Source organism: Citrus sinensis, chromosome 2, assembly GCF_022201045.2.
Source record: "Citrus sinensis cultivar Valencia sweet orange chromosome 2, DVS_A1.0, whole genome shotgun sequence".
NCBI classification, from domain to species: Eukaryota; Viridiplantae; Streptophyta; class Magnoliopsida; order Sapindales; family Rutaceae; genus Citrus; species Citrus sinensis.
In genome coordinates this window covers 6963641-7035536 of record NC_068557.1, presented here as the reverse complement: position 1 = coordinate 7035536, position 71896 = coordinate 6963641, and the positions used below count along the sequence as shown (strand labels likewise).

General features: G+C 34.3%; 7 protein-coding genes and 1 pseudogene across 10 annotated transcripts; 5 read left to right on the top strand and 3 right to left on the bottom strand.

Annotated features, from left to right (window-relative positions):
• Window positions 1-1895: 1895 nt before the first annotated feature.
• Window positions 1896-3521, top strand: LOC102619265 (probable O-methyltransferase 3). Its single transcript, XM_015527252.3, has 2 exons — window positions 1896-2725; window positions 2902-3521. Exons 1-2 carry the CDS (start codon window positions 1940-1942, stop codon window positions 3202-3204), a joined length of 1089 nt encoding a protein of 362 aa, XP_015382738.2. The 5' UTR covers window positions 1896-1939; the 3' UTR covers window positions 3205-3521.
• A 4433-nt stretch (window positions 3522-7954) lies between these two features.
• Window positions 7955-9205, top strand: LOC127900376 (probable O-methyltransferase 3; annotated as a pseudogene).
• Window positions 9206-20392: 11187 nt separating this feature from the next.
• On the bottom strand, window positions 20393-20919 carry LOC127900364 (60S ribosomal protein L6, mitochondrial-like). The gene has a single exon (XM_052435146.1). The coding sequence runs from the start codon at window positions 20917-20919 to the stop codon at window positions 20608-20610; it is 312 nt and encodes a 103-aa protein (XP_052291106.1). The 3' UTR covers window positions 20393-20607.
• A 3661-nt stretch (window positions 20920-24580) lies between these two features.
• Window positions 24581-26202, top strand: LOC102619844 (probable O-methyltransferase 3). Its single transcript, XM_006469074.4, has 2 exons — window positions 24581-25409; window positions 25578-26202. Exons 1-2 carry the CDS (start codon window positions 24624-24626, stop codon window positions 25878-25880), a joined length of 1089 nt encoding a protein of 362 aa, XP_006469137.2. The 5' UTR covers window positions 24581-24623; the 3' UTR covers window positions 25881-26202.
• A 10395-nt stretch (window positions 26203-36597) lies between these two features.
• On the top strand, window positions 36598-39297 carry LOC102620039 (trans-resveratrol di-O-methyltransferase-like). Its single transcript, XM_052435145.1, has 3 exons — window positions 36598-36917; window positions 37804-38314; window positions 38846-39297. The coding sequence occupies exons 1-3, from the start codon at window positions 36604-36606 to the stop codon at window positions 39152-39154; spliced, it is 1134 nt and encodes a 377-aa protein (XP_052291105.1). The 5' UTR covers window positions 36598-36603; the 3' UTR covers window positions 39155-39297.
• Window positions 39298-41599: 2302 nt separating this feature from the next.
• On the bottom strand, window positions 41600-47416 carry LOC102620510 (60S ribosomal protein L6, mitochondrial). Of its 4 annotated transcripts, XM_006469003.4 has the most exons (4): window positions 47237-47416; window positions 47085-47152; window positions 44043-44130; window positions 41600-42203 (listed from the first exon to the last, which is right to left on the bottom strand). In XM_006469003.4, the coding sequence occupies exon 4, from the start codon at window positions 42169-42171 to the stop codon at window positions 41860-41862; it is 312 nt and encodes a 103-aa protein (XP_006469066.1). In that variant the 5' UTR covers window positions 42172-42203; window positions 44043-44130; window positions 47085-47152; window positions 47237-47416; the 3' UTR covers window positions 41600-41859. The 4 variants fall into 4 exon arrangements, 3 of the variants coding, with proteins under 3 accessions (XP_006469066.1, XP_006469065.1, XP_006469067.1); XM_006469002.4 differs by lacking the exon at window positions 47085-47152; XR_008052408.1 differs by lacking the exon at window positions 47085-47152 and having other exon boundaries at window positions 41994-42141.
• Window positions 47417-61014: 13598 nt separating this feature from the next.
• Window positions 61015-62339, top strand: LOC102621337 (probable O-methyltransferase 3). Its single transcript, XM_006469006.4, has 2 exons — window positions 61015-61789; window positions 61900-62339. The coding sequence occupies exons 1-2, from the start codon at window positions 61031-61033 to the stop codon at window positions 62200-62202; spliced, it is 1062 nt and encodes a 353-aa protein (XP_006469069.2). The 5' UTR covers window positions 61015-61030; the 3' UTR covers window positions 62203-62339.
• A 2591-nt stretch (window positions 62340-64930) lies between these two features.
• Window positions 64931-65976, bottom strand: LOC127900263 (uncharacterized). The gene is made up of 2 exons (XM_052434867.1): window positions 65163-65976; window positions 64931-65052 (listed from the first exon to the last, which is right to left on the bottom strand). Exons 1-2 carry the CDS (start codon window positions 65974-65976, stop codon window positions 64931-64933), a joined length of 936 nt encoding a protein of 311 aa, XP_052290827.1.
• Between the last annotated feature and the right edge of the window lie 5920 nt (window positions 65977-71896).

The window sequence follows — 71896 nt, the reverse complement described above, 5'->3', positions numbered from 1 at the left end:
ATTTACCCATTTATTTATTTTTTTAAAAAAAGAAAAAAGCTGAAACTTTGGATTATTCATGTGATTCGAATCACCTTCGTTGCAAATGGGAGTTGGCTGGTTCGCCCCCATTATCTTTTAGGAGCTCTACCTTTAGTTTCAATCGTTATGAATGAGTGTAGAGCGTAGACACCTCATATTAATCATTAATTCAAAGTCGTACGACAAACCAATCGGCAAGAAAGGGAAGATGAACATGGCTTTTCATCACTGCAACTGGCATCCATGTGGCTAGTGCTCTGATATTATCTTAATTAATAAATATCCTTTTCCAAAAGAAATAAAAAATTAATAAATACCTTCATTATTGAAAATCACTGTTTGATATAAATCATTTGATCAGCAGCCACCTCAGCGAGATCAACAACAAGAAGTTGCTCGATTTTTAAATAATTTTATTTAATTACTTACTTGAGTTTGAATTGTGGAAAAGAAAAAAGTAATTGATTAAAAAACTTGAACAAAATCCTACAAATCATAACATGTCACGGCTCAGGGAGAAGAATTATATTGAAAGTTCTAATTCACCGATAATTTTATTACCGGGGAGAATTCTATGATACAGTCTTAAAAGTCAAATAAGGAAACAAGAAGTTTCCTGCAATTAAGAAAAACATGCAGGCTGATATATTTAGAAAGTGCAATTAAGTTTGCATGTACAGCATGGGACACAGCTAACATATTATTCAAGATCACCTCAGAATCAGCAAGATTACAATTAAATATGTTATACTTATTTGGGATTGAAATTGGGCAATTGTTACTTAAAAACTATAATATTAATGTGTTTGATAAGTATTAGCTGTTGTAATTTAAAAATTAAGTTGATTTAAATTTATATATATATATGTATGATAAAAAATTTATTATATATTTACTAATTTTATTAAAATTATTATTTAAAATTTTATATTTACTACATAATATTAAATTTTATTTCATAATTATAATTTATTTTCACTTACACCACTTCAACCCCAAACAGAGCCACAATAATTCAGATCTGGTGTCCGTTCGTATTATTAATTAAGGAAACCCTCAATATTACTTCACTTCACGTGATTCTCTTTGTGGCCTAATTACAAAAGCATTTATAATCAACATTATATTTCTTTCTCCAATTATGTTCTTTTCCGTGGACGTCTTGGATGGAATAAATAATGCCTTACCCCAAACTGCAAGTTGCATATTTTTTCGATGATTAGGCACGCGAGATGTTAACAGAATTAATTTTCTAAGCGGGTCTTCTGAATTAATTTTATTATTTGGATAACAAGATTTAGCAGATCTGATTACGTATATTTGAGCCATATCTTGCAATAATTTTCGACCGACGGCGTGAATCATGTGGCAATAGAAAAATAATTTTTCACAATAATTTTTGTCACAACCTCTATGATCCCCATCTTTTCTTTGAATTTAACCCTTAGCAAATTATTAATTTAGTTAACAATTAGATGCATTCAGAGAAACGTTTTTTAAAACACTCCAACACCTTTTCTTTTGGATGGCACCACAGAAAATTATTATGAATACATATTAACGGTCTGTTTGGTATTATAGTTAGGCAGCTATAATTTGAAACTGCATCTTTAAAGTATATTGTAAACATTTGTTGTTGTATTTTGAAAGTTGAGTTAATTTTTTCCACACTTGTATGATAAAAAATCTATACATCTTTATTATTTTTGTTAAAATAATTATTTAGAAATCATATTTATCCTACACCATCAACTTTTATTTAACAATTTTTATTTTTCACAAGAGCTTAAATAAAAACAACAACACTTTAATATCAAATGGGTCCTAATAGTATATATGACTCTTTCGCTATTATATATAGAGCTCAAATCCATTGATTTGCATCAAATATCAATTAACCCTACTTAGCCTAATAAGGATGAATTTGATTGATGGAGAGCATGATACTGAGCTACTTGAAGCTCAAGCTCATGTTTGGAATCACATTTTCAATTTCATAAACTCCATGTCACTTAAATGCGCTGTTGAATTAGGCATACCAGATATTATCAACAAACATGGCAAACCCATGACCCTGAACGAGCTTGTTAGTGCCTTAACAATAAACCCATCAAAAACCCGATGTGTGTATCGCTTGATGCGCATTCTGATCCACTCAGGCTTCTTTGCACAGCAAACGCTAAATAGCAGCCTAAATAACAATGACGAAGAACAAGGTTATGTTCTCACAAATGCTTCTAAACTTCTCCTAAAAGACAACCCCTTAAGCGTGACACCTTTCTTGCAAGCCATGCTAGATCCTATTTTGCTATCACCGTGGCTGAAACTGAGCACTTGGTTTCAAAACGACGATCCTACGCCGTTTGATACGGCACATGGGAAGAGTTTTTGGGAGTATGCTGGGGACGAGCCAAAGATTAACAATTTCTTCAATGAAGCCATGGCAAGTGATGCGCGGTTGGCAACAAGTGTGGTGATACATAAGTGTAAGGATGTGTTTGAAGGTTTGAATTCGTTAGTGGATGTGGGTGGGGGCACGGGAACCGTGGCCAAGGCCATAGCTAAAGCGTTTCCTAATTTGGAGTGCACTGATTTTGATCTGCCACATGTGGTTAATGGCCTCGAAAGCGATTTGGCCAATCTCAAATATGTCGGAGGGGACATGTTTGAGGCCATTCCCCCAGCTGATGCGGTTCTATTCAAGGTACGCGTATTGATTTCGATAGTTTAACTAAAGTGGTTTCTTGAGCATAAAATTAATACACACACACACACACTAGAAGCATCTCAAATTACTTATGTACATCATATATTCATTCAATTTTACATTTTGGGTCTTCAAATATTCTAAATTCTAATATTATTGGTGATGACAAGCAGTGGATATTACATGACTGGAATGATGAAGAATGCGTGAAGATTCTTAAGAAATGTAAGGAAGCAATTACGAGCGATGTTAAGAAAGGTAAGGTGATTATTATCGACATGATGAGAGAGAATAAAAAAAGGGATTCTGAGTCTATTGAAACACAACTCTTCTTTGATATGTTGATGATGGTCTTGGTCACCGGAACAGAGCGAGATGAGAAAGAATGGGCCAAACTTTTTGCGGATGCTGGTTTTAATGACTATAAAATTACCCCCATTTTAGGTTTAAGATCTCTTATTGAGGTTTATCCTTAATAAGTTGTTTCTCGATTCTAGGGCTAGACTGAGTAGTTTCAAAATAATTTTATTTAGAAGGATCATCTAAATTTGAATTCCAAAAAATATAAGAGTTAAAATTTAAATTAGACATTACCTACCATTATATCTTTTATGTGAATATCAATTGCTTGTTTATGTATTGTTGTAATAAGCTTTATTTTACTGGGGTTCTCCAGTGGGTTGTAACTTACCTAGTATATTAGTTGCAAAATAAGAATCCAAGTTGTAATTTGCGAGTGTGCTAAAGAAACGGAAGTTTTGTGAAATAAATAAAAAGAAAGCATTCTGTACTATTTATATGTTTTAGCACGTGTATGAATGATAATTTGGTCCCTGTTATATATACTAAATGTCCTACGTACATAATTAGGTCTCTAGAAAATTTTTAATATTCGATTTCATCTAGGGTGTTAAAATCGTGACGGAGAAAAGCATACAACATTGTTTTTGAATTTAGATAATCTTCAAATAGAAGAAATGAACCAAAGAATCTTCGTGTACACATAAAGTGGAAAAATTTCCAAGTTTCCTATCTCACTCCTATGGAGAGTGTTCCAAGTTTCCAACATTTTCCCAAAAAAGGGGAAAGAGAGGGATTTAATTCTTGACTCGATAGTGGATGTATTCCACTCAGCTAGCCGTTTGCAATTCAATTACATTGTTTTTTTTTTCTAATGCGTTTACAGTGAATGTTAGTTTTATCAATGGTTTAAATTTCAAGCAAGGTTATGAACAGAATTTATTAAAACAATGGCAATGATAATAAAAGACGATATTCTTATATTAAATCAACTATTTAATGCACAAAAAAAATCATTATCCTAATCATTGCATTATAATCAATAATTTGAATTTAAATAAATACTTATTGGACATTAATAGACTGATTTACTGAGAAGTTTGACTTGAATAATACCTATAAAAAAATATCAATTTTATATTTTAGTCTTAAGATTTAAACTAGGGCGTCATATAAATAAAACTGCTTAAAACTATTTGACTAAATTTTTTGGAGTAAATATAATTAAGTATTTTTAACCCAAAAAAAATTAATAAAATTATCAAATTAATTATTATTTAATTTTAGAAAATAAATAAATGAACAAAATCCAAATCAATTTTCAACTCTGTATCTCACAAGACTTAAACTCAAATAACTAACTAAATAAAACTTTTGAAACCTATTCAGAAGATCATTCCGCCATGTTGTCGGGCATAAGTAATAGATAATTTTCTATATTGGATAGGGCCCTCAGTGGGTCAACTTTGCTGATCCATATGCTGATGTAACCTTTTAAAATTTTTTTTTTCTTCTTATTAAGCGAAGATGCTGCCAAGCTTCTTGACCGATTTTATTTATTTATTTATTTAATAGAATGGACAAAGTTAAAAGTTTAATTAGATTTATTTAATTTTTTATTTCTCTTAAAATTTAAATTTGTGTGGGTAGCAAAATAAAATTACTTAAAAATTATTTGGTTAGAATTATGAGATCGGTTTCTGCACCCATTCAAATAATGTTTATAAAAAGGATAAATTTTAAATTGTCTCCCTTTTGAATTAATCATCTTCTAATTTTTGAAAACCTCAAGTTACTTTTATTTTTGTATAAAAGATAAAGAAAAAAGGAGTGAGTTCATATTTTTTTTCTTAAGAAAAATAAGGAGTAAATTGAGATTTTTAAAAAATAAGAAGAGTGATTTGAAGAGAGTAAATTTATTAATTATCTTATTTAAATATTAATAAACATTCTTATAAAATAGATTGGAGGAAAAATATCGTGGCACGGAATAAAATTTGAATAGCTTCGTCAACTCAATAGAATTAATATAAGATTAATCTCGAAAACAACAATCCATAACACGGTTCATTATTAATGGGAAAAAGAATAATAAGGGTTATTATTAAAATTCAGAGGGGTGTTTAAAGAAAAAGCAGAATTTTTTAAATTTTGGTGATGGATGTCATGATTCACGAGAAATAGCTTGTGTCACTAAAGGGCATTTTTAATGGGTTCAATGTATCCATCTGCTGACCCATGTGCTGATAAAATTGATATTTAATTTTTTTAATACATAGGGTTATTTTTCGCCATTCTCCATAAGAATCAACAAATGTTAACGTGTATCCTAATCTTTTAACAACTATCACTAGGCACCCATTCAGTTGGAAATCACTATTAATTTAACTGTTAGAAGGGTAAAATAGTAAAGTTATTGGGATAGATAAAGAAAAAAAGAAAAATTTTATTTTTTTTCTCTTCCTTCTCCATGACTCCATTCATGCTCCATCTTCTCTCCTCTATTTACACTCCGCAACAAAGTGCTAATTTTCTTCCCTTCTCCATTCACGCTCCACAACAAGGTTTTTCGCTTTTCCCTAGCATCGAGGTCACAAGGGTCACATAACCAATTGCACTACCGCAGCAAATGTCCATTTCTGGGTGGAAACAAGCAGTAGGAGTGTGAAGCTAGACCGAGAGGCTTCTGGCAGTTCAAAGAGTCATGGGTTGCTGCTAACTAATGCAGCGCCAACAATGGTGACTAGCAACTATAAAATCCCAACCCTAAAATTTTAGGATTTCCATGTTATTATTCATTGATTTTTAGGTTTGGGCAGTTGACAGTTTGTTTGATATATAAATTATTTTGATTGTGCTATGAAATTGGAAGTTTATGTCGTTGTCTGTGGTGGTTTCAAAGCAGATATTTGGTTATTGATATAAATACTGCCATGAGGTTGGAGCTTGGAGTTGGAGATGTCTTCTGGGTTTTGGTTCTAGGACTAATAATGTCCAATTAATTTTAGTTTTAATTTAATTTTTTTAAAAATGGCTTTAATTTAATTGTAATTATTTTCGGTTTACATTTAACATTGTTTTTACACGTTCTATAATTATCTTTTTGAAGAAAATAAAGTGCCAATTGCCAATTAATATATTCTTATAATTCCTTAAAAATGTATGGGCCATTTAGTACTTGCAGTTAATTCAATTTATATGGGGGCATTATGGTGATTTCAATAGATGTCTGACAAAATCGTTAAGGTTAACGGTAATTTCTAATGGAATGGGTGTGCGGTGATAGTTGCTGAAAGATTAAGGTGCATTTTAACATTTGTTGATTCTTATGGGGTGACAAACAATAACTAAAGCATAAAACGGGGTATTGAGTATCAACCATCAAGGTCGTTCAAATTATAAATTATTATATAATTTTTATTTTTTTAAAAAACTGTAAATCAGGGGGCTAATCTATAATGCCTGCAGTTGAAAATTCCTCAAAAGGCAAGAAGTTAAAGAAGGGAGTTAATGGTGTGCATGGAATGTGGAATTAAGCACACCAAATAATTACAAGAAAAATAAAGAATATAAAATTTAACGTGGTTCGATAATTTTACCTATGTCTATGGGAGAAAAAGAAAATAATTGTATTATTAACAATTATCAAAGTACAATATTTGAGTAGAAATCTTACTTCTTAAAACCTAAATACACCCAGTATTCTCATACACACTTGAAAAGAAAAATCTCTCAATTACTCACACTCTCCAATTACTCACTCTCAATTTAATATCACCTCAAAATCAGCAAGATTACAATTACAGAGATGGTTTATTTAAGGCATGTTTAGAGTTGAGATTGGACGGCTATAACTTAAAAATTATACCACTAATGTGTTTTTGATAAACACTACCTGTTGTACTTGGAAGGTAAATTGATTTAATGTTATACATGTATAATGAAAAATCTATTATATATTCCTTAATTTTATCAAAATTATATTTATATAATATTAATTTTTATTTCATAGTTATAATTTTTTTTTACTGCAGTTGTAACTTAAGTTACAGCACTTCAGATTTGGTATCAGTTCATATTTTTAATTAACGAAACACTCAATATTACTTCACTTCACGTGATTCTCTTTGTAACCTAATTGCGAAAGCATTTATAGTTAAGATGATATTTCGAAAGGGAAAAAACTGTCTTTACTCAAATTGAGAAAAGAAATTAACCTCCACAATGGGTTGTGGAGGCTCAAATCCATGATTTCACAATTGTGAAGCTTGGGTTCTAACCACTAGGAGCCTAGTGGTTAAGAAGATTTAGCAAATCTGATTGCGTATAATTGAGCCGTATCTTGCAATAATTATCTCATCAACGTCATGAATCATGTGGTAATAAAAAAATTAATTTTTCATAATAATTTTTGTCTCAAACTCTATGATCCCTATCTTTTTCTTTGAATTTAACCCTTAGCAAATTATTAATTAGTTAACAATTAGATGCATTTAGAGAAACGTTTTTTACTCCAACACTTTTTTTTTGGATGCCATGACAGAAAATTATTGTGTACACATATTATGTGTTTGTTTGGTATTATAGTTAGGCGCGTGGTTATAATTTAGTACTGCATCTTTAAAGTATTTGGTAAACATTTGTTGTTGTAGTTTGAAAACTAAGTTAATTTTCTCGACACTTGTGTGATGGAAAACCTATACATCTATATTACTTTTGTTAAAATTATTATTTAGCAATGATATTTATCTTACACCATCAACTTTTATTTAACAATTATAATTTTTTTTTCCATTGAGCTTAAATTAAAAACAACAACACTTTTAACACCAAATGGGGTCTAATATTACATATGACTCTTTCGCTATTATATATAGAGCTCAAACTCATTGATTTGCATCAAATATCAATTAACCCTCCTCAGCCTAATAAAGATGAATTTGATCGATGGAGAGCATGATACTGAGCTACTTGAAGCTCAAGCTCATGTTTGGAATCACATTTTCAATTTCATAAACTCCATGTCACTTAAATGCGCTGTTGAATTAGGAATACCAGATATTATCAACAAACATGGCAAACCCATGACCCTCAACGAGCTTGTTAGTGCCCTAACAATAAACCCATCAAAAACCCGATGTGTGTATCGCTTGATGCGCATTCTGATCCACTCAGGCTTCTTTGCACAGCAAACGCTAAATAGCAGCCGAAATAACAATGACGAAGAACAAGGTTATGTTCTCAAGAATGCTTCTAAACTTCTCCTAAAAGACAACCCCTTAAGCGTGACACCTTTCTTGCAAGCCATGCTAGATCCTATTTTGCTATCACCGTGGCTGAAACTGAGCACTTCGTTTCAAAACGACGATCCTACGCCGTTTGATACGTTACATGGGAAGAGTTTTTGGGATTATGCTGGGGACGAGCCAAAGATTAACAATTTCTTCAATGAAGCCATGGCAAGTGATGCGCGGTTGGCAACAAGAGTGGTAATACATAAGTGTAAAGATGTGTTCGAAGGTTTGAATTCGTTAGTGGATGTGGGTGGGGGCATTGTAACTGCGGCCAAGGCTTCCAAATTTGGAGTGCACTGATTTTGATCTGCCGCATGTGGTTAATGGCCTCGAAAGCGATTTGGCCAATCTCAAATATGTTGGAGGGGACATGTTTGAGGCCATTCCCCCAGCTGATGCTGTTCTACTCAAGGTACGCGTATTAATTTTTATAGTTTAACTAAAGTGGTTTCTTGAGCATAAAATTAATATATAAACTAGAAGGATCTCGAATTACTTATGTACACCATATACTCATTTAATTTTCCATTCGGAATCTTCAAATATTTTAAATTCTAATAATATTGGTGATGACAATTAGTGGATATTGCATGACTGGGATGGTGAAGAATGCGTGAAGATTCTTAAAAAATGTAAGGAAGCATTTCGAGCTATGATAAGAAAGGGAAGGTGATTATAATTGACATGATAAGAGAGAATAAAAAAAGGGGATGATGAGTCTATTGAAACGCAACTATTTTTTGATATGTTGATGATGGTCTTGACCAACGGAACAGAACGAGATGAGAAAGAATGGGCCAAACTTTTTGCCGATGCTGGTTTTAGTGACTATAAAATTGCCTCCATTTTAGGTTTAAGATCTCTTATTGAGGTTTATCCTTAATAATTTGTTTCTCGGCCCTAGAGCCAGGCCTAGTAGTTTCAAAGCAATTTTATTTAGAAGGCCATCTAAATTTGAATCCAAAAAAGTTTAAATTAGACATTACCTATCATTATATCTTTTAAGTGAATATCAAATGCTTATTTATGTATTGTTGTAATAAGCTTTATTTTGCTTGGATTCTCCTGTGGGTTGTAACTTACCTAATATATTAGTTACAAAATAAGAACCCACGTTGTAATAATTGCGAGTGTGCTAAAGAAATGGAAATTTTGTGAAATAAATAAAAAGAAAGAATTCTGTACTCTTTATATGTTTTAGCAGGTATGTGAATGATAATTTGGTCCCTCCTATATATACTCTATGTCCTACGTACATAATTAGGTCTCTAGAAAATTTTTAATATTCGATTTCATCTAGGATGTCAAAAAATTGTAACTGAGAAAAACACACTACATTGCCATTGAATTTAGATAATAAATAAAAAACGAGGTTGACCAAACACTATTTCACAAATTTGAAAGCATTCGTGGGTTGGATGATATTAGATGTTTATGAACTCTCATAAAAACAATCATCCAATTGATATGATCGTCTTTTCGTTTTCTTTTCCAATTTCTATTCAAAATATCTGTATGTTGGATTTGGAACAATTTAAAACCTTTTTGGTTCTAATCTGTCTGAACTACACTTCCACAAATGCTGAACTTGGAAGCTGTGGATATAACACGAGACTGGGATATTATGGGTTTTAGTGCCTACACAGGCGAGGGGTTGCTTGAGGGATTTGATTGGGTGGTTCTGGACGTTGCCTCTCAGATTGACATGCTTGATTAACTCGTTCATAATTTTCAGTCCTTTTTATTGTACTTGTTGTAGCTTTAGCTAAACAGTTTGTGGTTTGTGGGATGCAACAAATCTTCTTTACGCTGCACTACGTCTATTGGATTTACGGGCTCATGAGATTATGATTTGTGTTGTTTGTACAAGAATACAAGACTCTAGTCCATAAGGTGGTACACAAGACCGTTATTGCAAACAAATTGTACTGTAGAGAAAAAAATAATTTAAGGCCAACGTCGAATTTGCAGAAGAAATTTTCAATGGTGAAATTTCTGTTGGGAAAATATGCTCTTTAAAAGTGTATGTGTTTATTTAATTGTAATAAATAATTTTTCTGATTAATAAAATAAATGAGGTATTTTATTCAAATATCTTAATTGCATTAATATTTTATTAAAGTCCATTTAATCATATTATATGTATTTATGTGATCACCATGTGGATTTACAGAAGACATAAATACAAGTTATCTTATGATTAAATAAATTTAGTTCGCAGTTGATAAATAAAGTTGGTACTTTATTTAGGTATAGACTGTAATAAATTCATTGAATGATTTGTCTTAATCATGTATGAATTTATTGATGTAGTACGACTACATTGAACAGGATCACATATGAGATTTAATTAACGTTGAAATGACTGTCGGACTTATTAAATCTCTGTCGGACTTATTAAATCTCATAGGCATTGATTTTACTGTAATCTTAATCTTGAGTTAGTTATGATTTCATGATTGTAATTATTATTTCATTTGAGTTACCAATGGGCACGACACATACTTATGGTCAAGATTACCCGGTATCTTGGTGAGAGCAATTATGAGTATTGGAGTTATGAATTAACAATATAGAATTTGTACAACACATCTCTTGATTTTTCGCACTTGATCATAGAATTCTCTGGCCAGAGTGTGTCAACATATTCAGTATGTTGAAAATGATCATTAGAGAAAACCAGTAAGTATCAAGGAACAAGATGTAATTAAATTGACTGGACAGTTGAGATATCGATTTAATTAATGATGTGGTACACAAGATTGTGCAGTAAAGAAATCAATGTGGCTTGGGACGAATTATTATTCGAGCATATAATTATGGAGGTCAATTCCAATCTTTTAGTGGAGTAGATTTGGAATTAAATAATTAGGCTAGTTTATATACAAGCCTAATTGTTATAGCTACTATTGTATGTTCCCAAACGATCCCCGGGTTAGCTCATTTAATTGATTGCACCACTACTGGACTAATAAGCAAGATAACTAGTTATTTGGGTCAAAAACCCAAATATATCATTTAATGGGAGGCTCCATTTAATTAGCTTATGTGTAAGGGGCCTTATGTTATTTTACATGGTGGGTCCCTTATAGAAAAAAAAGTAACGTGAGTTTTATTTTGGCCCATTATTTGGAGCCTATAGTTTTCACTAAAGGGAGATATAAAAAGCTTATTTTCTCTAAAGAAAAAAGGAGGAGCCACTTTATACAGATCAGAGAAAAAGATTTTTCTCTCTATTGTTGAGAGAAAAACTTTCTCGTGCTAGTTGCTTTGGTAGTGATAAAAGCGCCCACACGTCAAGTGCAGATCGAACCTGAGTCATAACCTGGAAGATCATTGGTGACAGTTCGTGATCTAACAAGCGTGGTGGTGACGGATCGTGATCTAACAAGCGTGGTGGTGACGGATCGTGATCTAACAAGCGTGGTGGTGACGGATCTTGATCTAACAGGAGTGGTAGTGGCGGATCGTGACCTAGGAGCCTAAATCACTTCAACGGAAAAAAGGCAAATCAGATTTTCAAGGTACGATTTCTTGAATACAAATTCTTATATATTATATGAGAACGATCTTAAAAGGTTTTATAAAAATTTAAAAACCTATTTTTCCCAACAATTGGTATCAGAGACATCTCATATTAATATATAAGAATTTCGTATGAAATTAATCTTGATATTTATGTATTAGAGTGGCACAATTTATTCAGATATATATTATTTGTTTAATATATGAATAAAACATGTTTATGGTTTGTCTTAATTCATGGTTAGATGCTGTATTTTTCATTTGGATCTGTAACAAGAAGGGTGGTTTATTATCACCATGTTTCCCTCTTGATTTATTTTAATGTAAATGAAATTTTGTAAGCCAAAATTTGCGTTGAAAATTTGTCAATCACTGAAGAATCATCATTGGAAAACGAGCTGAAAGAAACGATGGCTGGATTTTTTAGCGGCGGCCACCAACCAACAACGCAAGCACGCGCACAGCAGCAGGGCGCAGCAGCTAGTGCACGCGGGAAGCGTGGCTTGTGCGCGCAGCGCGCGCGGCCAGCAGCACGAGTAGCAAGTTGTGCGTGCGAGTTTAGTGCGTTTCCAGCGATGCGGCTGCGGGTGGTTCGGCGTCGGAGGTCGGCTGGCGTCTGAACAGTGGCGGAGGTTTTTGGAGATGGCAGCTAGGGAAGAGAGGAAGAAAAATATGAATTTAGGGTTTCATGGTTTTTATCATGGAGGTCCCTATGGTTCTATAATATTTCATTTGGGCAAAAATGTTTTTAATTTTTTGTATTTAAATCCAAAAAGAGTTTTGGGTTTAACGAATCCTAGTTTTAGGTCCAATTTCAATTGGGCTTAATGGATTAAAATGCATAGACAAAATTAAATCATTAAATTTATTTTTGGTCCAAAAGTTTTATTTTAATAAAAAAATTTAATTATTTATTTATTTCCTTTCAAAATTAAAATTGAACCAATTGTAAATTTAAAAGCCCAATTTCCCCTAGTTCATTAACAAAAACAAGCTTATAGAATATGGACATTGACAAGAAGCCTAATGGAGATTAGGCTTAGAGTTAATGTATTTTTCATTATTAGGAAAGCCATGAATTAAGATTATTTAATTATTTTTCTATATGTTATGTTTTGGATGATAACATGCCATGATAACATGTCATATAGAATATGTAGTGCCACTCTATGCATAATGATACATGTCATTCATTAATAATGAATTTCATTATATTGTTTGAAATTTACGTATGCTTAATAATATTGGATATCATCTAGATAATATTATAGGAAGCATGCAATTAATAATATGTATGTTTTAAAAGGAAAAACCAATTTTAAAATATTGAGTGGGAGAGGGAAAATTCAAGAGGAAGCATGCAATTAATAATATGTATGTTTTAAAAGGAAAAACCAATTTTAAAATATTGAGTGGGAGAGGGAAAATTCAAGATAATTTTCCCACGGGCTCCATTGTTAGTTCAATAATAAAATTATATATATACCTCGATTTCATGATACGGTGATGCTCCCTTCGGAGGGTATATATATTAGATATTTTATTTGATAAACTTCTTTAAAGGTAAAATTGAAATATTTTTCAATCGATTGGTCACCTCAATGGTGACTATTGATATGAAAAATACGTAGATTGAAACAATGGCTATACACTCAACTAAAATTTATTATTAAGCTTCCTAACGAAGCTCTGTTAACAAATTTAGGCCAAAAAAGGATAACGATAATTATTTATCATGTCTCTACATGAAAGTAAATAATCCAATGGATAATTGGGTCTAGTAAGTATAGACATGACTTCCCCAACGGATAGCTTGTCAAAGCAGAACTAGATTATTATTACAATAAATTAAAATGCATTTATGGTTTTATGTATTTTTGTCATTTATTGTGAATATTATTTCAAATTATTTATGCATGGATGTTTTATTTTTCAGAAAATGTCTTCCATCAACCCAATATTAATTATCCTTGTTAAAAATGAACTCACTGGTGAAAATTATTTAGATTAGAAACGCAATCTATTTAATATTCTCACTGCTAAAGGCTGCAAACATGTGTTGACTCAGCCATGCCCTCTAGAACCAACGTTATACGATTATAGAAATCAGAGGGAGCCTTATGAGAAATGGTGCGAAGCTAACAAAATGGCTAAGCACTATATATTGGCTTCGATTTCTGTGGAACTGCATAAGAAACATCGGAGCATGGAAACTGCCACTGAAATAATGGCTAGTCTTCATCAGATGTTTGGGCAAAATACCCATTTTGCCAGAGAAGCAGCATTAAAACGTATTACAGATACTAAGATGGAAGAGAGCACAAGAGTTCGTGACCATATCCTCAAAATGATGGACTATTTGAATGAGGTAGAGATTCATGTTGTTCACATCAATGATAAATCAAAGATTAACATGGTGATTGAATCTTTACCTGATACATTCAAAGAGTTTAAGGTCAGCTATATCTTAAACAATAAAGATATGACCTTAACTGAATTAATGTACGAACTACATGCTATAAAAGAATTTTATCATAGCAGAAAACTTCCTGAAAAAGGATTCTCTTCAGGGCTTAAGTCAAAAGATAAGAATGAGCAAGCAAGAGTTGGGATCGGCAAACTGTCCACTAAAAGAAGTGGCAAGCCAAAAGGCAAGTGTTACAAATGTGGACAGAAGGGTCATTGGAAGAAAGATTGTCCTAAGATTATTAAAATCAGGTATAGGAAATCTTTAAGCTTCCTAATTAGTTCAGATTTCTATTAATTCCTACAATAATGAATTCTGAGATAATTAATCTTATTTGTAATTCATTTATTTGGTTTTCAGGAAACCAAAAGATTAAGTGAAGAAAACTTCAAACAACAGTTGAGGGCATGCTAGTTTATATCAATTGAAAGACTAGATCAATTTCACAAGACTTAAAGTTTTGATATTTGTCTTTATTTTTCCAAATATTAGAGGAATTTAATTTCGGTGACTTGTTTTAATAAACATGAGTACACTGTTATTTTTTATCCTCTGTTTATTACTTATTTTGGTTATTTATAAAGACAATTTATATCATATAAGTCCATTGATCTATTCAAAGCAAGATATAATGATAAAGAGTATATGCATTTATCTAAGAAAAGAAATGTTTCTTCAAGCCAAAATCACCTCTGATATTTATGCTTAAGTCATATAAACTATAATAAGATTTTAAGAAATTGATTAATGATAGACTTGTTGGTCTATTAAGATTGATCATTGTAACTCTATAAATCTTATTTAGAAAAGTAATATGACAAGGTTGTTCGTTTAAAGCTAAAACCATAATATTGTATTGGATGATTTAGCGCATACAAATGTATACGAACTAATCAGTTTACATGTCATGAAAGGTTGTGAGTATTTTATCAATCTTGTTGATGAATATTCATTTTATTTATGTTTGTCGAAATGCGTCATGATTCCATTGCTTTTGAAATTCAAAAGAGTACGTGGATAAGACAGAAGCAATTAGACATGAACATAAAAGGATTTCGATATGATCGAAACAAAGACTATCTCTATGGAGAATTTAAGCTCAATTTGGTTGCCAAATGGGATAAACTCCCTCATATAATGAACACTATGATACAATAGTGTAATTAAATGGAGAAACAATATTCTTTTGGATAAGACAAGATATATACTAAGTGGTTTATCATTTACTTTTTCAATTCCAGATACTAGTATTTAAAACTGCAAAGTTTATTGAACTTAGTTTCATCTATCTCAGTGTCTACTACTCTAAGAAATTATGAAAAAGTCACAAACATGATTTGAGACACATTCATATTTGGAGTTTACTAGTATTTCTACTAGAATCAGAGGTAGAGAAGATGGATTCGTGTTCAGAAGCTTGCATGTTTTAGGTGTCTTAAAGGAATAAGGGAAAGTCTGAATTATAGTCCTCAAGATAGAAATGTATTTATAGACATATTCTTTACTTTCTTTGAGGAAGACTCTATAATGACTTATAACCTAAGAGTAAGGTAAAACTAGAGAAATAAAAGAGATCAAGTTGATGCTCAGCTTTCAACACCTGTCATAGAACAGGAAGAACAACAACCAGCTGATCAGCACAAGATTATCCTTGAACAACCATCACTTTTAGAACCTCGTCGTAGTGGGAGGGTAACTAGGTTGCCTGCGAGATACATGTTATTGAAAGAAACCTATACTACGATCTCAGTTGAACATGTATAAGATCCCACTAGTTACAACGAAGCTATAATAAACAGAGATGTTGAATTTTGTAAAAAGGTCATGAATCAAGAAATGGAATCTATGTATTTCAATAAAGTCTGAGAACTTGTAGAGGCACCAAATGGGGTAAAACCTATAAAGTGCAAGTGAATCTACAAGAGAAAAAGAGGAGTAGACGAAAGGATGGAAACATTTAAAGCAAGATTAGTAGCCAAAGGGTTTACTCAGATAGAGGGAATCGATTATGATGAAACATTTTTTGCGGTTGCTATGCTTAAATCTATTAGGATTCTGCTCTCCATTACTGCAGTGCTAGATTATGAAATTTGGCAAATAGATGTCAAGACTGCCTTTCTTAACGGGCATCTTGAAGAAAATATCTACATGCAGCAACCAGATAGATTTATACAAAAAGGCCAAGAACACATGGTATGTAAGTTGCAGAGATCCATTTATGGATTGAAGCAAGCATCCCGGTCATGGAACATCAGATTTGATCAAGCGATTAAATCGTTTGGATTCATTCAGAACATTGATGAACCATGTGTGTACAAGAAAATTCAAGAAAAATTTGTAGTCTTCTTAATTCATTATGTCGACGATATTCTCCTAATTGGAAATGATATAGGAGTATTGACTACAGTAAAGAGTTGGTTTGCAAAACAATTTTATACGAAAGACCTGGGAGAGGCAAGTTATATTCTTGGTATCAAGTTACTACGAGACCGGAAGAATAAAACTTTAGCCTTGTCTCAAGCGGTCTACATCGATAAGATATTGGCTAGATATAGCATGGAAAATTCCAAGACTAGTTTATTACCATTCAGATATAGAATTACATTCTCTAAGGATCAATCATTTAAAACATCTGAAAAGATAGAGAGAATGAGACGAGTTCCCTATGCAGAAGCTGTGGGAAGTCTCATATATGCCATGCTTTTCACTAGGCCAGACATCTGTTTTGCGGTAGGGATGGTTAGTAGATATTAATCTAATGCTGGACCTGAACACTGGACTGCGGTCAAGCATATAATGAAGTATCTGAAAAGAACTTAAAATTATATGCTTGTGTATTCTAGTGATGAACTCATTCCAGTGGGTTATACTGATTCTGACTTTATGTCAGATAGGGATTTCAGAAAATCAACTTCCGGCTATGTGTTTACATTGGGAAGTGGAGCTATTAGTTGGAAGTGTGTGAAACAATCTTGTATCGCTAACTCCAAAACTGAAGTTGAATATGTGGCTGCATTCAAAGCTGCAAAAGAAGCTATATGGTGCAATATGAGTGTGCAACCCAAAAGGGGGGGTGAATTGGAAATTTAAAAATTAATCTAGCAAATCCACACAACAAGCAATCTAATGCCTTAATAAGAATTGAAAGCAATAAGTTTAATAAAGACACAATAATTAAAGAGTAAGGGAGAAAAGAAACAAACACACGAATTTTTACGTGGTTCGGCAATCCCTGCCTACGTCCACGCCTCCAAGCAATCCAAACTTGAGGATTTCACTATCTAAGCCTTTCCGAGGCTTCAACCGATTACAATTGATTTCGAGGTGTCAATAAACCTTTACAACAAAGAGATTATCTCCAAATCTCTTCACTCAAGTGTCTCACACACTCAAACTCTAACAATTGAAATGAAGAAATGAAAGTTACAATGAAACTCACTCAATGAGTAGATATTCAAAAAATGAAGAACAAGGAATGATTCAATGTTTTGTGTTTTGCAAGTTGTAAGCTTAAGATATCACGTGTGCTTTTTGTTTTTGCTTGTTGGAGAGCTTCAAAATGAGTTGGATTTGAGTTCTTATAATTTGAGCTCAAAAACTAGTCGTTACTCACATTCCAGGTGTATCCGGTTTGCCGTTTATGGAATTCGGTAAGCCGGATTTATGTTACCGTTAAGGCAAAATTTTAAATTTTGCCTAACCGGCTTGCCGGATTCGGAATCCGGTAAGCCGTTTTCGTTCTAGATACATTCTGCCCAATATCCGATTTTTCAATTTTTATATCCGGTAAGCCGGATGCTATAGTAACCTGCTACAGTAACCTGCTACAGTGAAATTATTTCTCAAATTTTTAGTTTGACCCCAAAACTTTATAAAACTATAGTATGGCCCAAACGTTATGAAACTTTACAAATAAGTCCAATTTCAGAATTTCTAAGTAATGCTTTGTTAATCCCAAAACTTTTTGAAATTATGATTTCGCCCAAACTTTGTGAAATTATAGAATGACCCAAAAATATTTAAATAGTTTCAAATAGGTCCAAATCTGAAATTTAAAACACTATCAAAGATTTTGAAATTACTTTCATTTTAGTCCAAAATGCTTTAATTCCATAACATCATTTTCTTATTATAAAAGCACAATTCATAAATCTTTACTTAATAAATACATGTGGTTTGTTATCTTCAAAATCAATATTTATAGCCATATAGGCTAACATATGGCTTCGCAATTTCCTACAAGATCTTGAGGTGGTACTTGTTATAATTGTACCCCTTAAACTATTTTACGATAATAGTGGTGCGATAGCTCAATCTAAGGAACTAAGGAACCACAAGAAACAAAAACATATTGAGAGGAAGTATCATCTTATAAGGGAATAATGTAGAAAAGTTATATGACAGTACTCCAAATGGCATTAGATGCTAAATGGCAGATCTTATTACAATGGCCATTAGTGGGAAACCTTTATAACCTGCACTTAGAGCCCTAGAGCATGTGCAATATGCCAGATATGCTTTGAGAGCTAGTGAGAGATTGTTGGGAAAATATGCTCTTTAAAAGCATATGTGTTTATTTATTTGTAATAAATGATTTTTCTGATTAATAAAATAAATGAGGTATTTTATTCAAATATCTTAATTGCATTAATCTTTTATTAAAGTCCATTTAATCATATTATATGTATTTATGTGATCACCATGTGGATTCACAGCAGACATAAATACAAGTTATCTTATGATTAAATAAATTTAGTTCACATTTGATAAATAAAGTTGGGCACTTTATTTAGGTATAGACTGTAATAAATTCATTGAATGATTTGTCTTAATCATGTATGAATTTATTGATGTAGTACGACTACATTGCACAAGATCACATATGAGATTTAATTAACCTTGAAATGACTGTCTTACTTATTAAATCTCATAGGCATTGATTTTACTGTAATCTTAATCTTGAGTTAGTTATGATTTCATGATTGTAATTATTATTCCATTTGAGTTACCAATGGGCACGATACATACTTATGGTCAAGATTACCCGGTATCTTAGTGGGAGCAATTATGAGTATTGGAGTTATGGATTAACAATATAGAATTTGTACAACACATCTCTTGATTTTTTGCACTTGATCATATAATTCTCTGGCCAGAGTGTGTCAACATATTTAGTATGTTGAAAATGATCATTAGAGAAAACCAGTAAGTATCAAGGAATAAGATGTAATTAAATTGATTGGACAGTTGAGATATCGATTTAATTAATGATGTGGTACACAAGATTGTGCAGTAAAGAAATCAATGTGGCTTGAGACGAATTATTATTCGAGCATACAATTATGGATGTCAATTCCAATCTTTTAGTGGAGTAGATTTGGAATTAAATAATTAGGCTAGTTTATATACATGCCTAATTATTATAGCTACTATTGTATGTTCCCAAATGATTCCCGGGTTAGCTTATTTAATTGACTGCACCACTATTGGACTAATAAGTAAGATAACTAGTTATTTGGGTCAAAAGCCTAAATATATCATTTAGTGGGAGGCTCTATTTAATTAGCTTATATGTAAGGAGCCTTATGTTATTTTACATGGTGGGTCCCTTATAGAAAAAAAAGTAACGTGAGTTTTATTTTGGCCCATTATTTGGAGCCTAGGATTTTCACTAAAGGAAGATATAAAATGCTTATTTTCTCTAAAGAAAAAAGGAGCCACTTTATACAGATCAGAGAAAAAAAATTTTCTCTCTATTTTTGAGAGAAAAATTTTCTCGTGCTAGTTGCTTTGGTAGTGATAAAGGCGCCCACATGTCAGGTGCAGATCGAACCTGAGTTATAACCTGGAAGATCATTGGTGACAGTTCGTGATCTAACAAGCGTAGTGGTGACGGATAGTGATCTAACAGGAGTGGTGGTGGCGGATCGTGATCTAGGAGCCTAAATCACTTCAACGGAAAAAGGCAAATCGGATTTTCAAAGTACGATTTCTAGAATACAAATTCTTATATATTATATGAGAACGATCTTAAAAGGTTTTATAAAAATTTAAAAACCTATTTTTCCCATCAATTTCAACAAACATTTTTTTTTTATAACAAAGCCTCCAAAAGCATCACAATCCGCCGATTTCTAAACTAAGTTGTTCAGATATTGGAAGCTCTCAATACAAAATCCTTGAAAGGTACCAAATATTTTCAACTTCAAAATGAAGATTTGCTGGCGCAGTGAATAGATGCACCAAAAAAAAAAAAAAACCGAATTGCTAAAAAGTAGAGACCATCTCCACCATCATTTTGATTTTTTCTTTCCAACTTTTTTCTTGATAACTTCATCAGCGCACATTATACCCTTGCCTTTGAAAGGGTCAGGAGGCTTGCGACTGCGAACTGAAGCAGCAAACTGGTGCACCCTGTGTTTGTCAAGTCCACAGCAGCAAACCACATTGTTTTTTAGGCAGAAAATGCGAACAGCTGAGGGAACCGTGAGTTCAACATCATGTACGTATCCCAATTTGAGATATAAGAGACGCCCCTCTGCTTCAGCCCTGGCTTTGTAGCCAACACCTACAATCTTCAAAAACCGTAAAAATTTGGCTTCCATCCAGGTTAAAGTAAACTTATCGCATAAATTGCCTGAGAACAAACATGGATAAATCATTAGCAAATTCCTATGTAAACTAACTAAAGATATTAGAACTTAAAATATTAGAGAAACAACCAAACAATTTTCATCCAACCCAAATATGTAGCAATAGATAACAATTTTCATAAAATTTTTTTGTTTAATTAATCAGTAATTTTCTTTCGTTTAAAACTAGTATTTTTTTTTGTAAATGAATAAAATATTTTTCATTAGAATTCTATAAAAACAGTGTTAATTTTTTAAATAATTAATAATCTTGTATGAAGTTATTAATTTTATGTATAATTTATAATATTTATGTTTATCACGATATTAATACTGTAATTTTTAATTCAATTATTTAATAAGCAAAATTTATTCATTTAATTATTTTTAAAAAGAAAAAAAGCTAAGAATTTGGATTACTCATGTGATTCAAAGCATCTTCGTTACAAATGGGAGTTGTCCGATTCGCCCCCATTGTCTCTAGGCAATCTTTTAGGAGCTATACCTTCACTTTCATTCGTTATGAATGAGTGTAGAGTATAGACACCTCATATTAATCATCAATTCATATCTTATTTAGAATTGAGATGTTGTAATTTTTATAATACAATTGTTATGAAAAAAATCTATAATCATGAAACAAAAGTTAACAGTATGTAGTAAATATAAAATATAAATAATAATTTTAACAAAAATTATTAAAGATATAATAGATTTTTCATTATATAAGTAAAAAATTATATGAATATAAATTCCAAACTACAATAACTGATATTTATTAAATAATTTAATACTGTAACTTTTAAGAACCAATTGTCCAACCTCCCTCAATCTCAAATGAACCCTTAAAGTAGTACGACAATTCACCCAAGCTTAAATCCAATGTCATGAAGAGCATGTTTATTGTGCACAATTAACCAATCGGCAAGAAAGGGAAGATGAACGTGGCTTTTCATCACAGCTGCTGGTGTCCATCCCACACCACCCCCACAAACTTCATATTTGACCGAACAATAGTGAATTATTGTCCGACATATACGAGTTTACAGCTCATAGTTGAGGGACAATTATTAATGTTTCCCATGTGCAAGGGCGGATTTCCCTTGGGACCAATGCCGACTTAAATCCCCACTGAAATATTTTTTTTAATAGTTAATTTAATTAATCTAAAATTCCTAATAAAGTTTTCTTAAACCCCTAATAATTTATATTCAAGTCCCTAATACATATTTAAATTTAAATTCTCACTCTCCAAATTTTTAAAACAAATCAAAAGAGATGGGCTTTGCAAAATAAAATCAAGCCCAAAAACATCAATATTAATTAAAATTTTAAACATAAATATTAATATTAGTATAAAGAGAACATTTTCAGCCATGAACATTTTGAAGAATTGATTACGAAGCCAAATGAGAGAGCAATAAATGAATGATAGTTTGATTATTTATATAAAAAAAGACTTATTTAATGATATTGATAATGAAGTTGTAATGCAACGTTATCAATATATGAAAACTTGTAAAGAACTTTTGTAAACATATTTTGAAGTATGAAAAATCTTTCATATTTATATATTTATTACTTTTTGAATTTTTATATTATTGTTGAATAAGCCTCTAATCAATTAATATGCTGACTCTGCGCCTACCCATGCGACTAGTGCTCTAATAGTATCTTAATTAATAAATATACTTTTCCCAAAAAAAAGAGAAGTAATATAAATACCTTCATCATTGAAAATCACTGTTTGATATAAATCATATGATCAGTAGCCACTTCAGCTTGATCAACAACAAGAAGTTGCTGGATTTTTTAATAATTTTTATTTAATTACTTACTTGCGTTTGAATTTTCAAAAAAAGACGTAATTGATTAAAAAAATTGAACAAAATGCTACAAATCATAACATGTCAAGGCTCAGGGATAAGAATTATATCGAAAGTTCTAATTCACCGAAAATTTTATTACCGGAGAGAATTGTATGATACAGACTTTAAGTAAAATAAGGAAACAAGAATTTTCTTGCAATTAACAAAAACATGTTGGCCGATATATTTAGAAAGTGCATGTGATCGTTGTTTATATGTACAGCATGGGACAAAGCAAACACAAATGATTTAATATCACCTCAAAATCAGCAAGATTACAATTATAGAGATGGTTTGCTTAAGGCCGGTTAAGAATTAAGATTGGACGGCTATAACTTAAAAATTACATTACTAATGTGTTTTTGATAAACATTACCTGTTGTACTTGGGTGGTAAATTGATTTAAAGTTATACATGTATAATAAAAAATCTATTATATATTCCTTAATTTTATCAAAATTATTATTTAAAAAATTATATTTATATAATATTAATTTTTATTTCATAGTTATAATTTTTTTTTACAGCAGTTGTAACTTAAATTACAGCACTACAGATTTGGTATTAGTTTGCATTTTTAATTAACGAAACACTCAATAGTCAATATTACTTCACTTCAGGTGATTCTCTTTGTAGCCTAATTGCGAAAGCATTTATAGTTAAGATTATATTTCTCTCTCCAATTAGTTCTTGTCCTTATACTTCTTGGGTGGAATAGATAATGCCTTACACCAAATTGCATGTTGCATATTTTTTTGATGATTAGGCATGCCAGATATTAACAGAATTAATTTTCTAAGTGAGTCATCTAAATTAATTTTATTATTTAGATAAGAAGATGTAGCAGATTTTTTTTTAATTACATGAGACTCATGCTCATATTACAACTCATATTTAATGAGATTAATATGCTATTTACAATAAGACAATTATTGAGACTAATTTATAAATCTAATAATTTCTGAGACTAATTTATAAATTTTATGTACCACAACCCAGATTTTAATTCTCTCTAATATTCGAGGGACACACACTCCACTCACATTTTGAAAGGGAAAAGACTGTCTTTACTCAAATTGAGAAAAGAAATTAACCTCCACAATGGGTTGTGGAAGCTCAAATCCATGACTTCACAATTGTGAAGTTTGGGTTCTAACCACAAGGAGCCTAGTGGTTAAGAAGATTTAGCAGATCTAATTGCGTATAATTGAGCCGTAACTTGCAATAATTATCTCATCATCGTCATGAATCACGTGGTAATAAAAAATTAATTTTTCATAATAATTTTTGTCACAACCTCTATGATCCCTATCTTTTTCTTTGAATTTAACCCTTAGCAAATTATTAATTAGTTAACAATTAGATGCATTTAGAGAAACGTTTTTTACTCCAACACTTTTTTTTTGGATGCCATGACAGAAAATTATTGTGTACACATATTATGTGTTTGTTTGGTATTATAGTAAGGCGCGTGGTTATAATTTGGTACTGCATCTTTAAAGTATTTGGTAAACATTTGTTATTGTAGTTTGAAAGCTGCGTTAATTTTCTCGACACTTGTGTGATGGAAAACCTATACATCTATATTATTTTTGTTAAAATTATTATTTAGCAATGATATTTATCTTACACCATCAACTTTTATTTAACTATTATAATTTTTTTTTCATAGAGCTTAAATTAAAAACAACAACACTTTTAACACCAAATGGCGTCTAATATTACATATGACTCTTTCGCTATTATATATAGAGCTCAAACTCATTGATTTGCATCAAATATCAATTAACCCTACTCAGCCAAATAAAGATGAATTTGATCGATGGAGAGCATGATACTGAGCTACTTGAAGCTCAAGCTCATGTTTGGAATCACATTTTCAATTTCATAAACTCCATGTCACTTAAATGCGCTGTTGAATTAGGAATACCAGATATTATCAACAAACATGGCAAACCCATGACCCTCAACGAGCTTGTTAGTGCCCTAACAATAAACCCATCAAAAACCCGATGTGTGTATCGCTTGATGCGCATTCTGATCCACTCAGGCTTCTTTGCACAGCAAACGCTAAATAGCAGCCGAAATAACAATGACGAAGAACAAGGTTATGTTCTCAAGAATGCTTCTAAACTTCTCCTAAAAGACAACCCCTTAAGCGTGAGACCTTTCTTGCAAGCGATGCTAGATCCTATTTTGCTATCACCGTGGCTGAAACTGAGCACTTGGTTTCAAAACGACGATCCTACGCCGTTTGATACGTTACATGGGAAGAGTTTTTGGGTTTATGCTGGGGACGAGCCAAAGATTAACAATTTTTTCAATGAAGCCATGGCAAGTGATGCGCGGTTGGCAACAAGAGTGGTGATACATAAGTGTAAGGATGTGTTCGAAGGTTTGAATTCGTTAGTGGATGTGGGTGGGGGCATTGGAACTGTGGCCAAGGCCATAGCTAAAGCGTTTCCTAATTTGGAGTGCACTGATTTTGATCTGCCGCATGTGGTTAATGGCCTCGAAAGCGATTTGGCCAATCTCAAATATGTTGGAGGGGACATGTTTGAGGCCATTCCCCCAGCTGATGCTGTTCTACTCAAGGTACGCATATTAATTTTTATAGTTTAACTAAAGTGGTTTCTTGAGCATAAAATTAATATATAAACTAGAAGGATCTCGAATTACTTATGTTCATCATATACTCATTTAATTTTCCATTCCGAATCTTCAAATATTTTAAATTCTAATATTATTGGTGATGACAATTAGTGGATATTGCATGACTGGAATGATGAAGAATGCGTGAAGATTCTTAAGAAATGTAAGGAAGCAGTTACGAGCGATGACAAGAAAGGGAAGGTGATTATAATTGACATGATAAGAGAGAATAAAAAAAGGGATGATGAGTCTATTGAAACACAACTATTTTTTGATATGTTGATGATGGTCTTGACCAACGGAACAGAACGAGATGAGAAAGAATGGGCCAAACTTTTTGCCGATGCTGGTTTTAGTGACTATAAAATTACCTCTATTTTAGGTTTAAGATCTCTTATTGAGATTTATCCTTAATAATTTGTTTCTCGGCCCTAGAGCCGGGCCGAGTAGTTTCAAAGCAATTTTATTTAGAAGGCCATCTAAATTTGAATCCAAAAAAAAATAAGAGTTAAAATTTAAATTAAACATTACCTATCATTATATCTTTTAAGTGAATATCAAATGCTTATTTATGTATTGTTGTAATAAGCTTCATTTTACTTAGATTCTCCGGTGGGTTGTAACTTACCTAATATATTAGTTACAAGATAAGAACCCAAGTTGTAATAATTGCGAGTGTGCTAAAGAAATGGAAATTTTGTGAAATAAATAAAAAGAAAGAATTATGTACTCTTTATATGTTTTAGCAGGTATGTGAATGATAATTTGGTCCCTCCTAAATATACTATATGTCCTACGTACATAATTAGGTCTCTAGAAAATTTTTAATATTCGATTTCATCTAGGATGTCAAAAAATTGTAACGGAGAAAAACACACTACATTGCCATTGAATTTAGATAATCTCTCAAATAGAAGAAATGAACCAAAGGATCTCCGTGTACACATAAAGTGAAAAAATTTCCAAGTTTCCTATCTCACTCCCATGGAGAGTGTTCCAAATTTCCAACATTTTCCCAAAAAAGGGGAAAGAGAGGGATTTTTTTTTTTTTGAAACTGATTAAGCATCAGTTGGTTACTGTATTACACAGAGATATATACAACTGTTATGACAGCAGGTCATTACACTAATATTTACAATCAGATATATATACATGGGACTTATATTATTACATTTTTATTCTATGAAGTACATGCTCATCCAAATACCCCTCACAGAGGAAGGATGTCTCTACTTCACTCGCATTTCGTAAGGGAGAAATACGTTATAAGAAGTCTCCATACAATTATGTTTAATTGAGGGAGGTTAAGTCTGTGGGGATTCGAACCATTGCCCTCATAATCATGCTTAACTTTGAGGGCAATGGTTTACCACTGGGCTACAAGCCCAAGTGGCTGGGAAAGAGAGGGATTTAATTCTTGACTTGGTAGCGGATGTATTCCATTCAGCTAGCCGTTTGCAATTCAAATACTTCTTTTTCTTTTTCCTAATGCGTTTACAGTGAAATGTTAGTTTTATCAATGGTTTAAATTTCAAGCAAGGTTATGAATAGGATTTATCAAAACAATGGCAATATTCTTACATTAAATCAACTATTTAATGCACAAAAAAGAAATCATTATCCTAATCATTGCATTACAATCGATAATTTGAATTTAAATAAATACTTATTGTACATTAATAGACTGATTTACTGAGAAGTTTGACTTGAATAATACCTATAAAAAAATCAATTTTATGTTTTAACTTTTAAGATTTAAATAGGGGTGCCGTATAAATAAAACTGTTTAAAACTATTTGATTAACTTTTTTGGGACAAACATGATTAAGTACTTTTAACCAAAAAAAAAAGTAATAAAATTGTCAAATTAATTATTATTTAGTTTTAAAAGTAAATAAATGGACAAAATCCGCATCAATTTTCAACTCTCTATCTCACAAGACTCAAGCTCAATTAACTAACTAAATAAAGCTTTTGAAACCTATTCAAAAAATCATTCCGCCATGTCGGTCGGGGATAAGTAATAAAGAATTTTCCATATTGGATAGGGCCCTATGTGGGTCATTTTTGCTGACACATATGCTGATGTAATGTTTTTTTTCTTTTTTCTTCTTATTAAGCGAAGATGCTGCTACGTAGGGATGGCAAAAATCCCCACGGGGATGGGTACCCTCGGGGATTTTCTCCATTCGGGGAGGGTATGGAGATAATTTCATACCCAATTTCTTATTCGGGGAGGGGACGGGGAAATTTTTTTACCCAATTTTTTTTTCGGGGAGGGGACGGGGATGAGGTGGAATCCCCATCCCCTACCCATTTCCCCATTTTAATTTTTAATTTTATTTTAATTTTTTAAAATTACTAGTAAATAAATAATAAAATTTAAATTATAAAATTATAAATATTGGTAAAAATAAAAAATATCAAAATATTTATATTATTAAATTTTTAGGCCTAATTAACTAATTAAAGTCCTAAATTTTTATTTAGGACATTAAAAAGACCGAGTAGATTTTATTAGCCAAACATTTTTTTAATTTTAATATTCTTTAAATATTTTAAACTTAAATCTATTTTTTATTTATTTTTAGATGTTATAATTGCCCACAGCGAATCACAATTTTAATATCTAATCTAATCTAATCTAATCTAATATTTACTTTTGATTTGCTCCGATTTAACTATTGTGTTGTAAAGGGAATAGTCCACATTTATAAAGTGCTCACGCCACCATTGAAAAAGTTAATTTTGAATCTAAATTCGATTTTATTTGTAACAATTTTGTATTAAACTATTAATTTGTTCATGATAGTTTGTAAAAGAAGTTTGTATTCCTTGCATGTTGCGTTACTTACTAATTTAATGTATGTGACTTTTGTAATAGATATTAATGTAAGATATATTTTAAACTTTATTTTTATTTGAATTTTTTATTTTAATATGATTAACTCAAAATTGAAAAAAAAATGTATTAGTTATTCGGGGATCGGGGACCCTCGGGGATCCCCTGTTATTATTCGGGGAGGGGATGGAGATTCTCTCAAGTAATTCTGACGGGGACGGGGAGGGGACGGGGACATACGCAAAATATCGGGGATGGGTACGGGGAGATCGGTCCCCTCCCCTCCCCTCCCCATTGCCATCCCTACTGCTACGCTTCTTGACCGATTTTATTTATTTATTTTAATAGGATGGACAAAGTTTAATTAGATTTATTTAATTTTTTATTTTTCTTAAAATTTGAATTTGTGTGGGTAGAAAAATAAAATTATTTAAAAATCACTTGGTTAGAATTACGAGATCGCACCCATTCAAGTAATCATAATTATAAAAAGGATAAATTTTGAATTATCTCCCTTCTAAATTGATCATCTTCAAATCATCTTCTAACTTTTGGAAATCTGAAGTTACTCTTATTTTTGTATAAAAGATAAAGAAAAAATGGGTGAGTTGATGATTTTTTTTCCTTGACAAAAATGAGGAGTAAATTGAGATTTTTTAAAAATAAGAAGAGTGATTTGAAGATAGTAAATTTACCAATTGTCTTATATAAATATTGGAAAACATTCCTATAAAATAGATAAGAGGAAAAATTGCGTGGCACGGAATCAAATTTGAATAGCATGGTCAACTCAATAGAATTAATAGAAGATTAATCTGAAAAACAACAATCTATAACATGGTTCATCATTAATGGGAAAAAGAATAATAAGGGGTATTATTGAAATTCAGAGCGGTGTGTAAAGAAAAATCAGAATTTTTTAAAATTTTGGTGATGGATGTCATGATTCACGAGAAATAGCGTGTGTCTCGGTGAATGATTGCTTCGGCTCTTCATTCATCTCGGTGATATTGGGAGGGCTTGGTGGTGGTGAACATTTTTAACGGGTTCAATGTATTCATCTGCTGACCCATGTGCTGATAAAATTGATATCTATTTTTTTTTAATACATAAAACGGGGTACTGAGTACCGAACATCAAGGTCGTTCAAATTATAAATTATTATATAATTCCTTATTAAAAAAAAACTGTAAATCAGGGGATTAATCTATAATGCCTGCAGTTGAAAATTCCTCTAGGCAGGAACTTAGGTGACGTTTGATTGGCCTGAGAGAAGGGTGGAAAAGAGATGAATTCAAATTTTTTTATGGTTTTTTTTGTTTGGTTGGTCCTAGTTGACTAGAAATTAATTTCTAAACGAATTTAAAATCTATGAAATTAAAGAATTTTAATTCTGCACCAGTGGGTAAAGAGTCTAAGTTCCTTACCAGTTTTAAAACAAAAGTTCAATATTATCTTTTCAATAAGTTAAAATAACATATTAAATAGTTTAATAGATAATATATATCTATTATTTAATTAAGAGAAATTATCATTCATATACCCTATAAAATGCTCTGTTATCAAAAATACTACAACACTTTGAGAGTGTATCAATCGTCCACCCTAAGTTGACAAAATATATATGTCGTCCATCAAATCATTACTTGCAGTTTAAATAAGATAACACCAGAGGGGTAATTTGGTCTTTTTATATGATACAAGTGATAATACAAGAATTTAAGGGTATACAAGTGCTAATTTTCAAAGATAAAATCATCAATTCACTATTATTCCGTTAACTTTCAAACGACAGCTAACGGTTTGGTGGTCAGCAAATAGCTTTTGTCAATGTAGGGTGGACGATTGATACACCCTCAAAGTGTTGTAATATTTTTTATAACAGGACATCTATAGGGTATACGAATGATAATATCCCTTTAATTAATTTGAAATTATTAAATATAAAAGAACGACAACAGAGGTTGACGGACCGCCACCATCTCGTCGTCGGAAAGCCGCCGGACTGCCTCTGGCAAAGTGATTTCTTCATCAATTTTTATGCCAATCGAATTTTCAAGAGCCGATCTACTATCTTAGGGCAATGAAAACGACATTAGATATCTTTTTTGGGCTCAAATCTCATTGTAAACATCTGAGAAACTTTTAACTCTACTATTTCCAGCACAGTTGTAAACTTTTTGGATAATTTTATCTCTCAATGAGTAGATCATTAGTTTCTGATCATTTTGATGTAACTTTGAGGACAAAAAACTCTATTTCAGCAGCTTTCGCGGCGGCAATGTGGCGGCTCTCCGGCGAGGTTAAATTGATTATTTTTATTAAAAATAATTTATTGGAAAATAATTTAAATTATTTAATTGGTTATACGGTATTACTTAAATTGGTGTAAAAAATTAATTGTAAATACAATATTCAAGTTATTTTATCTAATAGCTATTAAGTTGTTTAATTTTTAAATTAAATTATTCATAGTTTATTTTTTTCAAATTATATTTGTAACTAACGTTGGAAGTCTAGGGTGTAAGGTAAAGGGTAAGTTAGTCCAAAAAATATTTTGTAATATCCTTTCCCAGCAAAATTCTATGTTAAATCAAACAATTAGATTTAATTTCACCCTCACCTCATCTCCTTTCTTATCCCCTCCTCTCCACTCTACTCCTATCCTCTCCTCTCATTTTTTCAAACCAAACATCACATTAAAGAATGTGGGTAATTCATATACTATGTTTGTTAAGAAATTGGTGGGTGAATCAAACACGCAGCTAAAATAAAAATTGTAATAAAATAAAGAACAAACACAAAAGAGAACACCAGAAATTACGTGGCTCGACTTTTAGCCTACGTTTATGGACGAAGATAGAAGGAAAATATTATACTAGTGAAAAGAAGTTACAAGTACTGTAGTATTTTAGCTCACTGCCTAAAATCCCAATACACCCAAACTCTCAAATAACTAAACACAAGAGTTTTTATTATTTAAGCTCTACAAAACTCTCTGGTTTTTCTCTCTCACAAATTGAATGCAGAAACTAAAATGGAAGGCTTTCTTTATATAGCCAAAATTGGCTATTATTTTAATATATATATTATTTTTATTTTCTTTGGGCGGCAACTATTTTTCTTTCTCTTTCTTCTTTGTCAAAGTTTTCCTTTTTTTTCTTTCCTTGGGTGGCATCTACTTGGACTTTAATTTGGGTGGATTTTTCATGGTTTGGCACCGCCCAAGACTTTGACATTCTCCCACTTGGAGATTAGATTGAGAATCAATCAATCTCCACATCATTCTTGCTACTTCGCCATAATCTTGTTGCCTACGTTTCTACTAGGCCACAAGAGTATCTACTCCAAATAAACTTATCAGCATTTATCGGCTTGGTCAAAACATCTGCTAGGTTTTCCTTCGTATGGATTTTCTGTAAATCCACACTTCTATCTTCTACTACTTCTCAAACGAAGTGATACTGGACTCCTATGTGCTTTGTCCTAGAATGAAAGACTGGATTCCTTGCAATATGCAAGGCACTCTGACTGTCACTAAACACAGGAATTTTCTATTGTTTGTGCCCGAGCTCCTCCAATAACTTTTGTATCCAAATAGCTTCCTTGTAAGCTTGTGTAGCTGCCATGTATTCTGCTTTTGTTGTAGATAAGGCCATAATGATTTGCAGTTTCGAAACCCAGCTTACAGCTGCTCCCGCAAGTGTAAACACATAGCGAGTAGTGGATTTCCTTTTATCAAAATCTCCTGCAAAATCTGAATCCACATAGCCCTTGACAGTAAACTCTGATCCTCTATAACATCATAATGCAACATCTGAGGTTCCTCTGATGTATCTCAGAATCATCTTCACAGTTATCCAATGCTCTCTACCAGGATTCGCCATGTACCGACTAACTGCTCCTACTGCTTGTGCAATGTCTGGTCTAGTACATATCATAGCGAACATCAAACTTCTCCACCAGGATTTGCCATGTATCGACTAACTGAGATGTTCATGATACTCGAGACATCTCCTTCCTCTCTGTTTTATTGCTAGGATACATACTTGAGGATAATTTGAAATTAACAGGAAGTGGGGTAGAGATTGACTTACAATCTTGCATGTTGAAGCGGCGCAAGATTTTCTTCAAGTAATTCTTCTGTGAAAGCCAAATCTTCATGTTATTTCTGTCTCGGTGAATTTGCATCCCTAAAATCTTGTTTGCTGGTCTCAAGTCCTTCATTTCAAACTCCCTAGCCAACTGTGCCTTCAATTCTTGGATTCGATCTTTGTTGGGGCCTGCTACCAACATGTCATCTACGTAGAACAGCAAAATAATGAAATTATTATCTTCAAACCTCTTGTAATATGCACAATGGTCTGAACTGAATCTGTTGTATCTAAGGCTCATGATGAAGGAATCAAATCTCTTATACTAACACCCCGGCGCCTGTTTGAGACCGTATATAGATTTGTTCAACCTGCAAACCAAGTTCTCCTTTCCCGTTTCTGCAAAACCTTCTGGTTGGAGCATATATATTTCTTCTTCAAGTTCTCCATGAAGAAATGCAGTTTTCACATTTAACTGCTCAAGATGTAAGTCAAATGTAGCACACATTGCCAAGACTACTCTGACTGTTGTAAGTCGAACCACCGGAGAAAATATCTCGTTGAAGTCAATACATTCTTTCTGAGCAAATCATTTTACCACCAATCTTGCACGATACCGCTCCACTTGGTCATTGCCATCACGCTTGATCTTGTAGACCCATTTGTTTCTAATGGCTTTTCTTCCGTGTGGTAGTGGTACAAGTTCCCATGTCTTGTTCTTGTGTAGAGCTTCAATTTCTTCTTGTATTGTTGTCATCCACAAAGCAACATCTGAGCTGTTTAAAACTTCATAGAAAGTTGAAGGCTCTCCATCCTCTGTTAGAGGACAGTATGCAACATTGATCTCTGTGACATACTCCGAGTGCCACGTTGGCAGTCGTCTCTCACGAGTTGATCGACGAACTTCTAGAGCCTCAGACTCGACTGGTTCTTGTTCTTCGTGCTCTGATGCTGCTTCAGAAGAATATGAATCTTCTGGATTATTTTCCACATATACTGGTATAGTCTCTGACTTTTCTTTTACCTTGTTATCATCTTCATATCTCATTTGCAGTTGATCTTCTATAAAGATAACATCTCTGCTGATGACGATCTTGTGGGTAGTGAGGTCCCACATACGATACCTCTTTACTCCATCAGCATATCCCAAAAAGATACATCTTCTAGATTTTGCATCCAGCTTTGTTCTTTCTTGGGCATTGTACATCACGTACACAAGACATCCAAATGCATGTAGGTAGGAGTAATCAGCTGGCTTTCCAGTCCACATCTCATTCGCTGTCTTCAGCCCAATTGCTGTAGATGGCGACCGATTTACTATATAACATGCAGTTTTGGCTACTTCTGCCCAGAATGAATTGGGTAGACCACCAGTCCTCAACATAGCTCTTATCTGTTCTGTAAAAGTTATATTCATCCACTCTGCCACTCCATTTTATTGAGGAGTATATGCCATCATGAACTGCCTCTGAATACCTTTTTGCTTACAGAAAGCAAGAAACTCGCCGTCTGTATACTCTCCACCATTATCTGTCCTTAAGCACTTGATCATTTTACCAGATTCAAGTTCCACCCACGCTTTGTATTCTTTAAACACTGGAAATACATCTGACTTTTTCTTAATTGGATACACCCAACATCTTCTAGAATAATCATCAATGAAAATCACCATGTACTTTACACCTCCTATGGATATATCCGGTGATTTCTAAGCATCAGAATGAATCAAGTCTAGAATGTATTTACTTCTAGCAATAGATCTACTGAATTTTAATCTATACTGCTTATTTGTAACACAATACTCGCAAAATGGTAAACTTACCGATTTAAGCACTGGAAGCAATTTTCGCTCAGAGAGAATCTTCAAACCTTGTTCCGACATGTGGCCAAGTTTAAGATGCCACATCATCGTTGACTCTTTTCCATTTGATGTGACACACGCATTAGCCTCCTGTAGTGTTTCTCCTTTAAGCATGAATAGATTAGCACCGATCTTTTCTGCCTTCATCAATATAAGCTCTCCTTTAACAATTTTCATAATTCCATTATCCACATGAGTTTTGTACCCATGACTATCCATTTGTCCCAAAGACAATAGATTTTTCTTCAGGTCGTTGACATGTCGTACCTCCCCAATTGTGCTAATTGTACCATCAAACATTTTTATTTTGATAGTACTAATACCAGCGATCTCTAAGGCATGATCATTACCCATATATACAGATCCTCCTGAGATATGTTCATATGTGTGGAACTATTCTCTCCGAGAGGTCATGTGCCAGGTAGCTCCTGAGTCTATAAGCTAGACATTATAATGTCATTTTCTACCTTCTGAAACAGTTGTTGCCTCGCTGTAGAGAATTTCGCCATCATCCGAGATACTTGCTACACAACCTTGAGCATTTGATGACTCAGGTTCTTTGCCCTCTTTTCTCTTCTATTTACTCCAACACTCTTTCTTGACATGCCATTTCTTGCCACAGTTGTAGTATTTAACATTCTTCTTACTTCTAATTTTGATCTACCATGATTTTGACTCCCACTGGGGCCACGTTCCGTTGATCTCTCTCTCGTCACCTATAGCACATCCGCTTGCTGCAAACTTGCTTGTCTGTTTTTTTTTATTTTTCCGCCTGCTCTCCTCATTTAATACAAAGGCTGCAACATCGTCGAAAACTAGACTGTCCACTGGATTGTTGTTCGTCAGGTTGATGATGAGTTGATCATACGAATCTGGTAGACTTTGAAGTAGAAGCTCTGCACGTTTATTCTCCTCCATATTATGACCCAATGTTGTGAGGATTGAAAATAGAGTCTTCAAGGTGTTAATGTGGTCAGTCACCATTGTAGATTTCACCATTCGAAAAGTATAGAGTTTCCTCTTCAAGAAGATTTTGTTGTGTAGTGACATGGCCTCGTACAATTTTGTAAGAGTATCACATATTTCCTTCGCTGTACTTTTCTCTGCCACACTGGATAATACTCCATCTGCAAGTGCCAAGTGTAGATCAGAAATGGCGTTGCCATCTATCTCGTTCCACTTGTCATCAGTTATCTCTATGGACCTTTCTCCAATTGCTGCCAAACAATTATTTTTCTCAATACAGCTTTCATCTTTATTTTCCACAACGAAAAATTATTTCCGTTAAATTTCTCAATTTCATACTTTGCCGTCATTTTGTTGATAAATACTGCACACAAGCTAGTGTACCACTTTGAATAGTTGTGAGTATGTGTGAGAATGCACACCAGAAAAGTTCCTAGGAAAGACTAGAGATGTCACAATGGTCCCACTTAAAACCCAAACTCCTTAAGCTCCTATCGCCTTTGTGACAGAACTTTCCTAGACATGTACAAAATCACACAATTTCTTTACTCACACCACTATTCCCTACTTTGCACCGCAAAATTCTTGGATCACTCCCACCATTTCTCGTGAACAGTACCGTATACGTGAACAATACCGTATACGTGAATAGTATCGTATACGTGAACAGTATCGTATACGTGAACAATACCGTATATGTGAATAGTACCCGACTCCAAAAATACAACCAATGGCTTTGATACCACTGTTAGGAAATTGGTGCGTGAAGCAAACACGCAGCTAAAATGAAAATTGTAATAAAATAAAGAACAAGCACAAAAGAGAACACTAGAAATTATGTGGTTCGACTTTTAGCCTACGTTCACGGGCGAAGACAGAAGGAAAATATTATACTAGTGAAAAGAAGTTACAAGTGCTGTAGTATTTTAGCTTACTATCCAAAACCCCAATACATCCAAACTCTCAAATCACTAAACACAAGAGCTTTTATTATTTAAGCTCTACAAAACTCTCTGGTTTTTCTCTCACAAATTGAATGCAGAAACTAAAATGGAGAGCTTCTTTTATATAGCCAAAATTGGCTATTATTTTAATATATATATATATTTTGTTTTCTTTGGGCGGCACCTATTTTTTTTCCTCTTTCTTCTTTGTCAAAGTTTCTCTTTTTTTTCTTTCCTTGAGCGGCATCTACTTGGACTTTAATTTGGGTGGATTTTTCATGGTTTGGCACCGCCCAAGACTTTGACATTCTCCCAATGGTTTGGCACCGCCCAAGACTTTGACAACGTTGACAATATTTAAGCTCGCTTCTTGTTAATGACAGATAATTCAAGAATCTTTCAAGGTCGCCAAGCTTGGAATAGCCTGGAATGGATATAAATCATATGATTAACGCAGAGAGTAGTAGCAGCAGCAGCAGCAGCTCTGAGCTTCTTAAAGCTCAAGCTCAGGTGTGGAATTGTGCCTTCAGTTACATCAATTCCATGTCACTAAAATGTGCCGTTGAACTTGGCATACCAGATGTTATTCACAAACATGGCCAGCCCATGACTCTTTCACAGATAGCTTCAGCACTAGATATCCAAAAAAACAAAGCTCATTGCATTCAACGCCTTATGCGGATTCTAGTTCACTCTGGCTTCTTTGCTCAACAAAATACAATCGACAAAGATGAATCAGAAGTAGGGATGGCAATTGTACCCGCAAACCCGCAAACCCGCCCAAATCCACCCGCCAAAACCCGCCCGTTGCGGGTAATTTTATCCGTTGCGGGCGGGTTTAGTATTATAAATTAAAACCCGCATATGGATGCGGGTGGGTTTGGTATTAACATTATACCCGGTGGATACCCGCATGGATATCCACCAAACCCGCAATAATTTTTTTCAAATATTTTTAATTTAATTTAAATATAAAAATATATAAAGAAAATAATGTAATTAATCAAATTACCAAATAGCAAAAGGCTCAAAGTTGTGTATGTGTGTATATGGCTCATCTCTTATTCTAAAGTCATAACCTAAAGAAAACTAAAGGCATTTCCCTTCGAATTAGTATTTGAAAATATTAATCTTAATTATTATTTTAGGCATTGTGTTAGATGGGTGCTTATGGTGGTGAATAAAATAAATATATTCTCTTTGATCTTGTTTTAAATGATAATATGAAATGTAATTATTATTTTTAGATATTAGTTTGTGTTTTTTAAATAGATTTGTATAATTTATACTTAAATTTGAGAATTTGTGTTGAATTGATGTGGAAATTTTAATTTTTCATTTACATTGTTTAAATATAAAATTGAATATGTTATATGGAACTTGAGGTTATTATTATAAATTTATATATTAAATATTTGTGATTTTAAATACGGAAACCCGCAAAAAATCCGCTGGATACCATTGCGGGTTTGGTAATTGTTAAAACCCGCTGCGGGTGGGTTTTTTAAAAAAAATTAAAACCCGCTGCGGGTTGCGGGTGGGTTTGGTAATTTAAATTTTGTGCGGGTTTGGGTTTGGTAATGGCAAACCCGCTGCGGGCGGTGCCCATTGCCATCCCTAATCAGAAGTGTATTATTCTCTTACACCAGCTTCTCGACTCCTCCTAAAGGATGAGCCCTTGAGGGCTGCACCATTTATGTTTCTGATAACCCATCCTATAGTAACGACTCCCTTCAATTTCTTGAGCTCTTGGTTCAAGAATGATGATCCCTCTACGCCCACAGTGTTTGAGTCAACGCATGGGAAAGACATTTGGGGTTGTTTGGCTCAAGACGCTAAATTTAAAAACGTCTTTTACGATGCCATGATGACTGACTCTCAGTTCATATCAAGCGTCCTGATTGAAGAATGTAAGGAGGTATTCAAGGGGCTGAAGTGTCTGGTTGATCTGGGTGGCGGCACTGGAACTATGGTCAAAGCCATCGCAGAAGCTTTTCCTGAAATGAAATGCATCGTTTTCGATCTCCCACATGTCGTTGATAATAATTTGCAGCAGCAGCAGGGGACTAATAAGAACCTGGAATTTCTTGGAGGCGACATGTTTGAAGCAATACCTCCAGCAGATGCAGTTCTTCTCAAGGTAATTAAATTGATTAATAATAGGATTTCTATTTTCTCTCCCACTTAAATATTAATGTTTCAATACTGATATATACAGAGTCACAACCTCATTCTACAAATAGCTGTAGCATATATAACAATTTTGGTCGAAGAAAATAGAGTGGGCTATTTTAGCTTGAATTTTCTACTCAAAATTTTGAATTAGTTATTTTATACGATCCAATTTTAGATATATTAAATGTCAAAATAGCATTTAATGATGTCAAAATTCGTCCCTCGTTGTATTGTATAAGATCAATGGCTCAAATTTCGGGAAAATTTTTTTATAGAAAACTTAAGTTGAAATAGACTCATCCAAATAAAAAATATTAATAAAAATTAATTACATGCATCATGTGGAGTTTTTTTTTAAATCAAATCAACATTGTTATACTGCATCAGTTTGCACAAAGAGTTTGTGGATCTAGTATTACTGTTTTTCTATATATTAACAGAATTCCGAGATTTTAACTGTTTAATTAAATTTATATGACAAAATATATCTATGAAGTGGGTTCTGCATAACTGGGGTGATGAAGAGAGCGTGAAGATATTGAAGAAGTGCAAAGAAGCTATTGATGGGAGCAAAGATAAAGGAGGGAAAGTTATTGTCATAGACATGGTCATAGAAGATCAAAGCATAGACAAGGACTCAACCGAGACACAATTGTGCTCTGACATGTTGATGATGTCTTTATTCAGTGTGGCCAAAGAGCGGAGCATCAAAGAATGGAAGAAGCTCTTCTTAGAGGCTGGCTTCAGCCATTACAATGTAAATTCTACTTTGGGTTTGAGGTCTCTTATTGAGCTTTACCCCTGATAAGAAGATCCTGTGTCTTCCCAATACTGATAGTGAGCCGTTGAAGTGTAAGGATCTGTTTGGTATTTTCATACCGTGAAATAGAAATTCTAAATGTGAGTTGAGTATTGATGAATTATATTTGATATATATGACTTTTAAATTATTTTTTTTAAAAGTAAAGGTAATAGAAGTTTTTCATCAAACAACTGTGAGATAAAATCACCTTAATTAACTACTTCTTAATTATGATTTGACTTTTAAGTAAGTAGCGGCACCAAAGGAAGTTGAAGATGGTTACACTGTATAAGGGTCCTAATCTAACTCGTCAATAATAAAGAGATGAAAAACAAGGGGTGTGACTATTTGCACCATACTAAAACACCCAAGTCAAGGTTTAAGTCTGGTTTCAATATTAGTTTAAGTATGGTTCCATAAGACCTCTCCCCCGTAAATTTGTACAATAAGTCCTCCTCCGTACTTGCAGATTAGATATATTTTTCCCCTTTTTTTCAAAATCAAATTAATAAATACGCAATTTTAAAGTAGCAAATATGGAAGAGAATATAACCCTGTTCTCTATAAAGGTACTGTCGTTTTTTTATCCACCTTCTAGGTTTGTGATTTAAGACAAACTAATGAATATACAGAGTTCTTGTTTAAATTATCCACCAAGAGTGGTCACCTTGGTGAAACTTCTTCAATCTTAGACCCTATGCTTACGTGCTGTTCAATACTTATAAATTTATGTGGCATACATGTGGACTTATTACTTGTGGTGCTCCTGGCCTACCTCATTGGCATGTATCTATCTCGATGTAACGGAACTAAAGAGGCTAGTAGCTTATGCTCGAAGCCGTGCGAACTTATTGACTAAACTCATACCAGAGGACCAGACTGATTCTTGCAGATGGGGTGTGTGTGAGAAACTTTTGTCAGATGTTATTCCACTCCTTGTTTTCAGATTATATGCATTACTGCTGTGCTATTTTCCACTTGTAATGCCTTTTCCGGACACCGTTGAACAATTATGATGCAGTAGTTCTCCACAGGGACAGGTTACCTTACCCACATCGCCTGCTTTTCCCGTCTGAAGTAAACAGAGGTATATCCTAGACTCCTAGTGAGGGTCTTTTTGACACCTTTTAACTTTTGCATCTTCCCTAAATGAACTGCTTTATTAGCTTTATATGGGATTATGTTTTGCCTATTTAATTAAAAAAAAAAACTTGAAAAAAAAAACATGCAATGACTATTTCTTAGATATTGCCCCCGTCCCAACCCCAGTGTTACAGTTTGTTCAAATATTCTTATTTTGATTAATGCAAGTCTTAATTTGCATATTTTGGCCAGGAAGGCAGGCGGCTCGTGTAAATGCTAGCAAGGCTTTTGGTCCATTCTTGTTGCTTGAGGATATGAAGGGAAGCTTGGAGGAAGTTAAAAATAAAATGATGGTAGACTTGGCTTCAACATCAAAACCACCACTCACCAAAAGTAAGATTTCTGTTCAGATCCACATAAAATTGAACACGGTAATTGAGATGAGATGAGATGAAATGAAATGAAATGAATTTATTGTAAAATTTTAGGCTTATTATGTACAGTATTGTCCATCCTTATGGACATGATGATCAAAATATGCATGCTTACATGAGATGAGACTTTGAAGCACTCCAAAAAGTTTTAATTCCCATGAATATATTATGTGTATTTGACAGGTATAGTCTTAAATATATGGGATGTTGGGGCCAAAGAGCTATAAGAAATATAAGATGTTGTGAGGTATTTTTAGTTGTGTCCTTTTGCATAATTTTACAGTAGATTCATTAGATCATTTATTAGCCCTTGTCTGTCTCAGGCATTGAGGCCTTAAAAACGTGGTTGACCAAACACTGTTTCACAAATTTGAAAGCATTCATGGGTTGGATGATATTAGATGTTTATGAACTCTCATAAAAACAATCATCCAATTGATATGATCTTCTTTTCTTTTTCTTTTCCAATTTATATTCAAAACATCTGTAGTGTTGGATTTGGAACAAAAAAAAAACCTTTTTGGTTCTAATCTGTCCCGACTACACTTCCACAAATGCTGAACTTGGAAGCTGTGGATATAACACGAGACTGGGAAATTATGGGTTGTAGTGCCTACGCAAGCGAGGGGTTGCTTGAGGGATTTGATTGGGTGGCTCTGGACGTTGCCTCTCAGATTGACATGCTTGATTAACTCGTTCATAATTTGAGTAATTTTTCAGTCCTTTTTAATGTACTTGTGGTAGCTTTAGCTAAACAATTTGTGGTTTGTGGCATGCAACAAATCTTCTTTACGCTACACCATGTCTATTGGATTTACGGGCTCACGAGATTATGATTTGTGTTGTTTGTGCAGGAATACAAGACTCTAGTCCATAAGGCGGCCCACAAGACCGTTGTTGCAAACAAATTGTACTGCAGAGAAAAAAATCATTTAAAGCCAACGTCTAATTTGCATAAGAAATTTTCAATGGTGAAATTTCAACAAACATTTTATTATAACAAAGCCTCCAAAAGCATCACAATCCGCCGATTTCTTAACTAAGTTGTTCAGATATTGGAATCTCTCAATACAAAATCCTTGAAAGGTTCCAAATATTTTCAACTTCAAAATGAAGATTTGCTGGCGCAGTGAATAGATGCACCAAAAAAAAAAAAACCGAATTGCTAAAAAGTAGAGACCATCTCCACCATCATTTTGATTTTTTCTTTCCAACTTTTTTCTTGATAACTTCATCAGTGTACATTATACCCTTGCCTTTGAAAGGTTCAGGAGGCTTGCAACTGCGAACTGAAGCAGCAAACTGGTGCACCCTGTGTTTGTCAAGTCCACAGCAGCAAACCACATTGTTTTTTAGGCAGAAAACGCGAACAGCTGGGGGAACAGTGAGTTCAACATCATGTACATATCCCAATTTGAGATATAAGAGTCGCCCCTCTGCTTCAGCCCTGGCTTTGTAGCCAACACCTACAATCTTCAAAAACCGAAAAAATTTGGCTTCCATCCGGGTTAAAGTAAACTTATAGCATAAATTGCCTGAGAACAAACATGGATAAATCAGTAGCAAATTCCTTGTAAACTAAATAAAGATATTAGAATTTAAAATATTAGAGAAACAACCAAACAATTTTCATCCAACCCACATATACAGCAATAGATAACACAGAACATAGACTCATGCTTCTCAACATCCATTATCTCAATTCAAACACTGTTATCTTACTGGTATGATTGGCTACATTAACAAACAGTACAAATTGCTAATCCTAATTTACTAGTAAAACTGTAATTAATACAGGGCATGTTAGGGGATTGAGGCAATGTGGCTTCTAACCCACAGCTGCCGTGGAACGGAATTTCTAGCTATAAAAAGAAAGTGGGTGTGTAGTAAACATTAGCATTCAAGAAAAAGTGAGTGTTTACCAAATGCTTGATCTTAGGTGCAGCAGATTAAGCATTTGGTATCTACTCAGTTTTTCATTGAACTCCATATAATTTTTTTCATTTCCGTAAAAGCAGAAGCATATTTGCATAATTCAATTTTGCAGCACAGAAATTACCAAAACGAAAATATGCTCAATGACCAGACCACAAAATGCACCCACATAAAACAAATAAGTAATCTTGATTCTAAGAAAACAGGAAAAATCAATCCAAAATTGCTTAAGCTAATAACAGCACCATAAATCAATCCCATTGCCTAAGCTAATAACAGCAGCACACCCACATAAAACAATATCGTTCATCTAATTTTTCCCTAAATACGCTAATAGCAAAAAAATTTAAACCCTCATCTATTAAAGTATTAATCACAACTCAAAAAAATTTAATTAAGGAAAAAAATTAATAAAAAATAAATAAATAAATAGAGTCAACAACTCACTGGTTCCGGCGCAATGGCAATGGGTAAATGAGGCTGTGACGGCAACAGTTGGCGAAGATGACTGAGGCGATGAGCTAGCTAAGTCTACGAATCACGATCACTATATGTCGTCTGCAGTGAGCTAGCCAAAGTATCCTAAATCAAAAACATTGAATCAGCGGAAGGTGTGTGAGTGACGGCAGTGTCGACTGCATTTCACTATAGTCTCACTCTCTCTCAGTTTCTCTCCACTGACGTCACTCACACGCCCTTTGCCGATAACGTGATTCAATTTTTTTGATTTGGGATACTTTTGCTAGCTTACTGCAGACGATAGATCGTGATCGTGATTCACAGACCTAGCTAGCTCACGCCAGTAATCATGATTCAACAGCTCGTTGCCTCAGCCATCACCGCTATTTGTTGTTGTCGTAGCCTCACTCAGCCGTTGCAATCGCGCTGGAGACAGTGAGTTGTTGACTCCATTGTTTTATTTTTATTTATTTTTCATTAATATTTTTTGAGTTGTGATTAATACTTTAATAGATTAGGGTCTAAACTTTTTGCTATTAGCATATTTAGGGAAAAATTAGACAAACGATATTGTTTTACAGGGGTGGGTGTGCTGCAGTTATTAGCTTAGGCAATGGGATTGATTTACGGTGCTGTACTGCTGTTATTAGCTTAGGCAATGAGATTGATTTATGGTGCTGTACTGCTGTTATTAGCTTAAGCAATGGGACTGATTTTTCCTGTTTCTTTAGAATCGAGATTACTTATTTGTTTTATATGGGTGCATTTTGTGGTCTGGTCATTAAGGATATTTTCGTTTTGGTAACATTTTCTAAAACCTAACTTTGTTAATCTCTAGATCCTATTTTCAATTCATGTGTGATCACATTGAGATTGTGCCGAAGCTTTAACTTTGGCCACTACTCTAGCTAAAAAAAATATTGATTTTAACATCCTACAGAGAAATTAAAACAGATTTAAATGTAACACCTAAAACTCACTTGAAACTTTCTCTGATACTCTTGCTAACAGCTGTGAGTGTTCAGGGGAAATTTGTCCTAATTTTGGGATAAGCTATCCTCCTCTTCTCTGCAAAAAAAGTTAACGTAACAATCAATTTTTTTTCCCTATGAACTGTGAAAACAATTTGAAAAAAATCAAAAACAGTAAAAAAAAATTACCCAAAAGCAGCAGAAAAACACCAAATAACAAACTTCTCCAGTTAAAAACAGCAATCACAACAGTAAATAACAGTAAAAACAGCAGTGAATAACTGTAGAAACAGCAGACTCAACGGTAAATAAGAGCAGAAAAAATAAAAAGTTACAAAAACAGTAAAAAAAGTAAAAACACTGAAAATATTACCCAAAAACAGCAGAAAAACACCAAATAACATATTTATTCAGTAAAAACAGCAGAAACAGCAGTGAATAGTAGAAACAGCAGAATCAACAGTAAATAACGGCAGAAAAAATAAAACGTTACCAAAAACAGTAAAAAAAATAGCAGTAGAAACAGTAGAAAACAACAAAAACAGCAGCAAATTTTGGGATAAGCTATCCTCTTCTCTGCGAAAAAAGTTAACGTAACAATCAATTTTTTTTTCCCTATGAACTGTGAAAACAATTTGAAAAAAAATCAAAAACAGTAAAAAAAAATTACCCAAAAGCAGCAGAAAAACACCAAATAACAAACTTCTCCAGTTAAAAACAGCAATCACAACAGTAAATAACAGTAAAAACAGCAGTGAACAACTGTAGAAACAGCAGACTCAACGGTAAATAAGAGCAGAAAAAATAAAAAGTTACAAAAACAGTAAAAAAAGTAAAAACACTGAAAATATTACCCAAAAACAGCAGAAAAACACCAAATAACATATTTATTCAGTAAAAACAGCAGAAACAGCAGTGAATAGTAGAAACAGCAGAATCAACAGTAAATAACGGCAGAAAAAATAAAACGTTACCAAAAACAGTAAAAAAAATAGCAGTAGAAACAGTAGAAAACAACAAAAACAGCAGCAAATTTTGGGATAAGCTATCCTCTTCTCTGCGAAAAAAGTTAACGTAACAATCAATTTTTTTTTCCCTATGAACTGTGAAAACAATTTGAAAAAAAATCAAAAACAGTAAAAAAAAATTACCCAAAAGCAGCAGAAAAACACCAAATAACAAACTTCTCCAGTTAAAAACAGCAATCACAACAGTAAATAACAGTAAAAACAGCAGTGAACAACTGTAGAAACAGCAGACTCAAAGGTAAATAAGAGCGGAAAAAATAAAAAGTTACAAAAACAGTAAAAAAAGTAAAAACACTGAAAATATTACCCAAAAACAGCAGAAAAACACCAAATAACATATTTATTCAGTAAAAACAGCAGAAACAGCAGTGAATAGTAGAAACAGCAGAATCAACAGTAAATAACAGCAGAAAAAATAAAAAGTTACCAAAAACAGTAAAAAAAATAGCAGTAGAAACAGTCGAAAACAACAAAAACAGCAGTAAATAACGGTATAAACAGCAGTAAATAACGGTATAAACACCAGAATCAACAGCAAATAACAGCAGAAAAAATAATAAGTTACCCAAAAACAGGAAAAAAAATATCAAATAACAATAGAAACAGAAAAAACAGCAAAAGCAGCAGACACAGCAGCAAATAAGTGCAGCTTAAAGTGACAGTAACACGGGAAAATAAAAGCACAGGCCAATAGGCTATGGCGAAAAGCCTATTAGAGCAGTGGACCACTTCAAATTTTTTGAGTTATAGGCATCAGCAAAAATGGGGTTTAATGAAAAACTAATTCAAGATCTAATGTGATTTTTTAAAATATTTCTCCGTTAATGTGCCCACTAATGTGCAGACGAGTCAATGAACGGGAAACCAAAGCCTGGAGATTTATAGAATCAAATGGATTGATGTGGAGTTTGAGGTTTGAAGTCCAGTTACTGAAACAGCAACCTAATTAAAATCCTCTTCTTTGTTTATTATTACTATTATTGAAAGGAAGAACTAATTGGGCAGGTCTGCATGCTATGTTTTTGCAAACTTTTCTAAAGGCTAGCATTGTCTCAAAAAGCAAGTCAAAGAACCTACTCCCTATACCATGGTGTTTCCCCCAACTTCAGTATTACTGCCATGCAACTAAATATTTAATAAATATATCTCCTTTTTTTTTTTTGGGTATATATCTCCTGAACTATCAGGATTTAATTTTGGCCAGTTATACAATTACCACTTTTACTTGATGGTCAGAGATTCTATTCCATAACAGCTCAATCACACAAAATTGAAAACGCCCAAGTCTCACACACACAAGAACAAAAGAAGGCATAACAACCGAAGGTGAGGGGGTGGAGTTCCAGTATAAATTTATTACATTATATCCAATATTGTTACAGAATTACATAAAAATTAGATAGTCAGGCAAAAGTGTGCAAACCATCTCCATGGACACTTAAACTGAAGACAAATCCACAGCTAAAATGCATGCACTCACGTCTGTGCACTCTGTCAAAAACAGAAGCTTGAGCATCCAAAAGCAAAACCACAAATGCAACACAGAGATTCTAAATTTAAATCACCAAACTCTTGGATGAACAAGAAAATCTGTTTGACTGCATCTGATATATTAGCCGAACTTGAAGGCAGTAAAAGAAGCAAGCAACTTTCTTGTGAGGTATCATGTATCATTCACAACTTCACTTCGCTTATAATAAATAAAAATTGCATTTTCCCTTGAAAGTTCAGGAATTTCACTTCTTACATAACTCCCCAATAAAGCAAGCAAATACCCATTTCAGATTATGCATATATTTAATATATTTTTTCACAAATCCAGGAATATAAATAGATGAAAATCAACTAACCCCATTTAAAAAATTAAAAAAAAAATCTTCATTTTCAAGTTGCAATGTGTTTTGTTCAACCAAAACACACACAAGACACAGATTCACAAAAATTGAAACCAAAGCTTCATTTCGGCTTCAAAAACCAAACCAGCGGGAAAATAAAAAATCCACACGATAGTGATTCATTTCACCTTAAATCCACATTGCAACTTCTCAATACGGATCATAAAACGAACGGCTCCGCATTCAACTCGCCCCACTAAACGATAGAAACACAAACTTTATTCCAATTTCACAGTCCCCCACCCCACGCAAAACAAAAACAAAACATAACAAAACTCACCGTTTCAATCCGAACTCAGGTTCCCTCAGCTGGACACCAATCGCAAACCAGTCTCTGACGCGACGGCAGCGTGGGCGTGGTATGTGCGAGTGAATGTGTCCTCTCTCTCTCTCTCTCTCTTTCACGATGGAGAAGTAGAAGTGAAGTAAGAAAAGGGGAATTAGGGATTGGTACAAGATATGATTTAATGCTTCATATTTATTTATTTATTTATGTATAAATAAATAATTTTGAATAAATTATTATTATTATTATTATTATTAGAATTTTTCATATATATATATATATGGGTCATTTTATGATGCCATGATTACAGTTACAACATCAATACCGTAATTAAACAGAAATTATGTAAATGAAATATAAAACTTGTAAATTTAATATAAAACTTGTAAATCAACATTAATTATAAATTAAATTTTAGAAATTAAATATAAGAATTGTAAATGAAAGGTAAAATGAGTAAATTAATATAAAATTGATAAAATCATGTATTATTAGTAAATAAAATAAAAACTTACAAATGTAACATAAAACTCGTAAATTAATATTAAGTGTAAAATAAAACATAATTTTTTTAGAAATTAAACATAAGATTTGTAAATATAAGATAAAACAAGTAAATTAATATAAAACTAATAAATTGATGTATTACTAGTAAATAAAATAAAAACTTGTAGGTATAACTTAAAATAGTAAATCAACATTAATTGTAAAATAAAACATAAATTTTGGAAACGAAACAAAAGACTTGTAAAGAAAAGGTAAAAAAAGTAAATTACTATAAAACTGGTAATTTGATGTATTACTAGTAAATAAAACAAAAACTTAGAAATATAACATAAAACTAGTAAATTAACATTAAGCGTTAAATAAAATATAAATTTTGGAAATAGAACATAAAACTTGTAAATGGAAGGTAAAACAAGTAAATTAATATAAAATTAGTAAATTAATGTATCAATGGTAAATAAAATAAAAACTTGCAAATATAATATAAAATTAGTAAATCAACACTAACTGTAAAATAAAACATAAATTTTGGAAATAGAACATAAGATTTGTAAAAAGAAGGTAAAACAAGTAAATTATTATAAAGTTGGTAATTGATGTATTACTGATAAATAAAATAAAAACTCACAAATATAATATAAAACAAGTAAAACAAAATTAAGTATAAAATAAAACATAAATTTTATAGATTATGCCTAAAACTTATGAATAAAAGGTAAAATAAGTAAATTAATATAAGATTTATTGAAAAAAATTGTAAAATAAAAACTCATTATAATATTTATTACCTTATATATTTATTATTTTTATTTAAATTGAATGATGCTGATTTTGCATTTATGTAATACATGTGATGTTTTATTAAGGATGAAATTTATTTTCAAAATCGAATTTTGAAAAAGATATTATTTTAATATCTTTCATAGTTGTTATTAAATGAGGTTATTTTGCATAATTACGTCTTTCTACACTTCCTCAACAATAACCCTAAATGGTCTATAAGTACAAGTAAAAAGTTTGAAACTATATAAAGTATGCATAAGACTCAAAATAAGATCTAAGTTTATTGATATATCATATATGTATCTAGTAATATAAGAATATTTTTTAATTTTGTTTTTGCTTGATCCATATCAAGATAAATAATTTTGCTTAATTAACTTGTGTAATAAATAGATATTATTATAGAAAATGAGAAAAAAGTACACAAATGTCCTAGAATAAATATAGAATTTATGGTTAAACGAATTCAATAAAACTTATTCCACAGTTTTTAGTATAATTTTTTTGTTTAATTAATGAGTAATTTTATTTATTTAATTAAGGAAAATATTTTTTGTAAATGAATAAAATATTTTTCAGTAAAACTCTATAGAAACAATGTTAATTTTTTAAATAATTAATAATCTTATATGAATTTACTGGTTTTACTTTATATTTACTAGTTTTATGTGTAATTTACAATATTTATATTTTATCACGTAATTTTCATTACGACATTATAGATTTTTTCACACACACACACACACACATATATGAAACCCAATTGGTTTCATAATTTTATTCCAGTTCAACCGAAACCAAAATTAAAAATCGATTGGTTTCTAAATTTGAATTCGGTCAGTTTCTAGAGTTAAATCAAATCGAATCGAATCCAAAATAAATTTCAGATTCTGTTTAACCCGATTCAAAAACCCAATTCATTATTTGGTTCATATAAGTTCTTAAAATTAAATTACATTTTATATTAATCCAATTAAATTGAATTGATAATTGATAATTATATAATTTCATATGAAAATTTATATCTTATATGGATCTTATATGAAAATATATTTTTATTTCAAGTTTAAATAATAATTTATTTCATAAACAAAATTAACTATATTATACTTGCTCATAATTTTAATTATGTTGTATCGACCTTATCGGTCAATTTTAATTTTAACCTTTAAAAGATATATAATATGATAAATTGACTCATAATTTTAATCATAACATATACAAGTGTTCCAACTTTGAACTAAATTGAACTTTCGATCATTCAATCACTATATTAAAATTAAGAAGCGTTCGGTTGAATGAACTATTTGCATTTATAGTTAAAGGTCTCTTAACACGAGTAGTCATAAACCTCTCAACAAAATATATTTGTAAGTTTTAATTAAAAAAAATAATAGTAATAATAAGTCAATTCACTTAATTTTACAAAAATTATCAGTTTTTCTAGAGAATATGAAGTTATCATTATTCCCATAAAGAATTAATAACTAACACATTTTATTTTTCTTAATTTTTTATAATATTAATAATTTATTATTATTACAGTGAAAATTATATTGCTTATTAGTTAATAAAAAGATTAATCATGAACATTGATTAAAACATTAAAAATGCACTCTAAATTTATAAAATTATATTGATTTTCTAGATTTTTAGCAATGAAACAGTAATTTCGTCGCCAAAAATTATAGGTGCTAAATATTTTTTCAAATATTTAAAATAAGGCGCCATTACCCACTAAAATATTGGCACATTGTTACATTTCGTCATCAAAAGAATATTTTGCTACCAAAAGAAAATTGTAGCTAAAAAAGCATTTAGCGATGTCAACTTTTGTCGCTAAAGTAAACCTTTTGCGATTCAAAAAATGGTCGCTAAATAACCATTTAGCGACGAAACATTTCATCGCTAAAACTAACAAATGGTGATGAAAATGTTAATCATCGCTCAAAATATTTTTTAGCCACAAAAACCAACTATTAGCGACGAAAAAGTATTTTTTGTGATGAAAATGAAAATGTTGTTAAAGCTAAAGATACTTTTAGCGATGCATGATTTCATTGCTAAAAATAAGCCATGGCAACAAAAAATAAAATCGTCGCTGAAAAAGATCTATAGACTATAGGCACGAACATAGGTGTGTATTGTGGATATTTTGTAATAAAATATCAAATGGAAAAGTGGATTTGTAAAGTTTTTTTAGTGGTTCAAATAGTGTCACCTATAAATTAAAAGTGAGGCTATTTAAACTTATAAAATTACTCTTTAAACCTATCTTTCAATAAAAAATTGTATTGCAAAATTAACCCTAAACAAAATTACTAAAAGGGACAAATAATTTAATTAATTATTAATCAAACTCAACTCTTTGCACCTACCATAAACCCTAATCCTCTCCTCAACAACTAAACGTTAAATTGACTACTTTTTTTCAATTTTAGTATTCATATTAGTGTGATTCATGGAGTCGATCGTGTAGATCAAGAAGCAATATTTTGCGAGTGGATTTAGTAAGCTTTTAACGATCGACCTTCTATAGAAAGGGGGTGGTTTATCAATGGGGTATTAGATAAACAAATATCTATTTGGGTCATTAAATTAACTAAATTTCCCAAGACAAATAAACAAGGAGATATTCTCTCTCATGTTAAGAAAGAACGATTCATATATTTCCACAAATAATTCCAGTTCAAGGGAAAATTTCCCTTATTAAATTTCTCTGGAATAACTCATTTTTTTGAGGACAAGATAGTGGAAAAACTTCCTAGGCCAATAAAGAAAAAAAAATCCTAATAAAATTCGTTTGGAATAACTCACTATTTCTTAGGCCAACAAAGAGGAAAAATATTCCCAAGACCAACAAGAAGAAAAAGATTCGTAAAAGTAGTTTATTTTTTCATATGCCAAGAAGAAGGAAAAGTTTCCTAGGCCAATAGGAAAAACTTTCCAAGGCCAACAACAAGAAAAAAACTTTCTGAGGCCAATAAGAAGGAAAAATGTCTTAGACCATTAAAGAGGAAAAATTTTATTAGACCAACAATAAGGAAAAACTTTCCTAGACTAATAAGGAGGAAAATTTACCGAAGGCAACGTAAAGAAAAAACTGCTCTAGGCCAATAAGATGTCTCCTTTTGCATGAATTAGGACTAGCATAAATAACATTAATTCACGAAAGGAACACATTATTTTTAGAGATATTAAAATGAATAAATTGTTTATGATTTGAAATAATTTCCACATCATAGCTATCTTTCCACAACAACCAAATACCGCTAGAAAAACCAATGGCTTCAACTTTATGAGACTTGTCAAAACCACTCTTTCTGATAAATTCATCAGCCTTTATGCCATTAATTATAGGTTCGAAGATAGCAACCATCAGCGGTTTATAAGTTTTCACAAGCGTCCGAAAAGTCTGACGAAAGTTTGGAGAAGCAGCTCCTTGAACATTCCTAAACATAATTGTTTGAGGAAAATACTTCGGTGAGACCAGACGTGATGAGCAGATGTTTGGTGGCAGAATTCTGCGAGCAGGTGTCTCCTGTAAGAGCCAGGTAGCAAGGGAAAAGGAGCAGGAATATTCTGCTCGTCCACGAATATGCCATTCGCGAGGCGGAACCCTTGCTAGAGGCATACGGTCACTCCCGCTAGGGTTCGAGGCGAGGAGACCCGGTCAACGGCAGTTGGCGAGACGTGCCTTCCTATCCGAGAATCAAGGCACGAGGTTCGTCTCCATTCGCCCATCATGAAGATAATGGGACATCCACATCCGAGCGTGGGGAGAACAACGGGCGTAAACTGCGGAAGACCAGGACTCAGAGGAAGCCTATAAAAAGGTAGCCAACGAAGGTAAAAGGGTTAGACTTTTTGCTATTTGAACTAAGAAAAGAGAGAAAACAACCTAACAGCCATAAGATTTGTGGCAAGCGTTCCCCGAACCTTCATATCTGACTTGAGCGTCGGAGGGTTTGCGCCGGAAAAACAACCGGCGTACTCTGACCTGTCTGTGTGCGCAGGAACCTCTGGAGAAGAAACTTTACGAGGAGAGATCCTGGTCGTGGTGAAGTTGATCGAGCAGAGACCCTGGTCGTAGAACGAGGACAACCAGAATCTCGCATCAACATTTTGGCGCCGTCTGTGGGGAGCTGGGCAAAAAGCTTCTGTTGATAGCAAGAAGTGAGGGGAAGTAACTGAAAAGCAATGGAGGCAGGAGGAAGTAGTGCACAAGGGGGTGATATGAGGCTTAACGATTCTGTGACACTGAGGGAGATAGCCAATGAGGCACGGGAAAAAGCCATGTTCGACCAGATGGAACGGATGGAAAAGCAGATGGAGTCCTTGACAACCATTCTGCATGAGCGGCGGAGCGAACGAAAGGTAACCCAGGAAGAAAGGGTGAGAGGAGGTGGAGTGGCACCAGATCCCGGTAGTATGAGGAGAAGTCAAACCACCGGGAGACTTGGTGGTGAGAGAGGTAACATATCCCTGCGGGGAGAATTCCATAGAGAGGAAGAGCAGTCCCCGGCAAGGCAGATTTTTGACAAGGACGACGGGGTGGCGAATGCAGAGGAAACAGTGCCGTCCAACCACTATCTGGCTCTGAAGTACCGGGTGAATGGGATAGTTGGAGTGGTACGAGGAGACCAGAGGATCGCAAGAAGCTGCTACTCCTCGGTAGCAAGGGAAGCAATGCAGATAACATCCCTCGATACCCGAGTGGAAAACAAGAACGGCAGACAAGAACCTGTAGAGGATCTGGAAACAGTGAGCTTAGGACCAGAGAATCCGGGAAAGACGATCAAAATCGGGTCGAGACTTAAGGGAGAGCAAAAGCAGGAGTTAGTGAAATGCTTACAGGCTCATGCAGATGTGTTTGCTTGGACACACGAAGACATGCCTGGGATTGACCCTGAGGTAGCATGTCATAAGTTGGCAATAAAGAAAGGCGCTCGGGCAGTAAGGCAGAAGAAGAGGTGCTTCAACCAGGAGAGGTATGAGGCCATAAATGGCGAGGTGGAGAAGCTCTTGAGAGCCGGGTTCATTCGGGAAGTCAATTACCCTGAATGAATATCGAATGTGGTGTTGGTAAAGAAAACAAATGGCAAGTGGAGGATGTGTGTGGATTTCACAGACCTGAATAAGGCGTGCCCAAAAGACAGCTTCCCTTTACCAAAGATCGATCAGCTAGTAGATTCAACGGCTGGACACGGTCTGCTTAGTTTCATGGACGCGTTCTCGGGATACAACCAGATCCCCATGTACGAGCAGGATGAGGAGAGCACGGCTTTCATCACTAACCAGGATTTGTTCTGTTACAGGGTAATGCCATTTGGTCTCAAAAATGCTGGGGCCACCTATCAGAGGCTGGTGAACAAAGTCTTTAAGCCATTGATCGGGAAAACCATGGAGGTGTACGTGGATGACATGATCACCAAATCCAAAATCCCGGAGGAACATGTCAGACACCTCGAGGAGACCTTCGGACTTTTGAGGAAGTATAAGATGAAGCTTAACCCGGAGAAGTGCGCTTTTGGGGTCGAGTAAGGGAAATTCCTTGGATTCATGGTGAGCCATAGAGGGATTGAGGTAAATCCCGAGAAAATCCAGGCGATTGTGCAGATGAGGTCTCCTCGTAACCTGAAGGAAATGCAGAGCCTCACGGGGAGGTTGGCGGCGTTGAGCAGATTCATATCCAAGGCTACAGATAAATGTCAGCCATTCTTTCAAGTGATAAGGAGGGGGAAGAAAACCGAATGGACACCAGAATGCGAGGAAGCCTTCCAGAACCTGAAGCAGTACTTGCAGCAAGCTCCACTGCTGTCCATACCGAGGGATGGGGACAAGTTATATCTGTATTTGGCGGTATCGGATCGAGCCGCCAGTTCTGTTCTGGTGAGAGAGGAAGAAGGAGTTCAGCATCCGATATACTACACCAGCAAGGCCCTGCTCGACGCTGAGACCAGATACCCACTGTTGGAGAAATAGGCACTTGCCCTTGTAGTTGCGGCTCAAAAGTTGAGGCCATATTTTCAAGCATTCCCAGTCTCGGTAATAACAAACCAGCCATTGCGTCAAACTCTGCACAAGCCAGATGCTTCTGGTCGGCTCGTTAAGTGGGCTATAGAGCTGAGCGAGTTCGACATAGACTACAAACCCCGAGCAGCGGTAAAGGCTCAGGCAATGGCCAACTTCGTAGCAGAATTCACAGAGCCCGAAGTATGTTTAGACCAGCAAGATGTAGTTACAGACAGTGGCGAAGCTCAAGTATGGCAGATGTCTGTGGATGGGTCGTCAGGGAAGCAGGGTTCAGGAGCAGGGATTGTATTGAAAGGCCCTGAGGGAGAAGAGATCTCTTATGCTGTAAAGTTGGAATTTGCAGCCACAAATAACCAGGCAGAGTATGAAGCCTTGATCGCAGGTTTGGAATTGGCTAAGGCCGTGAAAGCAGACAGAGTTAAGATTAAGACTGATTCCCAGCTGGTTGCGAACAATGTCAGTGAAAGATTTCAACCAAGAGAGGAGAAGATGGAACAGTACCTGAAGATAGTCAGGCAGATGATGGGGAAATTTGAAGCAGTGGAGGTGATACAAATCCCTAGGGAGCAGAATAGTCGAGCAGACATTTTGGCCAGGATGGCAGCAGTAGCCGACCCAAAAATACCAAAGTCGGTCCCTTTGGAGGTGAAGTCCAACCCTAGCATCGAGCAGAATTTGGGGGTGCTGCGGATAGAGCAAAAATGCTCATGGATGGACCCGATAATTTCATACCTCAGAGATGGGGTATTACCACCAGATAAGCTGCGAGCTCGGAAGGTTAGAGCCCAGGCCTCGAGATACACGATGATTGATGGGGTACTGTATCGGTGAGGGTATACACTACCTTTCCTTCGATGTTTGGATGAGGACGACGCGGATTACGTACTGAGAGAAGTACATGAAGGAATTTGCGGGAATCATTCTGGTGGGAGGTCACTGGCCCACAAGGTTCTAAGGCAGGGATATTTCTGGCCAACAATGCACCAGGATGCACAGGAGAAGACTAGGAGCTGTGTAAGCTGCCAGAATTTTGCAAGTTTCTCCAACCAACCCCCAGAGAAACTCACTTCCATGGCCTCCTCTTGGCCATTTGCTCAATGGGGGATTGATCTGATCGGCCCGCTGCCAAAGGGACGAGGAGCAGCAACACATGCAATAGTTGCTATAGATTACTTCACGAAGTGGATAGAGGTCGAAGCCCTTAGCAGGATTACAGAGAAGAAAACGACAGACTTCGTGTGGAGAAACCTGGTCTGTCGGTACGGGATCCCTTATGCCTTGGTAACGGATAATGGCAGGCAGTTCGATAATCACAGCTTCAGGGATTTCTGCCGGAACCTCGGGATAGAGCTGAAGTATTGCTCGCCTGCTCACCCCCAATCGAATGGACAAGTAGAAGCAGCCAACAAAACCATCAAAAGGCTTTTGAAAACCAGGCTTGGAGCAAAGAAAGGTGCTTGGGTTGATGAGCTATCAGGCGTACTATGGGCATACAGGACAACCCATAAGACAGCAACGGGAGAGACACCGTTCGCCTTGGCTTTCGGACATGAAGCGGTCATACCAGCTGAGATAGGAACGACCACACACCGAACAGATCATTTCAACGAGCAAGAAAACGATGAGCAGATGTGTTTGAATTTGGACTTGCTGACGGAAAAAAGGGAGCAAGCAGCCGAGCGATCAGTCATTTACCAGCAGAGGGTTGCCCGGTATTATAACCAGAAGGTGACTGTACGTCAGTTCAAGGTCGGAGATTGGGTGTTAAGGAGAGTAAATCAAAACACCAAAGACTCGACTCAAGGAGTGCTCGGTCCGAATTGGGAGGGACCATATAGAGTCAAGCAACTAGTTGGACCAGGAGCGTACAAGCTGGTTCGCATGGACGGCCACGAGGTGAAACGCCCATGGAACGCAGCACACCTCCGAAAATACTTCCAGTAAGACTTGTTCACATTTTAAAGCAATTTCTGCTCGTGCTCTTTATCTTTTATTTTTATATTTTATGAAAAAACAATTCCATGTAAGTTGAATCCTGCATTTGATAGAATGTCGAGGAAATTCAGTCACTGGGAACCGAAAAAATTACCTAAGGCATGCAAAGGCTCACCAAGTCTCAAAGCCTGTTTATGGCGAGACAGAAGCCAAGCATGCCAGGATCTGCTCGGCCACGTGAAGGCTAGCAGAATCCCCAAGCATCGAAGAAGTCACTAAGGCATGCAAAGGCTCGCCAAGTCTCAAAGCCTGTTTATGGCGAGACAGAAGCCAAGCATGCCAGGATCTGCTCGGCCACGAGAAGGTTAGCAGAATCCCCAACTGTGAAGAAATTACCAAAGGCATGCAAAGGCTCACCAAGTCTCAAAGCCTGTTTATGGCGAGACAGAAGCCAAGCAAGCCAGGATCTGCTCGGCCACTAGAGGGCTAGCAGAATCCCAAGCTTTGAAGAAATCATCTAAGGCATGCAAAGGCTCACTAAGTCTCAAAGCCTGTTTATGGCGAGACAGAAGCCAAGCATGCCAGGATCTGCTCGGCCACGAGAAGGCTAGTAGAATCCCAAGCTTTGAAGAAATCATCTAAGGCATGCAAAGGCTCGACAAGTCTCAAAGCCTGTTTATGGCGAGACAGAAGCCAAGCATGCCAGGATCTGCTCGGCCACGAGAAGGCTAGCAGAATCCCAAGCTTTGAAGAAATCATCTAAGGCATGCAAAGGCTCGACAAGTCTCAAAGCCTGTTTATGGCGAGACAGAAGCCAAGCATGCCAGGATCTGCTCGGCCACGAGAAGGCTAGCAGAATCCCAAGCTTTGAAGAAATCATCTAAGGCATGCAAAGGCTTGACAAGTCTCAAAGCCTGTTTATGGCGAGACAGAAGCTAAACATGCCAGGATCTGCTCGGCCACGAGAAGGCTAGCAGAATCCCAAGCTTTGAAGAAGTCATCTAAGGCATGCAAAGGCTCGACAAGTCTTAAAGCCTGTTTATGGCGAGACAGAAGCCAAGCATGCCAGGATCTGCTCGGCCACGAGAAGGCTAGCAGAATCCCAAGCTTTGAAGAAGTCATCTAAGGCATGCAAAGGCTCACCGAGTCTCAAAGCCTGTGTTATGGCGAGACAGAAACCAAGCGTGCCAGGATCTACTCGACCACGCGAGGGCGAGCAGACTCCAAAGCATTCGAGATATCATCTAAGGCATGCAAAGGCTCACCGAGTCTCAAAGCCTGTGTTATGGCGAGACAGAAACCAAGCGTGCCAGGATCTGTTCGACCACGCGAAGGCCAACAGACTCGAAAGCATTCGAGATAAATTTCTAAGGCATGCAAAGGCTCACCGAGTCTCAAAGCCTGTGTTATGGCGAGACAGAAGCCAGGCGTGCCAGGATCTGCTCGCGCACGCCAGGGCGAACAGACTCCAAAGCATTCGAGATATCCTCCAAGGCATGCAAAGGCTCACCAAGTCTCAAAGCCCGTGTTATGGCGAGACAGAAGCCAAGCGTGCCAGGATCTGCTCGACCACGCGAAGGCCAGCAGACTCGAAAGCATTCGAGATAAATTTCTAAGGCATGCAAAGGCTCACCAAGTCTCAAAGCCTGTTTTATGGCGAGACAAAAGCCAAGCGTGCCAGGATCTGCTCGACCACGCGAAGGCCAGCAAACTTGAAAGCATTCGAGATAAATTTCTAAGGCATGCAAAGGCTCACCAAGTCTCAAAGCCTGATTTATGGCGAGACAGAAGCCACGCGTGCCAGGATCTGCTTGACCCGGGGAAGGCGAGCAGAATCCCCAAGCATCGGAATATTTTGTAAGGCATGCGAAGGCTCGCCAAGTCTCAAAGCCTGTTTATGGCGAGACCAGAAGCCAAGCGTGCCAGGGTTTGTACGACTGCGAGAAAGCGAGCAGAATCCCAAGCACTGAAGACTTTTCTAAGGCATGTGGCAAAACCATATGCCAAGCCAGAACCTGCTCGACCAGACGCAGATGAGCAGATTATCGAAAGGAAAAGTAACTCATGATTACAACGCAGGAAAGTGAATAAAAAACATTTGTATTAATTTGTTAGTAATTAACAAAGCAGATAATTTTCAAACGTTGTTCATTACAATACAAGAAATAGACTAAGAGGACGGTGGGTCCGTAAGCCGAGCAGCCTCAGTCGGTTGGTCCACCTCAGGCGGTGGGGGAGTATCACCAGTCGCGTCCGGGGGGGTGCTCGCCTCACCCACATCAACAGGAGTGGCACGAGGAGGGGAGTTTTCCTCAACTATGATAGGCTCCAACCCTTCGGCATCCTCATTTGCAACCTCCTCGTCCATATGTTCGGCGACACCGGCTGCAAGGTCGTCCATCTTTAGATCAGGATGCTGCTTCCCGAGGACGGCTATGATGCAGCGATAGGAATGCCGAAGTCCCTGGTCGTACTGGTCGTCAGCCTCCTTCTCCAAGTTCTCGACCTGAACCCGATGGGAGTCGCGGAGGGATTCGAGCTGAGCCTCGTACATAGCCTTCTGCCTTTGAAGATCCTCCTTGACCTTGGTCAGCTCCTCCTCGAGGCCTTTTCCAGTCCCGCGCGACCAAGAACCGCTAAGTTTCTACTGCTGGTCCATTACATTACCCAACACCAGAAACTGGGGGACCGGTGTTTGAGGGAAATACTTCGGTGAGACCAGACGTGATGAGCAGATGTTTGGTGGCAGAATTCTGCGAGCAGGTGTCTCCTGTAAGAGCCAGGTAGCAAGGGAAAAGGAGCAGGAATATTCTGCTCGTCCACGAATATGCCATTCGCGAGGCGGAACCCTTGTTAGAGGCATACAGTCACTCCCGCTAGGGTTCGAGGCGAGGAGACCCGGTCAACGGCAGTTGGCGAGACGTGCCTTCCTATCCGAGAATCAAGGCACGAGGTTCATCTCCATTCGCCCATCATGAAGATAATGGGACATCCACATCCGAGCGTGGGGAGAACAACGGGCGTAAACTGTGGAAAACTGGGACTCAGAGGAAGCCTATAAAAAGGTAGCCAACAAAGGTAAAAGGGTTAGACTTTTTGCTATTTGAACTAAGAAAAGAGAGAAAACAACCTAACAGCCATAAGATTTGTGGCAAGCGTTCCCCGAACCTTCATATCTGACTTGAGCGTCGGAGGGTTTGCGCCGGGAAAACAACCGGCGTACTCTGACCTGTCTGTGTGTGCAGGAACCTCTGGAGAAGAAGCTTTACGAGGAGAGATCCTAGTCGTGGTGAAGTTGATCGAGCAGAGACCCTGGTCGTAGAACGAGGACAACCAGAATCTCGCATCAACAATAATTGAATCAACCATTTAATTAAATTAAGAAAACAAAAGAGATATGAACCTTAAGCAAACGGCTCAGTAGCCTCCTAAATCACTGCCATGACATTCTCATCATCCAGGGACACATCGCCCTCTGATGAGACCAGTTCGGTGTCGTTGTCTCCCATATAATCACTGTCATATGGTTAAAATACTTTAGCCCAGATTAAAATAGTTTCTTAATTAACTTTGGCACTGATTGAAGCAAACATTTATTATTAATTGGTTTATTTTTTTATTTTACTAATTATTAATTTTTTTTAAATTTTCGAATGGAAACTACTAAAACTCAGATTACACCCAATATTTAACTTCATTGTATATGTTATAACATATATTTCTGATATTATTTTTTTTGATAATTTGCTGCCATTTTTTATGTACTATTCTTGCGTTTTTTATTTTTTATTTTATTTTGTCAATTAATTAGCTGAATGCCTCATTTATACAATTCACAGTTGGAAGCCTCATTCAAGATAATTACTTCAATAACTAGCTGAATAAATGATCATGGTTGAATAGATCGGTCGAGGTACTCATTTTTTTTAATGATTGTGTATTACACGAAGGATTATTTGTTTTTTTCCTTCATATTTATTGGGAATTGAATAGTTTATTCGATCCTATTCGAATAAGTATGAAATTTTCATTCAATCCGATTTAACTCGAATTGGATGGAATTTAATATTTCAATCGTGTTCGAGTGACTTTTTCTGTTAATCTGAACAATTAAAATTGCGTTATGATGATTTCTTCTCTTAATCTAAATAATTGAAATTTGATCGGATTGATTCGAATTTGATCTAAATCTAATTTTACCCGCCCTTAATTAAAAATCTCAAAGATTACAAACAATATATAGACAGAAAATCTTCTACTTAGACAATTGACTCACAGCAACTCAAATCAAATTTAACTAGCGCATAAAAAAAGATGCCTGAACGAATCTTTATGTCAATTAACAAATGGGAATCTATGATACTTCCTACCCTAGTGGAGTGTTTGAATAATAAGAAACAATAGATTAACGTTTTCAAGGAGGTAACGTAATTAATCCGCTGCTTTGGATCTGATGATAAATTGCTATATATAGAGCCTTGAATCTTCAGGGTTCACACACAACTGGGAATATAGCCTTAAAGGAATATGATTAATGGAGAGAATGCTGCTAGCAGCTCTGAGCTTCTTAAAGCTCAAGCTCAGGTGTGGAATTGTACATTCAATTACGTCAATTCCATGTCACTAAAATGTGCCGTTGAGCTTGGCATAGCAGATATCATTCACAACCATGGCCAACCCACGACTCTTTCACAAATAGCCTCAGCACTCAATATAAAACCAAACAAAGTTGAATGCATTCAATGCGTCATGCGCATTCTAGTTCACTCGGGCTTTTTTGCTCAGCAAACAGATGATGAGTACTTTCTTACACCCGCTTCTAGACTTCTTCTTAAGGATACGCCCTTGAAGGCAGCACCATTTGTGGATCTTGTTGCTGATCCGTTATATACAACTGCGTTTCATTGCTTGGGAACTTGGCTGCAAAACGATGATCCCACGCTGTTTGAGACAGCGCATGGGAAAAAATATTGGGACCGGGTAGCTGATGAACCCAAATTCAAAAGCTTATTTTATGATCTCATGATCACTGATTCGGAGCTGATAGCTAGGATTGTGATTAAAGATTGTAAAGAGGTGTTCGAGGGGTTGAAGTCCCTGGTTGATGTCGCTGGTGGCACAGGAACCATGGCAAGAGCCATTGCTGCAGCTTTTTCTGATATAAAATGCACTGTTTTGGATCTTCCACATGTGATTGATAATTTGCAAGGGACTAATGATAATCTGTACTTTGTTGGAGGGAACATGTTTGAGGCAATACCTCAGGCAAATGCTGTTTTACTCAAGGTAAAGTATGTCTTACTTATCCAATTCTTCTTCTCTATTTTTAAAAATATTTATAATTAGTGTATGAATCCAAATTGCGCCTAATGGATCTGACTGAATTCTACTTGTAGGGGATACTGCATAACTGGAATGACGAAGAGAGCGTGAAGTTACTAAAGAAATTTAAAGAAGCAATTCCAAGCAAAGATGAGGGAGGAAAAGTGATTATCATCGACATGGCCATCGAAAACCAAAATCAAGATAAGGAATCGATGGAGACACAACTGTGCTTTGACATTCTGATGGTGTCTTTATTCAGGGGCAAAGAGCGGAGTGTCGATGACTGGAAGAAGCTCTTCTTGGCAGCCGGTTTCAGCCACTATAAGATTACTCCAATTCTGGGTGTAAGGTCTCTCATTGAGGCTTACCCGTGACCTTAATCTCTCTGCCGATGGACTTCTGTGTGTTGTTTCTGCAGTCTCTCAGATATTATAAAACCACTATTAAAGATAATAATAAAAATAAACAAATAAATGAGAGTTTGCTTGTGAGTAGCAAGTAATTTGATTGGTTTAAAAAAAAAAAAAAAAGGAAACAAGGGTTTGGTTTCAAACTAGACCAAAATGAGTTGAGAGCAGATTTGAGATACCCATCATTTTAATTATGTTTCAAAAATAAATAAATAAATAAATAAAAGTGTACTAGTCTGTATATTGTCCATTTTGTGCAATGGATTCTCATCCTTTTTTATAGCTTTCGTACCAACTGTTATGTTAATAAAATACAAATCCACGTCAATTCTCATCCTTTTTTTTCTAGCTTTCTTACCATCTGTTATGTTAGTAAAATGTAAATCCACGTCATATCGTGATTATAAAAATCAAGGGTCTTATCTGTATGAGGTCAGTAGCATATTTTCTTAACAAAAAAATCTTCAAAGAACAAGGACCATAAATTTCATTAAGAGAAACGCTACGTTTCCTCAACTGGATATTTAATTAAAATACTTATTATTGTGGTATTTTATGCGTGTTTTTAAAATCAATTTTTTTTTCATAATGTTGTATAAAGTCACAGTATCGATAATGCAATTATTTTGGACCCTTGAATTTAAATATTTTTAATAGTTGTCATTGGCTTAATTTAGTATATAAATAACTTTAAAATTAACAAGTTCATGGATGTAATTTTTTTAATTAATTGACAAATATTTTCTCAATAACCAAAAAAATATACATATTAATTTGGATGTGTGCGTAAAAAATACTAATTTTTTTAATCATCAACAAACACATGTTAATGGTGACACCTTTTGTCATTTATAATTGGTACGTACAACTAGTTATACTCATTGGATAAGATTGAATTAAATTCATTGTTGCAATATATGAAGAAGTAAGAATAAGATGAAAAGTTAAGATTGAGTTGTGCTAACACTAAAAAATATATTTTTTTTAAAAGAAAAATATGGCAATTAAATTTTTTTGATGGAGAAATTATGGAAATTTAAATAGACCGTATTTATTTCTTTTTATTATTTGATCTTACAAAATTAATTAACCGATTCGATGACTGGTTAATTAAATTGTAAATTTAACGTGACAAATACTAGAGCAAGTGCAAATTTATTTTTAATAAGTTAGGGAGATCGCTGTCCTTTTCCTGAAGAATATGGCTTTCGCTTTATCGTGAAAATTTATTTTTTAGCAAGTAATTTACCAGCACAAACTGTGTCCACTTTTTCATGGCGAGAGATTCGAATTCATTGTCAATCAGACAAGCCGCAAGCATGTGGAGTTACGATGGTCTAGTTTTTCTGATCTACCTCTGATGCTTTTCATGAAATTAAAGTCATAGATATTTCATTAACTAGCAAGGCGGAACTCCTTTTAAGATTAGCAAGTCTCTTTAAAAAATTACATAAATATATATGATCTATAGTAAAATCGTTATTTATAGTGATCCTCTATCAAGAAATAATTTCTTTGTAGTCATAAAAAATCATGATATCAGTTTAAGCTAACTTTAAATAAAAATAATCTCTACATTATAATAAGTTATAATTTTTTTATTTTGTCCTAAAAAACTTACCTTCACATAACAATAATTGTCTGTATATGGTAAAAAATATATATTATGTTACATTAAAAATTTAAAAAGAAATAAAATATACATTATTCTAAAGTTGTATATTTTATATGTTAAGGAAAAAATAGGTTTCCTCATAGAACCTTAGTTCAAGGGAAACATCTACAAACAACTAATATTCTCTCTCATATTAAGAAAGAACAATTCATATATTTTCACAAATAATTTCAGTTCAAGGGAAAATTTCCCTTATTAAATTTCTCTGGAATAGCTCATTTTTTTGAAGACAAAGTAGTGGAAAACCTTCCTAGGCCAATAAAGAAAAAAAATTTCCTAATAAAATTCGTCTGGAATAACTCACTATTCCTTAGGCCAACAAGGAGGAAAAATATTCCCAAGGCCAACAAGAAGAAAAAAATTCGTAAAAGTAGTTCATTTTTTCATATGCCAAGAAGAAGGAAAAGTTTTCTAGGCCAATAGGAAAAACTTTCTAAGGCCAACAACAAGAAAAAAACTTTTTGAGGCTAATAAAAAGGAAAAATGTCTTAGACCATTAAAGATGAAAAATTTTATTAGGCCAACAATAAGGAAAAACTTTCCTAGACTAATAAGGAGGAAAAATTACCGAAGGCAACGTAAAGAAAAAACTGCTCTAAGCCAATAAGATGCCTCCTTTTGCATGAATTAGGACTAGCATAAATAACATTAATCCACGAAAGGAACACATTGTTTTTAGAGATATTAAAATGAATAAACTGTTTATGATTTGAAATAATTTCCACATCATAGCTATCTTTCCACAACAACCAAATACCGCTAGAAAAACCAATGGCTTCAACTTTATGAGACTTGTCAAAACCACTCTTTCTGATAAATTCATCAGCCTTTATGCCATTAATTATAGGTTCGAAGATAGCAACCATCAGCGGTTTATAAGTTTTCACAAGCGTCCGAAAAGTCTGACGAAAGTTTGGAGAAGCAGCTCCTTGAACATTCCAAAACATAATTGAATCAACCATTTAAATTAAGAAAACAAAACAGAGATGAACCTTAAGCAAACGGCTCAGTAGCCTCCTAAATCACTGCCATGACATTCTCATCATCCAGGGACACATCGCCCTCTGACGAGACCGGTTCGGTGTCGTTGTCTCCCATATAATCACTGTCATCATCATCATCTTCACCCTCCAAATTCTCTGTAACAACATTAGCCACTTTATCAGGAGAGTGGCCATCATGATTTGTAAATTGGCCATAAAATTCCAAGGAGTTATGATCAGTAGGGGTTCAAGGCCAAGGGAGATACTTCGAGTAGGGTTAGGTGATGTATTAGTTGCAAAAGACACAGCTGAGTGAAACAGAGGGTTTTGGCTAGTTGTAATAGTGGCTGGGTTTGAGTGGCGAAGTTGGTTTGCATGTTGGGTACGTAATTTACGTTGAGATTGCATGGGAGTGGGGTTATTAGAGTCAGGTATGTGGCTAGGAGTGGCATTATTGGTGGCCACGACATCTTGGTTCCCTTGGTCATTTAACTGGCTATGGGCCTGCTTTTTCTTATGGTGGTCGGGTTTTTTTGGGGATTGAGAGTAAACAAAGTTATAGGAGGTGGCTGGCATGTGATTGTTCAAGGCTGAGGGTGTAGCTCCCTTAAGATCTTTCTCTTGTATTGTATCATTCTCTTTAGCCAAAACACCATACCTAGATTCTTTACCAAAACTATTCCAGTTACCTTGCACATGATCCCGTAAATTTGCACTTTCCTTAACTCTTCGATTCTTGCCTTTTCTAGTCACAACCATCCACGGGCCAAACTTCGGGTTGTTTCCACTAGTGCTCCCGATACCAACCGCTGCATCGCCTTTGGAGTTTGCATCGGTGACAGTCTCAACTCCAACGCCTTGACTATCATTTTCTAAGGAACGCTTCGGGCAAAGCTCACGAAAGTGGCCATATGTTCCACACTGAAAGCATATGTGGGGAAGGCTTTCATACTCTACCTTCTGTATTTTCCCATCCAAAAGAAATTGAGACACAAAAGGTTTGTTGAAAGCCACTTCTACCGCAATTCTTGCAAATTTTCCCCTTGTAGCCGATTCAGTGTTATAGTCAATTTTAACCATTGTTCCAATTATTTGCCGCAACATACGAAGAATCCTTTTATGGTAGCAATGGAGTGCCATACCAGGAAGTCGGATCCAAACAATGACATAGTCTATCTCCTCCTTAGAACTGTCAAAAGATGGAGACCACCGTTGCACCGCCAAATAATGCCCCAAAACTGTTCATGGTCCCCGTGTCAAAACATAATTGGCATCACTTGCTAATTTAAAACGCACGAGGAAGTAGTTAGTCTCAAGATCAATAATCGAAAATCCATGGGTCGTGCTGCAAAGGGTCTCTAATCAATTGCAAAGGGCTCTATACCCAATGGAGCGTCCCAATATTTCTCGGAAAAAGAAATAGGTGGAATATTGTCCGCACTTGCTATCACAATATCGTCAGGTTCAAAAGACAGTTCCTCCTCTAGTATCCTTTATGATTCCATTAGTTTATCCCAAAAGGATATTGGTTCAAGATTATCACCATCATCCCCATGAGCCCTGAATTTGACTTTTTTGGTCGAACGATCATCCAGCAACGACAAGAGAGAATTCTTTTCGAAACTCATGCTCAGGGATAATATAATTGAAACTTAATTAGGTCAGATTACCCAAACACTTGAGTTGATTTTGGGGGTTTAGACCTCATAAATACATATTAATCTTTTCTTGTCGGGTCTAATTAAAAGTGGGGCTCAACATCAAGTAATAGATAGTTATTAAATTTTATCATTTTTAATTCAAATAATAAATTTATATTGATGAAACAATAACTAGAATATAAACTAAATATCTAATTAAATAAGTGGTAGCATCACTATCTAAAGTTGAATTTTTAATCAAATGATTAGTAAGGTTCAATTATTTTTAAATGAAAGCCCTTCTACAGGGTCCACTTGCCTTGCACTCATTTTAATTTACATTAATCTATTAATAAGTATTAGGCTAATATTTGCCTACATTCACTGGCAAAATTCAGTTAGCGCCTTACAGGTTGAGCCAATGAGTAGATGTGGTGGCTTGCTCGACGTGACAGTTTTGAACATCATAATGAAGACAATGATGATGTTGATAATGATCTGAGTTCATATGTCCTTTTTTTTTGGCAGGCTTAGTTAATCGCCAGCCAAACTAGAGTTTAGAAAGTAACAGAATTTGTTAGAATTTACCACCCATACACTGACTATGTCAATTAGTTTCATTTAATATGTTTGTTTAGCATTAGAAACTCCACACTAAAACACAAATCGGAGCCAGATTGACTTTAATTTGTCACTTTAATCGGCTTGAAGGGAAAAGAAAAATTAATCTTGGCTTAAGTACAATCTAATTTGATCTTTGAATGAGGATGGTGAATGATCGAAAAGGTCAAAAGATGTTTCCATGATGTGTTGATTAAAGAGATGCTGTGTTGAGGAGAAATAACATAATTAACCTAAAAAATAAGGTATGATTCCACAGAGGTAATATAGTTTTGTCTCTTTCTACTTCTATAATTTAATATTTTAACAAAAAAAGATGAAAAAAAAAAGAAAAAAAAAGAGATAATAGGGCCTTCATTAATATTAATTGAAATGGGGCATTCTTTTCTGTTGGGGTTAGGGTTGGCAATAAACTCCGGATCCAGCCCGAATCCGTAAAGATCCGGAAGATTCAAATTCGGAAAAATCCGGATCCGCATGTTAAAAAATGTGGATTTGGATCTTAAAAATCACAATCCGTGCGGATTTGGATTCGGATGCAAGTGCATCCGGAAAACCGGATATCCGGATCCGTATTTGTTTATAATTAAATTATTTATTTAATTAAATTTCAATTGAAAAATATATAAATTAAATTATTTATTTAAATGTATAAGCATAATTAACTCTACAATCTTCATTATCTTTAAAAATATGTTAAATAATAATAATAATAATAATAATGATAATAATAATAATAATAATAATAATAATAATAATAATAATAATAATAATTAGAGAATATTGTAATGAATTGGATTACCTTAGATTTTTTTTATTTTTTTATTAAATTATTTATTTAATTAAATTTCAATTGAAAAATATATAAATTAAATTATTTATTTGAATGTATAAGCTTAATTAACTCTATAATCTTCATTAACTTTAAAAAATATGTTTAATAATAATAATAATAATAATAATAATAATAATAATATTGTAATAAATCAGTTTACCTTAGATTTTTTTAATTTTTTTATGTTTGATTTATATTATGAAATTATTGTTTGTGAATTTATGGTGTTGTTGTATGTTATTTATGTTGAATTGATGTTAAATTGTTGATTCTTAAATTATAATTAAACTTTAGTTAATATTATTATGTAAATTATTAAATTTAAAATTATATTTAAATTTATTATTATGCAGATTCGGATATCCGAAATATCCGCCTACAATCCGTGCAGATATTATTCACATCAGGATCCGCATATTTTTTTACGGATCTAGATGCGGATCCGGAAGCCAAAAGTTTAATCCAGATCCAGATTTTGCCATCACTGGTTGGGGTATGAGGCTATTGCCTCGTTCACCTACTCCTCAAGCTGCTTATTTTATAGTTGTGTTAAATAGCCAAAACCACGACAAAGGGACGACAGAAACGGCAGCTCATTCCGTCATTTCTTGTCCTTCTCTCTCTCCTGTTTATGGGCCTACAATAACTTTAAAAAAAAAAAAAATGGTGCACATGCTGCGTCAACAAAAAACAAGAGTTTTAAAATAATGATTAAAGTGGGGGGCAAAACTTATATTTGTATTTTAACTGTTTAACACAACTAATATATGCATTTCCATAGCACTTGGCACTCCAGCTTTGCATTTGCTCGATTTCAATAAGAATATTAAACAAAATCAAACTTCCAAATTAACGAACACAAATAGTTCCTCCATGGAAGGAAAGTGAGAGGGAGAGAGTATGTACGAGTGAGAGGTAAAAGAAAATCTGTAAAAGAAAATCTGCAATTTGTTGGCTCCATGTTGCGTCGACGGCAAAAGAAAATTTGCAAGGTTAGTTGGTGTGGTGACTGCAAAAGAAAACCTGCAAGGTTGCCGTGTGACCGCAAACAAATCTTTTGCTCCGATGTAAAAATAGCTGGTTTTGTGATAATGGGTATAGCTTCAAATAAGAGATAAGGTAGAGAAGAGATAAGGTTTGCAGCAGCTCGATTTCTTCTCTTTTGTTTCGTTTAGGCTTTTTTTAATACTTAACATTTTTTTAAAGTTATTGTGGGCCCATGAACAGGTGAGACCAGGACAAGAAACGACAACAAGTGTCTTCCGTTTCTGTCGTCCCTTTGTCGTGGCCATGTTCATTTACCATTTTCCCTTATTAAAATGTATTTTTTATGGTTACAACCCCAACAACATTATGCCAATTAACCTATTTTCTAATTTGGTGGTTATTTCTTTTTCGTTAGCTAATTTAGCAAATTCTAATCCATGTTTGAAATTACATTTTCAACTCGATAAACCTAGTGTCTCGTTCCCCATGTTTATAATGATAAAGACCTTATTTTTGTTGATGACACCAACAACATTGTGGCTATTAACATTGCTTTCTAATTTAGCGGGCTATTTCTTTTTTTGTTACCTCATTTAACAAATTTCAAAAGCTTATTCTCTTTTTTGCCTAGTCCGTAAGCGCCTATGTTTATGATGATAAAGACATTATTCGTGTTGATTGCACCACCAATATTGTGGCCATTAACATTTCTTTCTAATTTTGTGACTGTTTCTTTTTTTTTTAACATAATTTTACACATTTTGCCTCTTTTGTTTGTTGTTATTCACAGAACATCACTTATATAACGCATTACCAATTCATTTAAAATAGCAAGTCACAAAGCTAGCTAACAAAAAAAAGAGTCTATACTTTCATGGTGGGAGGTTTGACAGTGAGCCATTTCAAGCTCAGGCGAATCACATTTTACATTTTATAAATTCCATGACTCTCAAATGTGCAATTCAATTAGGCATACCAGACGCATTCCACAATCATCAAAAGCCCATGACCATTAATGAGCTCGCTGATGCACAACCAATGCATCCCAAAAATGCCAAATATGTGGTACCGTCTTATGCGGATTCTAGTTCACAAAATCCTAGCTTAATTGAATCGCAGTAAATCTAATGGCTATTATTATTAATGTTGACATGAATTCCTTTATAAAAATTTAAAAAAAGGGAAGAATTGTTAAATCTCACTATTATCTCACCATTTTTTTCTCACTAATATTTGCCTAATTAATACGCAAATTGAAAAATGACAATTTTGGACAGCTTTTTTAAACTAATAGCTTGTGCATCTGCTCTCTTTATCTTCCCGTGTATTTGCATCGTCACAGTTAGCAAATATAGAAAATCTAATTGTTTTTTTATCTAACTTTTTGCTCAGAAGCTGAGTAAGCCCGAAACTAACTTCTCAAAGACAATGAGCCTGACTTGGCAATTGATGGCTGTCCCTTTTCCCTCACATATTCCGGTAGAAACATAGCGAGTAGAAAGTATTACTTACTTTAACATTTATCTTTTTTATAAGATTGGTTAGTTAGATGACAAATCCCTCTTAAAGGTTCTGTTGGAGTTCCGACACTCTACAAACAATCAAAGGAGAATAACCGATTGAACGGGGAGAGAGAGAACAAAAAAATTGAAGAAATAAGATCAATTAATTATATTTTCATATTTATTGATAAATACAATATAACGAAGCGATTGAATGCAGAACATAAATTTTTTGTGGAAAAAACAAGATCGTTTAGTATTTGTAATCCAAATCTTGCATATCATAAAAATCAGAGCCAATATTTTAGTGTCTTGATTAATTTTTCCTTCGTACATCGTCCAGACGTTGAAAAACATTATTGTTAAATTTATTTTAATTTCTTTGAGCATTAAAAATGAAAATTAAGTTATTGGTCATTAAAGTTGAAAATTAAGTCATTGGTTTCGCCAGCACTTCGTCAATTATTATTGATTGTCAGGTTATGATATCTATTCAACAATTGAAACTTATCTTCATATAACTGAGGTTAGTCGAGTGGTATTTTAGTGTCTTAATTTTATTTTGCTGACCATTTGAGTGGTTTTTGGACGTGAAGATTGTTATGGTAAAAAATTAATTAGTGGATTAATAAATTTTACTAGATGACCAAATCTTATTAGATGATGATTTAATTCAAACAACTTTATAGTAGAGATTCAAATAGACTTTCAAAGAAGAGTTTACTATTTATAAAATATGAAAAACTGAATAGATTACAACAACATTATATATTTATATTAAACTATCTGGTATCCGAAAACCACATTGAGTCTCGATTAATTCATATTCAAGCCACGTATGACCATTAGGATGGTAAAACTCTCCCAACAAGTATTTAACGCAACTTTATTCTCAAGGCTCGAACTAAGGACTTTGGTTAAATTAGAACAGACTAATGTGTAGATCAGAACCAATGACTTTTTTTTTTTTTGAGAAGAGAATCGAAGATTTTGGTAAAGTTATAACAATCTCATGTTAGTTTATCTACGCGCTTGTTGGTATTTATAAATGTCTAACCTTAGGGTTTGATGTAGAGGGAAAGGGGGAGGAACAAAGAAATGATACACTAAAACTAACAAGAAAACTAATTAAGACAAATCCAACAAAAATAAGAATACCAAAACGAAATATAAAACCTCCTATTATAGTGTTACATCATTGGGACAAACAAAAGACTGGAAAAAAGAAAAGAAAAAGAAAGAAATAATTATACCTACCCACTCAGATATATAGAAAATCAACGGATGAGGATAATTTGATAGTGACATAACAAACTAACAAAACCACGTATACTGAAAAACATCAATCGTTAATTAGGATCGTCTAGAAGCATACAACCGCATTAAGAAACAATTTTAAATAATACCAAAAGGAA

Bases quoted from the DNA above. Each gene is read 5' to 3' on its own strand.
- LOC102619265 (XM_015527252.3), top strand. From the start codon at position 1,940: ATGAATTTGATTGATGGAGAGCATGATACTGAGCTACTTGAAGCTCAA. The intron at 2,726-2,901 runs GTACGCGTATTG...GATGACAAGCAG, and splicing joins CTGATGCGGTTCTATTCAAG to TGGATATTACATGACTGGAA.
- LOC127900364 (XM_052435146.1), bottom strand. From the start codon at position 20,919: ATGGAAGCCAAATTTTTACGGTTTTTGAAGATTGTAGGTGTTGGCTAC.
- LOC102619844 (XM_006469074.4), top strand. From the start codon at position 24,624: ATGAATTTGATCGATGGAGAGCATGATACTGAGCTACTTGAAGCTCAA. The intron at 25,410-25,577 runs GTACGCATATTA...GATGACAATTAG, and splicing joins CTGATGCTGTTCTACTCAAG to TGGATATTGCATGACTGGAA.
- LOC102620039 (XM_052435145.1), top strand. From the start codon at position 36,604: ATGGATATAAATCATATGATTAACGCAGAGAGTAGTAGCAGCAGCAGC. The intron at 36,918-37,803 runs AGGGATGGCAAT...CTAATCAGAAGT, and splicing joins GACAAAGATGAATCAGAAGT to GTATTATTCTCTTACACCAG. The intron at 38,315-38,845 runs GTAATTAAATTG...ATATCTATGAAG, and splicing joins CAGATGCAGTTCTTCTCAAG to TGGGTTCTGCATAACTGGGG.
- LOC102620510 (XM_006469003.4), bottom strand. From the start codon at position 42,171: ATGGAAGCCAAATTTTTTCGGTTTTTGAAGATTGTAGGTGTTGGCTAC.
- LOC102621337 (XM_006469006.4), top strand. From the start codon at position 61,031: ATGATTAATGGAGAGAATGCTGCTAGCAGCTCTGAGCTTCTTAAAGCT. The intron at 61,790-61,899 runs GTAAAGTATGTC...TTCTACTTGTAG, and splicing joins CAAATGCTGTTTTACTCAAG to GGGATACTGCATAACTGGAA.
- LOC127900263 (XM_052434867.1), bottom strand. From the start codon at position 65,976: ATGGTTAAAATTGACTATAACACTGAATCGGCTACAAGGGGAAAATTT. The intron at 65,053-65,162 runs GTATCTCCCTTG...ATGTTGTTACAG, and splicing joins ATCACCTAACCCTACTCGAA to AGAATTTGGAGGGTGAAGAT.